A 72089-nucleotide genomic window follows, 5' to 3' on the forward strand; every position below is an offset into this window, starting at 1 on the left:
GAGAGATGGCTCAGAGTTTAAGAGCGCTCATTGCTCTTCCAGGGAACCAGAATTCAGTTCCCAGCACTCATGTCAGGCAGCTCATAACTACCTGCAACTCTAAGGACCCAATGCCCTCTTGTTATCTGTCTAATAGGGACGGTGTGAACAGTAGAAGAAACATTGTTGTAGGATGTCTACTGCTCAGACATGGGTTTAAGTCAATAGAAAGTCATCATTAGCCAGCCAGCAACAAAACTGGGTGTTTGAGATCACAGTGTAGCCTGAAGCCTTTCTTAGGGTGAGCTTTTAAGCACAAAAATCATGTCCTGGGTTGACATACTTCAGTTAACAAGAACAATTTTAGCCAGAAGCAAGGTTAGTACATTTAGAGACTTTCCTAAAACTATGGATTTTGATGGATTAGGCCTTTGCTTTAGTTTTGGCAGGTAGTGCTGGCTATGTGCTGAGTTTTACAGCCTTAATGGTGCTTAAACTATGGAGTCAGTTGTGCTAAGGTCTGGGGGCCTGCTCCATTTCCCACTAATCTTAGTGGATGAGTCCAATCGTGGACTCATCCTGCTCTAAAGAGGTGCAGGTCCTAAGGACCATTAATTTTACTGAACTGATACATATTTGGCCATATAGTTTAAGATGCAGGCCCTCACCAGTAATTCAATTGGAATGAGATTAAAGATCCAGCTAGTCATGAGTTTGAGGCCATCCTGGTCTACAGAGTGAGCTTCAGGACGGTCTCCAAAGCTACACAGAAAAACCCTGTCTTGAAAAACAAAAAACAAAACAAAACAACAAAAATCCAGCCAGTAGAGTAGCTAGCCAGGAAGACTAAGAGAACAGAGACTGGTACCAATTATCTGATTAATGTTTTTCTTTCTCTCTCTATTTGAGTTTTTTTCCCCCCAATGATGGCAAGATTTTTAAAAATTACTCTTGATCAATTAGCATAGGATCAGTTTTCCCCAAAAGCCAGACATAGTTTTCTTTATGTCATGAAAAGTAAGTCTAAGGCTCTTTAATTTTGTAGGATCATTTCTGCAGGCGAATCTAACTGTTGTTTCAATACCTCTAGGTCCTGGTCAACCTGTCAACTTAGTTTGGAAGGCATCAGAAGAGGTATATTTAGTCAAACCATTGGCACATGCTCACCAAGTAGTCTCGGGGCTCTGTAATATTGCTGTTACCCAGATCAATTAACCTATAAGGCAGAATAGCAGGCATCAGAATGAGGGGAAGTGCCTAGATTAAAGGTTTGGATATTAGACAAGTTTTAGTCCCTTGTTTAAGTTCTTTAATACTAATTTGGGCTGCCCCCAATCACAGTGAATTTTGTCAGGCAATGGGTTGGCAGTCTAGTTAGTTCCTCTTCCTATGTATATTCCTATTCCTGCCAACTGCTGGTCTCTGAGCCTGGGAAGCAGTGGGGGAGGTCTTTCTAACAATCTCAGAGGAGACAAATTCCTTCCTATATGGGGTCCTGCAGGCCCGAGCAAAACAAAGGAGGAGGTCTATCCACCTTTCTCTGGACTCTAATGAGAGTTTTGTTAGTTTCTTTTAACGTCCTGTTTATCATTTTTACTTGGCCAGAACTCTGAGGTCTATATGCACAACAAAGTTTTCAATCTGTGTCCAAAGCTTTGGCTATTAATTGAGAGGTTTTGGTTATGAAAACCAGGTTGTTGATGGGCCCATTGCTATAGAGAGGCCAAACCAGTTCCTGGAGGAGGTTTTAAGTTACTATTCATGCAGTTTCTCTTTAAATTTTCTAAATACTAATGAGAAAGGAACAACAGCTGCAGAGAGACAATGGATAATAGAAAAAAAAAAACTATAGAGTTAAATCAGCCTGTATACTTTAAAGATGTGTTGATCTCAGAATAGAAACCAGGATATGTGTTACGTTGGGGACAAGGTTTTGCTTTTGCTTCCACAGGAGAAGAAAAGCTGTGGATACCATCAAAATTGATAAAGATTAGATTTGAACAAAAGAGACCTCTTGATTAGAAGAGGTGATAGTTTATCAACCAGTGCAACTATTCAATCTAAACTAACTTACAAGACTACCAAATGCTTTTCATTTGATCAGATATAACTTGCCAAAAGGGAAACTCCCCAAAGTTAGGGTTGAGGCAGGGTTTTGTTTTTGTCTTTCCAGGAGAATGAAGGCATCCAACCAAGGAATCAGCAGACCACTGGACAAATGAGACCTCTGAAGAAAAAGGACAATTATCTAGAGAAAACGTCCCAAGAAAAAAGAGTAAATTGGCCTATTAGTATATCACATTTCCAACAGGATAAAATTTCATAAATCTTCCCAAATGTTTGTTTCTGCTGTTCTCTACAGACACATAATGCAAATGGTCTTTTTGTAGTCCCAATTCAATTAAAAACTAAAGCTGGCTTTAGAGTTGGAGCATGGCCCTCTCCTTCTCTAAACTGTAGCATGCTTGTTAAAAGGAAAATCCAAAATCTCTGTCTCATGTCAGAAGAGCCACCTGATATAGGACAGAATAAAAACCAAATTAAGGGACTATTCTATTGCCAATAATCTCATAATCCTTTGGTTTTGTTTTGACTCTTTATAAAATTAATATGTATATATATTTTAAACTTTTTTGTTGTGATATTAATGGTCATATAGAGTACTAATTCTAGAAAAAGGCTTCAACTAGCTTCCTGTATATGATTTTGGGTTTGAGCCTCTATGCGGTAACTAGGAATTAAGTTTTTGTACTCTGGATGTACATAACAAATTATAGTCCTTTAACCTTGACATCTTCAAGAGGAGGATGGGGCCTCACAACAACAATTCCCCCAGGACTATGGTAATGCCACTAAGCTGACAAATACCACCCAAAGATTGGCTTTGGACTACAGACTGCTCAGGACAATTTCAAAGTGGCTAGGCGATATGACCTAGCCTCAGAGATTACTCTAGCCAGGACTTGAGACAAGCCCTGCACTTTTGCATTATGCAGGGACTGGACAAAAAATGATACAGCTACCTCTCCCAGGACTTGACAATTAACCCAAAATTTTTCTTTTCAGGATCCCCTAAAGATGCCTTCACCCCTAGACAGCAGGAAGTAATTTTAAGAACACAATGCCCACATTCCCAAGAGGTGGGGTGGGTGGTTTTTGGTCATTCAGTGATTTATGGATAATTGTTATTGTTTAGGGGGGTTGGTTACAAGTTGTTATTGTTAATAGTCAGGAAAAAGGCTGAACAAAGGAGATTAGATTCAGGAATCACATTCTAAAATGAAAAAGGGGGATATAGAAATAGGGTAAAAGGTAGATTATTGAATCTACTTTTAAACCAAAAAAGCAACTACTAGTCTTAGATATTTTACATTGATTTGGATTTTTGTATATTGATACAAATTTGAGGTTATTTTTGTTGTACTGTGTATATATGTTTCTACTCTTGTTTAGAATATTTTTGTATATTGATAAAAATTTAAGGTTATTTTTGTTAGAACTTAATGTACACACATTTCTACTCTTATTCAAAGTATTGTGCTGCTACAGCTCATCTAACAATGTAATTTAAATTTCTGGTCCTTGAAAGTTATTATTACAAACTATTTTAGATAATAAAGAAATGCAGGTTAGTAGTTAGTCACCTATTACAATCAAACTTGTAGTCATGGTAGGTTTGTTTTCAAGGTCAAACAGATATATTTTAGATAGACAGGTCATCTTCAAACACTTCAGAGACCTACAGAATATGGCATTTAAGATGTTTTAATAACATAAGGCTCTCCTCTCTCTCTCTCTCTCTCTCTCTCCCTCTTTTATGACAATGAGACATGTCTGCTCCTGGCAGCACCAACATACTTCAGAGAAGATGATGGGCATTGAAGAAACTCCATATGGAGTTTACTTTCTTTGTGGTAAATGTTAGCCACTGGGCAAGAAACTGCCCTTGCCTAGACTGCTGACAGTTTCTGTCCAAATTGGACAAGCAGGACACAAAGGAAAGTGACTGTCAAACTTTGCCAAGACAAGGTGGGACAGTCCTTCAAAAATCCTGCTTCACAGAAAAGTCTGTCAGATATTCTATGCCCGTAGGAAGAATATGGATGCCCCAACGTTGCAGCGCAACCTTGGGTGACTGTCCAGACAGCCAGTTGTTTCTGTCATTTCTTAGTTTTGGAAGTTGTTTGCTCTGCACTTCCTGTTTACTCAGATAATACTATATCCACAGGTCTCTGATGGAGTTGAAAACTAGGTAGTTATTATTTTCCTTGTCAGAAAAGACACTTACAAAAGAGGTGTAAAGTGTATAAGGTTGAGAGACAGTTTGGGTTGGTAATGCAAGTTAGAATAGAAAGTGAATTAGGTACAGTACGTCACTTTGGACTCACCAAGATAGGATAGATAATGGAGTATTTTCTCTGAATTTGTCAAATGCTAACGGAATAGACATTGTTAATGTAATTATTGCCTGTATATATTTATATATAGTTATTATAGTTATTGTATATAATTTTTCTATGTTAGTTAAAATCTTTCCCTTTTTTATTTAGACAAAAAGGAGGAAATTTTGTGTGATATTTTGTTTGTGCTCTAACAAAGCTTGCTTGGAGTCAGAGGGCAGAGGTAGCCACTAGTTAACCATAGAGATCTGGAGCTCTATACAGAGAGGGGACAGGAAGTGATAAAGGTGGGTCAGAGACAGGATCCCGGCCTTTTTGGTCTGGGGCAACAGAAGAGGAAGGAAGTGACTGTGGCTGCTTTCCTGCTTCTCTGACATTTCTGGTTTCTATGCCAATCTGACTCCTGGTTTTTATTGATGAGATTAATTAGATTTGCACACCACCACTGAGTTAATTTTGTATTGACTAGTTACTACTGGGCATGGGGCCTCTCTTATGTGTGGTTTGTACACCCAAGGAGACTCCTTTGGAGAGAACAGATTTTTCCTTTTTAAGTGGTTTTCTATTAGAGACAGATCCTGGTTTAGGGATCGGGCCTCATGTCTAGTTCCCCTCTCAATATTGGAACCCCATCTGGCTTGTATCTGTGTAGGTCCTGTGAATACCACCACAGTCTCTGTGAGGTCATATGTTCATCATTCATTCTGTTTCCTTGTGTTATCCACCCCCTCTGGCTCTTACAATCTTTTGCTGTCTCCTCTTCTGCCCAGTTCCCTGAGCTCGGGGGGGGGGGGGGCACGGGAGGAGGGTTTGATGAAGATATCCCATTTAGGACTGAGTGTTCCAAGATATCTCACTCTCATACACTGTTCAGTTGTGGGTCTCTGTATTAGTTCCCATCTACTTCAGGAGGAAGCTTCTCTGAAGATCGCTAAGCAACACCTGATCTATGGGTATAGCAGAATGCCATTAGGAGTCATTAAATTGCTATGTTCCTGCAGCACTACTAGTGTTTGCTTTTTCTCTAGGTCCATGGCCTATCTCGGATTCTTGGCCACTCAGGCAGTGTCAGGCATGGGGTCCACGTTATGGAGTGGGTCTTAAATCCAATCAGATCAAGTGGTTGGTTACTCCCAAACTTTTGGTGACACACATTTTTAATCCTAGCATTCAGGAGGCAGAGGCAGGGAGATCTCTTTCTGGTCCATATAGTAAGTTACATGCCAGACAGGACTACATAGTGGGATCTTGCCCACCCACCCCCCAATAAAGGAAAAGAAACATTGCATATGAAACCCAGAATAGCACCCAGCACATAGTGCACAGCATGTTAATTATTTAATAATTACTTCCATTGTTATATAATGAACTGGATTGGATACAAGACCTAGCTAGAGTCTTAGAATCACAGCCCAGATGATTAATATGACATCATGGAAGCGGCAGTACTTATCCAGGGTCACATGTGGAGGTGTATGAGAGGCAGCTGGAAGATCTCACCACCCCCAACCATGGCTAGTGGGCATGTAGCATGCAGGGCCCTGATGCTTTCTGGAATCACACCTCCAGAGGCATGGGCATTCTAGGCTGGTTCTGTGAAATTGTTCTATATCACCGAGGTGAACACAGGTATGTAGTAGACTCTGTCAATAAATAAGCAGACCTTTGGATTATTTATTCCATCAGTAGGCTGGGTGGTACAGGATAAGGATAGTGAGGCTGGGGCTAGCACCAGGAAAAGGGTAACAGAGCAGCAGGGAGAGGAAGGGAGAGGGGTGGAGAAGGCTAGTGGAGGTATTTCGGGTCCCTAAGGCTAGTGAACTGAAGCAAGAGGCTGAAAAGGGACTGTCCTCAAATCCAAGCTTAGTAACGGGGATGGTACTTTTGGACAGCATTTGAGAGCTACTGTGTGTGTGTGTAGGACACTTTCTGTCAGCTGGGTCTCCCTGGGATGGCTCACGTTTAGAGGAGATAATACAGGTCAGAGAAAAGGTACTTATTGAAGTTCCACAGCTGGCTAGGGACGTTGAACCTTGGTGTTTCGACTTTAAATTCATCGTTACCTATAACCTAGCCAAAGGCTTCCTGTAGGTGTGCAGGTGAAGTGGACAGCTGAAGAAGAAAGGCATTTACTATTGCAGAGCTTGTGGTGCCTCTGGGATGGCTGTCTAGGAGAGTGGCTGGAATCCCTTTAAGAAGCTAAGAGGATACTGACTCTCACTTGCAGTTTCGACCTCCATCTCTCTCACTCACCCTCATTCTTCTACCCATGGCATTGCTTGAGTCTGCCCTCACCAAGGATTTTCTAGTCCCACCTTCTTGCTATAAGATACAATGGTCTCAGAGTCTTGTGTGTTCAGGGATAGCAGCCATTTCCTTCTATGGGCCTGTTCCTGATTACTTGCCTTGACTACTCAGCAGCAACCCTGGTTTGTGGGTTACCCCTACACATGAGGGGTGCTGTTGTTTGGTCAAGGTGACTAATTCAGAGCCCCAGGAGACAGGGAACACTTCTGTCTGTAACATTCAATGCCCAACACAGTCCTGTTAGACAGTTTGTTGAATGATTGACATGGGGGCCTTATCGATTCCATTCATTGACAGGAAGTGTCAATTTCAAATGAGCACCTTCAGCCATATCCCCTCACCTAATGATGCCACAGGCACCTTAGGTTCCCAGAGGAATTCTTGATCTTCCTCAGTTGAGACCCTAGTTCAGTAAGTAGCATCCATTCACCCAGACCTGAGACAGGGGCCACTCCAGTCCCGCCTCGGCTCCATCACTCTCTGACATTCTCCTTCCCACTGCACAGCTTCCCTGAGCCGGCAGATGATTTCCTGGATATTTGCAGCAGCTTCCTTCCCATTCTCCTCATCACTCCTCCGCACCCTCAGACCTCTGCCATGCTGCAGGCAGAGAGACATTCCAAACTGCAGATTCAGCCAGGATCAGCCCTTTACCTAGAGGGTGATCAAGGCATGTGTAGCCCAATGTCTCTTCTGTGCTTGGGTCTGGAGCCAAGTTTCCCTGGGCAAATCTCATCCGTCAATTTGACATTAGTGTGATGTGGGTTAAGTAATTGACTAAGGTACCTCAGTGCCCAAATACACAAATTAGAGCTAAATAATGCCCATCCTATGAGGCTGCGACAATCAATAACCGAGTTAGCCTGTCTTCAGAAAGCCTACACTCAGTAAGTCAAGGCTTACTGAGTGTCAACAACTGCCCTTCCAACTTCTGCTTAGGGGCCTTGTATGCAATGCCTATCGTGGCCACTAGATGGCCACACCGTGATTCAGCCTTCTTCCTTGACAGCCACCTCTCTTCTCATCACGTTCTTTCATGCCTGTGCTGTCCATGCTTAGGATTTCTGGTTTTCTTTCTGCAGGTTTCACCTCCTGCAGGATGGCTCTCTGATATCTCTTTGCACACTACATTCATCAGATGGGCCCAGCTCTGGTCAGTGAGCTTCTGGAGGACAGGGCATCCACAGAAGAGCAGGTGCAGTGCTTGCATAGTGACAGTACTCCACGTTTGCTGAATGAATACCTGCGTGTTAGCCGGTCCCAGCTAGACATTTACATTGGCTGTTTGCCTTTGAACAAGTCATTTAGCCTTTCCGGGTCTCAGTTATTTCTAAATGGACATTAAAATGAGGATGCTCCTTAGTTTTGCAGTTAACAGTTTGGTGTCAAGCTCTAGTGTGAGAATTGCCATGCTGTAGACCCAGGGCCACCAAATATAGATATATCATCTGCCTGCCAACCATGCCCACGGCCACCCTACCCCAGCCCTGTTACATGGCTTATTTGATAGTATTATAGTTTGTTTACCTCTCCCTAAGGACCCTTTTAATGGAAGGTGGGGGAGCCTAAGCTTAGTCTGGAGCCCATCTGGATCAGATGAACCGGGAGTCTCCCATGCCTGGAAAGCACAGCTTCAACATGTCCTTTGCTGAAGCACCTCAAGTCACCCGATCTTTGTGCCCTTTTCCTCTCCGTGAGTCCTCAGAGCTTTGTCCAGGGTTGAGGGCTGGGTCCTGGCTCCTCCCCAGAGTTCTCTCTGTTCTGACACTGTCTGTGTCAGCATGACCCAGCACCTTAGAGGGCATTATGGGGGACCAATTCTCAGGGGTGGAGCTGACAAGTCAAAGACTCTGAGCCCTTCTGAGGCTTTTGCAAGGTGTATGTTTTCTAAAGGGTTGAATCCATTGGCATTTAATCCTTAAGCAGTGGAAACAGTGTAGTATGGGATTTCATTTGCTTTGGGGGGCAAATACTTCCAAAAGCTGTTTACAAAATAGGTGCTCTCTTTGCCAAGTACCTGTTTTGGTGGTGCTCTTCACTAGCACTGCTTGAAGTGTCTTCAACAGCAAGCAGAGGACCGAGTGTACACAGCTGTAAGAAAATGAAAGTGAGCTAGTAACCTCTACTTTTCTGGGGAGAGTCTGGGGTCCAATAAGAGTGACCATTGATGGGCTCGCTGAGGAGATGTGAGAATAGTTCTGGCTGGAACGTCTGTTGAATAAAAGTGATGAAATAGATGTCTTTTCTTGTTCTTGATCTAAGGAGAAAGTCTTCAGTCTTTCAGGATAGAGTATGATGTTTCCTGTGGATTTTTAAAAAAGGCACACATTTAGATTTTTAGTAAGGTATTTCCTTCTAATCCCAGTTTATAGAGTGTTTTTTAACTAGAAAAAGTACTGCATTTTGTTACAAGATTTTCTTGTACCAACTGAGATGACCATGTGATTTCACCGCTTTATTATGTTGATGTGGATTCTACTGACTAGTTTTTGTTTGTTTGTCTGTTGAACCCTCTTTACATTTTAGAACTAAATTCCACTTGTTCATGGTGTATGTAGTACCTTCTCTATTATAAAGTCTTAATTGTAAGTATTGGGCCTCCCAGGCCCTTGTGGAAAGTCTTCACTCATTGATAGAATATGTCTGTGCTCTTCAGGGGAACATGCTCTTTTTCTTTTCTAGGCAGCTCTAGCTTGCCTGGATTTTTTGTAGACCAGGGTGGTCTTGAACTCATAGAGATCTATCTACTGCTGCCTCTTGAGTGCTGGGACTAAAGGCATGCACCACTACCCCTGGCTTGGGGAAATATTCTTAAGGGCATTTGACAATCTCTGGCTGATGTTCATCTACTCATTCTACACTGCCAGGTGGTAGTGTAGACAGTAAACATGGGATCCACCCATGGCTACAGTTATCAATGGTGTGTGGTTAGGTTTGGTTAGGTAGAAGATCTGGACTCCACAAATAAATGTTGCAAGTATTCAGCAAGAAAAAGGATGCTATGTGGCATAGCATCTCCTGTTTTGAGATCTCAGAGCACTGTTCCAATAGTGACCTTTGAGCAATACCTGGTGGCCAGCACAGTAATTAATAGAACAATGGGTGAGAGTCAGGGGAAGAAGGAAGAGAAAAAAAGTCAATGTTCTTTTGAAAAAAAAATGTATTTTTGTTTTCAGTACAGGGAACTAAAACCAGAGCCTTGTGCTTGTTAGGTAACTACTCTACCACTGAGCTACAGTCTCAACCCTCTTAATAGAAAATATTTTAGAAAAGATTGACAGAGACGCTTTACTGCTCCACTTATAAGGGGGAATATTCACATTGTTTTCTATCATAATGGTAAAAAGACTCCGAAAAACATATATTACATATAAATTATATATAATTGATAACATTTTTTGAATTGTATCAGTGAGTAAAAGTTATATGTTTGTGTCCTGAGATTCTTCTGAGACAGATGTGCCTTAGAGTGAAATGACTTGCTCTGCTAAACTGGTAGGGTCCATTACTAATTATGGCCATTTTCCATACTTGTGAGGGACATCAATGCTGAGAATATCACTCAGTGAGGTCTATGTATGGGCTCTTGGATTGACCAGTTAAATCATAGACAAAATGCAAGAGGAAGATCCATGACTTCTTTAGATTTGTTAAACAATGCATGATTTTAAAAAGATAAACAATAAAATATGACATTTGACATAATCTGCAGCTTGGCTGGACATTTCAATCCTCATGGGAAAACCAAGACCAGTTCTTAAGAAACAGCATCAGGGCTGGAGAGATGGCTCAGCAATTAAGAGCACGGACTGACCTTCCAAAGGACCTGGGTACAATTCCCAGCACCCATATGGTGGCTTACATCCATCTGGAACTCCAGTCCTAGAAGATCTGACACCTTCCTCTGTGGGCACTACACCCACATCGTGCATAGTCATACAGGCAGGCAAAACATCCATACACATAAAAATAAATACATATTTATTATTTTAAACTGAGCATCAGTTTTTGGTTGTGTGTTATCTCCAGGTTGGGTGACAGGTGGAGAGCAACATGAACAAGTCACAGTATTTTTGTTTAGGACTATGTGGCTCCTTTAAGATGACTGTTCCCTTGTGCCATTGCTGGTTTGGGAATGGCTGTTGGTTATGGATGTCGCCCTCCTTTTCTAATGTTCATTTTAACACCAAAGTTATGACAAATAGTGGACATTTAAATAGTTTTGAAGTAGAGATCTTTATTATTTGGAAAGAGAGATAAAGGAACACAGTTCACCTAAATAATGGCCTCCTATAACAATAAGGTCCCAATGAGACAATTTAATTCTTTCACACTGAATCCTTGAGGAGGCAGATGGCCTAGAGCTAGTGTGATGGTTTGCTCTATGTGTCATCTAGACCTCTGTCTATCTTATTCTGTCATCGTCAACACACAACTTCCAGGAGTAATGTGTCAGTAGGTTCTGTCGCCACATCTGTCTTCAAGTGAGGGAATAAATGGGAAATGGAGGTCACACACCTTTCCTTTTAAAGATATTAGCTGGAGACAGAACATGTCACTTCTGTTTATAGTCTGCCCCAAATTTAAAACCATGGTGTGTCTCACTGAAGGACTATAGGCTGGGGAGATGGCTCAGTTGGTAAAATGCTTGCTGCTGAGTTTAGACCCACAGCACTCTATAAAAATCTAGGCATGGTAGTTTGTACACCTGTAATCCCAGTGCTGTAGAACAGAGACAGGACAAATCCTGGGGCTTTCTGGTCAACCTAGCTGAATTGGTTAGCTTCAGGTTCAATGAGAGACTGTGTCTCAAAAAATAAGGTAGAGAGTGGTTGAAAAAAATACTCATTGTTGGTCTTTGGCTTAAACACATGCATGCGCTTGCATGTGCACACACATGCAGAAAAATTATATCTATCTATCTATCTATCTATCTATCTATCTATCTATCTATCTATATCTGAGACAGAGACAGAGACAGAACATACTCAGTACCAGGCAACTGTGTGCCTAGCTAAGGATTCTATTTATGCAGGAGTGGATAGAGGATGTGGGAGGGATGCTTAGTCATCTCTGCTATAAGCAGACTGTAATGTAAGCGTGGACTATGACAGATCCTTTAAAATAGAAACAGTATCTGGGACAGTGTTGTTCATGAATGAATCACAACATGCAGAACTCAATAATCAAGAACCATCCAAATTTCCTCCAGGCTACAGGTTAACTTATAAAAGAAGCTTCTGGGTTCTTCACAAATATAACTACTGTTGTAAGTTATGGAGTAGCTCAAGCACTCCTGGCCATACTTACTACAACTATTAAAGCTCCTATTTAGTCTTACTTGGTCAAATACCAATTACACAATGAAGCAAGGGAATCATTCCCTGGGTAGTTGGGGGTCTTCTGCAGCTGTGCATATGGGCACAGAGGAGACAAAAGGAATGTAGGGGTTGTATTACAGTTATGTGAACCTGTTAGATGTTTCTACAGGAAGAAGTTGGTATTGAATTTGAAGGCTAAATTCTCTTTATCTCTTTGTATATTGTTGATAAGACATGGGTTTTATTAAATCTGAGATGGTGGGTTTCCTGACTGATTAAGGGACTGTCTCTTCTTGCACTATGCTTCCCAGTTTATGCCTTTGGTTGATAGCAGAGCTGTTACATAGGATTTCTTCATAATCAAAATGTCCAGAAATGCAAAGAACTGAATGGATGCCTGGTGAGAGAAGGCTGGTTCCAAGGACCATCCAAAGTCTTCCTATGATTGAACAGGATGACCTAGGTCAATTTCTCAAGTCTTGAATTCTGCCTCTTCATTCACACTTCCAGCCAAACAACAAATTCTCTTTACTCTCCCAAATGTCATCAAAGTCACTCACACATTTATTTCCATTCAGGTCCACTGTCACCATCCTTGGCAAGCACCATCTACTTAAAAAAAAAATTTGGGGGCCGGGCAGTGGTGGCACACGCCTTTAATCCCAGCACTCGGGAGGCAGAGCCAGGTGGATCTCTGTGAGTTTGAGGCCAGCCTGGGCTACCAAGTGAGCTCCAGGAAAGGCGCAAAGCTACACAGATAAACCCTGTCTTGAAAAACAAAACAAAAAAATTTGGGGGGCACAGCAAGAACACAGTTCCTCACTACAACAAATTATGAAGGCTGGTTTCCCACATTTGGTAAAATCTCAGAGGTCAAATGTCTGGAGTGCAGTGGATGAGCCTTGCCCTGGGCAAACCACCTTCATGATTGCAATGTCTCTTCTGTCAGGTAAGTATGCAGCACTACTTTTGTCCATGTCTAATCTTTCTAATTGTGTCCCTTTCTTCTGATTTCCACCTTTGCCCTCTGTAACCTATCACTAATCTGTTCGTTATCCATGCAACAGATGCAAAGCTACCCCTGCTCTGCTTTCTCTTTCTTGTAGCTCAGGCTGCTCTTAAACTCATGATTCTCTTGCTTTAGCCTCTCAGGTGCTGGAGTTATAAGTATGAATAATCACACCCAGATAAACTTCCTTAAAATGCAGTTCACCCTAGTTCCACCTCTGGTTGAAAGCTCTTCAAAGGGCTTCTTGTATACTTAAAAACAAATCGAAATCTCTGATTAGGTTCTAACAAGTGATGCACTTAGAAATCATTAAGCAGTTCCCATTCAGGCTTCATAAGAATAGTTAACACCAGAAACATATGTAGAATAGTTCTGTAATATTCTAAGTTTAGACTTTCTTATTCAAGATTCAAAACCAAGAAATCATAAACAAAAGTGTGTATACATTTCATTTATTTATTTATTTATTTATTTGTTTGTTTACTTACTTACATACTTTGGGTTTTTGAGACAGAGTTTCTCCGTGTAACAGCCCTAGCTTTCCTGGAACTCACTTTGTGGATCAGGCTGGCCTTGAACTCACAGAGATCTGTCAGCCTCTGCCTCCTGAGTGCTGGGATTAAAGGCATGTGCCACCACTGCCCTGCAGTGTGTATTTTACTTCATGAAAATCAAAGAATTTCATATATAAAAGATACCATACCTACAGTTAATAAGAGCAAAGGAATCTGAAAAATTACAAAGAAAAGTTATAAGCAAGAATTATTATCCATATTATATAAAGGATATATGGATAAGGAAGAAAAAAAAACATAGAAAACAAAGATAGATGGTGTTACCCCAATAAAGATAGGGACAAGACAGGTAGCTCAATAGGTAAAATCTTGCTATGCAAGCCTGAAGACCCAAGTTCAAATCCCCAGGACCTATGTAAAAACAGCCAGGCATGATGGCACATGGTTGTAATCCTAGAGCTGGTGAGGTAAAGACGGGCAGATCATGGGGGCTCATTAGCTATCTAGTATAACCTACCAGGTGAGCTTTAGGCAAGTAAGCTATCCTGTCTGAAAATAAAGGGTAGATGGAATCTGAAAAATGGCATCTGAGGTTGACCGTTAGCCTCCATATGCCTGGACACACATGGGGGTGGGGAGGTAGAGAACACTGGTTAAATACATTTAAAAATCATAACTATTTAACTAGACAATGGTAAAAATAGTTAAAGAGTCATAGGACATTCACACTGTAGACGAGCACAATCTTAGGGTAATGATTAGGGTAGATTTTTTTATTAAGTGAGAAAATGCAAGAACAGTGCAGATATGATCCCATGTCTAAGAAAACACACAGACATTATATATGGAATATGCAGGAAAGAGTCAGGAAGAATGCACACTAAATTACTCTGCTTTAAGGGAAAGCAGTAGGCTCTGTCAGAACAGAGGGTACAGCCCAGGTGAGATTTTATCTACACTTCCTAGTGCTGGAAAAATTTTTCATTCAGCACACATCCATTCTCCTATTATTTGTGTAATTCTGAAAACTATTAAAAAGCAGAAAGTATATAGAAGTCACCCAGTGATTGGCTTGGTAGTAATCATTAGAAGACAATTTGAAAATCTCTCTAAGTCATACATATCCAGGGTCACCTGTGTTATCTGAAAATGTCTTTGGGTAATGTGCTGCTGCCTCATCCCACCATCCTCCAACTCTGCCTTCAGACTTAGAGTCCTCTCCATTTGCCTGGACCATTGGCTATAAATTTAACTTAAAGACAAAAAGAGATTTAGTCATTGTCTCCTTGTATCTAACATTCAGGGAGTTTCTTCAGGTGCAAATAGATTCCATGCTTGGGTCTGAGGACAATGTGGCTGGAGAAGGCAGGAGGCCTGGTGAGGTCTGGAGCCACTTGGAAGCGGAGCAGAATCAAGGCAATGGCCACCTTTAACTCCAGCATGGCAAACTGCTGCCCGATGCAGTTCCTGCAGAGAGAAGAAAAGGGGTTAGTTTCTAGAATAACAAATCTGGAGTCCACGGCTGCTTAGCAGTTTCCTCTGATTGAAACATTCTCTCCAAGAGGAAGGGAAAGGACTCAAGAAACTCTGGTGAACAGACTCCACATCTGGACAAGCTGTGACTTTGAAGATTCATGAGGGCCCCTCTCCAGAGTTACAGAAGCAGTGAATGACTGCTTAAGAGGACACTGACCAGCCGAGCTGCCCAGAGTCCTCTCAGGCTGGTCCAGGTGCCTGCACATTGTGCAGAGAGCACCAGGGTTGCAGCTCTGGTGAGTGGTCACTTGTGCTGGCTTGGACTTTTCTGTGATGCGGCTTGTGGTGGTTTGAATAAGAATACCCCCCAAATAGGCTCATGTATTTGAATGTTGGCTCCACAGTTGATGGAATGTAGTGGAAAGGATTAGGAGGTGTGTCTGGTTGAAGGATGTGTGTCTCTGTGTGTCTTTGATGTTTCAAAAGCCCAGCCATTCCCAGTTAGCCTTCTCTCTCTGCTTGGTGCTTGTGGATTAAATGTAAGTTCTCAGCTACTGCCTGCCTGCTGCCTTGCTCCCAATCATGACAATCATGGATTCACCCTCGGACTCTGTAAGCCCCAGCCCCAGACTCCTTCTTCTATAAGTTGTCTTGGTCACAGTGTCTCTTCACAGCAATAGAAAAATAACTCAGACACAGTGGATTTAGAGCCACCCTGTTTCCCTATAAGTAAACCTTTACTTTTGCCAGTAACCCCAACAAAAATTCAGTGGTTCACTAAATTAGATTTTAATACATCATGATCTGTTGCAGGGGGAGAGGTCATCTTTCTGGGATGAGTAGATGTGTTTGTGTTATTTTTTCCCCCAGAAAAATTCTCTTACCAAGAGTAAAGCAGTTTTCACAACACACATATATATGTTGTGTGTGTGTGTGTGTGTGTGTGTGTGTGTGTGTGTGTGTTTGAAACTTTTAGACTTTGTTCTTACATTGCTCCTTGCAAGAATGTGGATTTGGAGGTCCAATGTGATACCCTCCTTGAAGAAGGCGGCAGCTGAAGTCTGTTCCTCCTACAAGCATTGAGCCTTTGGAGGCATGACTCATGGCATTTGAGATTAAGTGCTATTGCCCTTTGTGAAGAGATGGGTTCTGGGGAGGAATTAATGGAGCAGAGGGGCTAATGGGTGTAAGTAAGCTTTTTGTGTGTATTTTCAACAGCTTCAAGTTGGCCTCACCTTGGGCCACTGGAGAATGGCAGGAAGGCACAGGGATGTCTCTGATCAGAATTCTCCTTAGTGAATCTCAAGGGGTCAAAGACCTGAAATGTGAAGACAATGTCATCACCATCTTGACAACAATTTGTCTTTTAAGGTGCTGCTTAGTGCTGATACAGAAACATACACCATAGAAATTGTTTAAAATGTTCTGCGGGCTGCATGTTAAGAAGACAGCATTGATTTTAGTAACAGATTTTATTAAACAAAATAGCCTATCATGTACTCAATATAAATAATTAAGGGAATATTTTACTTTTGAGGGGGTGGGTACAGTGTCTTCAAACTCCATGTTGCAATTCCAATCAGCCAAGTTGCTTAGTGGCCACATGGACAATGCTGCCGTAGACCTGGAGGGTTTATCTGACCCTCCCTGGACTTGTCTGCTAGCCAGTCTAAGAGTGTACCCACATAGAAGCTAAGCCCAAATGAGACGTGATGGTTCAACTTCTTATACAGAGTAGATTGAAAGCCCTAGGTTAACACAGAAGAAAACACCAGTGCTTATGTTTTTAATTTCAAGCATATTGAATCAACTCAGAATTTCTACATATTTCCTTGCCTGTCCAGGTCCTCCTTTCTCTCTTTCTGAGACTATTCTGGGCTCCAGACAGCTGACCCACATGGTTTCTCTTGTGGGTTTGGGACAATACAAGGCATTGATGTAGATCTGAAGGGTGGCAGTTAAAGAGGGTTTGAGGTGTTGACTGTTTATTGGCTCCTCCCTGCTGGCTGTTGGCAGTTTTTCTTCTGCATGGGCCTATTAGATGTTCCTCCCTAGACCCCAGCTCTTTTCCCACAGGTTGTTTAACTCTCCCTTCTAGGGCTCATCAGGTCTAGAAAAGATAAATATTCTGAAAGATAGCCACTTTCATTTGCTTCCCCTAAAGTCTGCCCATATCTTCATAAATAGTTCCTTTATGGAACATTTGAACTGAGCAATTTGAATATGCCATCCACACCACCAGGATCCTGATTGCTTCATACAATAAAAGAGAGACTGAGCTGCCCAATTTTCTCTACTGACCAGCCACAGCTCTGCAGATATCAACTGGGTATTGGAAAGAGCTTGACAGCTGAATGACTGAAACAGAGTCAGTGAGATTGGGAGCAGATTGTTGGACTCAGATCTTTCAGATCACAATAAAGATAAAGGATGTGAGTGAAGACAAGGTCGTTAATAGGTGAGGTTTACACATTTCTGACTTTTATGCTTGTTTTGTGTCATTTACTTTCACAGCACAGCCCTTTGCATGCTTGTCAGTCAACACATGGGTCACTCAGCACCACTCTCTGAAGCATGCCCACAGAAGACCATCTTACCTTTGGGTCTTTCCAGACAGCAGGGTTGTGGTGGAGACCCCAAAGACTAAGAACCACAGTCATTCCTGAGGCAGGAGAGAAACAGCAAACTGTCAGCTGCTGTAGTGTGCAGGAAGACTTCTTCCTGGAGGGAAGAGCTTGCTCCTGGTGAGCTGTGTGCCAACGCTCCACCAGGGAAGGACATGGTGGAGGATGGGCTTAGGTTTGAACTTTAGTTTTCAAAACAATTATTTACCTAATTATTGATTTTGTGCTAAGGAGCTGTTGTTGTCCAATCAAAGAGCTAAACTGTGCTTAAGTTTTCTGTCTTGTTTGGAAATTACTGCTAGCAGCTAGGCAGTACTTCATAGAGACTGTTCTGTTCTACCTTGAAAATCCAGTGGCTAATTTCTCTTGGCACTGTTCGTCCATGAAAGATGGAGAATATGGGCAAATATTCCAGAGAGGGAATTTGAGCAGCATTTTCTTATCTAAAATAATTCTGGTTCTGTCAACAAAATTACAGCTGCAGGTTGCAGGCCTTGGCCTCAGCTCCCCTGTTGACTTGTGGACACTAAGGCAGACAAGTGAGATCTCCTGGGGTCCTACTACCACTTACCAGCCCTGCCCAGAAACATGTGACCTCACTCACAGGGCCTCGGTGAGTTCTAGCTTTGCTTCATGTCCATTAACCTTATGTGTATATTGGAGTTTTCCCAATGGGGTTTTGGAGACATCAAAATTATTTAATAGTGTTTTGTAAACTGTAAAGTACTGAACACATGTCTGTTAAGATCACATTCCAAAGGGGAAATGTATTCGAAGGTTTGATACAGATAAGTATTGTTCCCTTCTGAGTTGGTGTGATGATAAGGACTCCCTTCCTGTCTCCACATTAACACAATGGTGCTCATCTCCTGTAAATACCCACTTGGGTCTGAAACTTAGCTTCACAAAAATTATCTTAGAGACAACGTCCCACAAAAGATGAAACCCTCTGCTGGGGTTCTCAAAATGAGGCTGGACCATAACAGCTCTAACTGGCTATGTGGTTTAGGAAAATCACCAAGGCTCACATATGATTGAGGAATTATCCTTCAAGCTTTTAGTAGCTGCCCAACCATGAGGTCCCAAGAAGCCCCAAATCCCACTAGTCTTCATCACTGTAACCTTCAGGATCTCATGCTTAGGAAAAGAATGTGAAGACCTGCAGGCAGTGAGTGTCCATCTGGGAGGGTAAGGGGCTTGCTGAGCTCTCGGGAGATGGAAGGGATGGGAGGAATCAAGCGGAGAGTCTCCTTGATGCACATTGTGGTGTACGACATCTCATCCAGTTGGTCCCTGCGAGGACAGAAGAAGGAGGGAAGTGACTTAGACTCCAGATCCACTTTGGATTGACTATCCTCTATTTGATTTCTTTTCCTAGTAAGCATCACTGTTGGGGTAAAGTGATTTTGTCTGGGTTTATACAGTACATTGTTAAAATGTGACCTTTTCTGTCTCCAATGTCAACTGAAGTAGTAGACACACAGATGCCACATGCCTAAAAACAGGATTTCTGAAAAGCAGTGTTGTGACCCTTAGCTTTTCATGTAAAGGAAACATGTAGAAGGCACAGCTAAAGACCGAAGAGAAGGCTAAAGAAGTTTAAGAGAGAAAAAAATTACATAAAGAGAATTGCTGAAACATTGAAATACCTTAGAAAACAGGGTTGGGTGCTATTCATCCTAAACAAGGGGAGACTGACTTCAAGCCACATAGAGGGTCTGATATGTGCTCCCTGGGGTTTGGGAAGCACAGACCCAATCATAAGTAACTCGGAGAAGACAGACTGGGTGAGGAGAGCAGCTGAGTGAGGTAGGGATGCACAGGCTATCTGGGGGTGGGGGTCAGTGAACTGACCAGGAGGAGGGAGAGCTCCAGACCAGCTAGAGAAACACTGTGTCCAGAGTTCCCCTGCCCCATGAATCAGCACTAGAAAGTTCCAGAAAGAGAGTCTCCAAGATACCTACAAATGTAATGGCGGAGAGAAGAGAAAAGCACAAAGTATTTGCCAAACCCTTCGCTTGACAACGACACTTTCTTTTCATACTAGAATCATTCTGACACAGTCAGAGCCTTGGATAGGGGAGAAGCTGTCAATAAGAACAGCCAGCAACAAATCCTTCCCACTTTACTGGCTTCCTGGCCAAAGAAGGGCCAAGGAGGGGGTAAGAGGGAGGCTCTGAGTAGATGAGCATATGAATGATGGTTTGCCATTGCCCTGGGCTAGACAGGCTAGTACTGGCTTGAGAGTGGATTATGATTTAAGTGGATGGGACTCTGAGACTTCTCAAGATTTTGCCTCTGAGATGAAAAGAACTCTTCCCACAGAGCAAGTCTGGAGTTAAGAGCAGGAAAAAAATGAAATGGTTTATCTGTATAACTACCTAGTCAAATGGGATCAAGAAAATGATTGAATATATTTAGTCATTTTTTGCCTAATCACATCTCTATTTCCTTCTCTGATGAATTAATTTAATGCAGGTGTTGGCCATTTGAAAATATAAAATTTTAATTCTGTATTCTTTCCCCATCAAGGCCAGGAATAAATGAGCAATTGTGTCTACTCTGGGACTTACATAATTAAGAAAAACAACTTTACCCATATCAATGTGAATGAAAAGAATTTTGGTTTGTTGTTGTTATTTTGAGACAGGGTCTCACTATGTAGCCCTCTGTTGTGGAATAATCTTTTGCACACTGTGAAGATGTGTTGCTCTCCTTGGTTTAATAAAGAGCTAAATGGTCAATAGTGAGGTGGAACTTACAGACAGGAAGAGAGCACAGAGATGAAGAAGGGCAGAGTTGCTAGGACATGCAAGGAGAATCAAGAGGAGCATGCTGTTCTGAGTAAAGTGACCAAGCCTCATGATAGAACATAAATAAGAAATATGGGTTAATTTAAGTTGTAAGAGCTAGTTAGTAACAAGCCTATGCTAAAGGCTGAGCACTTATAATTAGTAAGTTTTTATGTGGTGTGGTTGAAAATGTTCCTGTGTCCTGCCAGGTCCCATGGCTACTCAGACCCAAATAAACACACAGAGGCTTATATTATTTTTAAACTATGGCCATGGCAGGCTTCTTGCCAGCTAGCTCTTATATCTTAAATCAACCCATAATTCTTATCTATGTTTAGCCATGTGGCTTGGTACCTTTTCTCAGTTCTACCTTGTCATCTTGCTTCCTCTGTGTCCAGCTAGTGACTCCTGACTCTGTCTTTCCTCTTCCCAGAATTCTCCTCATCTGCTTGCCCACCTATACTTCCTGCCTGGCTACTGGCCAACCAGCATTTTACTTGTCAATCAATTAGAGCAACACATATTTACAGCATACAGAATGACATCCCACAGTACTTCCCCTTTTCTGTCTAATCAAAAAGGAAGGTTTTAACTTTAACGTAGTAAAATTATATATAACAAAACAGTTATCAAGCAAGAATTATAGTTAGAATATCTAGTCTATTTGTATTTGGCAAAATTAAAGAAAATATTCTGAGGCAGAGCCAGGAGGATCTCTGTAAGTTTGAGGCCATCCTAGGCTATAGAGTAAGTTTCAGGAAAGGCACAAAGCTACACAGAGAAACCCTGTCTCAAAAAACAAAAAAAAAAAAAAAAACAAAAAAAAAGAAAGAAAGAAAGAAAGAAAAAAAGAAAGAAAAAAAGAAAGAAAAAAAGAAAGAAAGAAAGAAAATATTCTATCATCTATCCTATATTTGTGAATCTAAAGTTTCATATATAATTTATCTTTTATCATAGCCAAGGAGAATTATAACTATCTAGTTTTCAACTACATCAAATACCCCAGAAGGATATAATATTTTGAGTAAACAGGAAATGCATTGTAAGCAACTTCCAAAATTCTGGAAATGACAGAGACAGCTGCCTACCTGGACAGTCATCCAAAATTCTTCTGTAACATTGGGGCATCTATCTTCATGCTATATGTCTAGAGTCTTTCAGTTACATCTCTGTGTCCTATAGAATGTCTGTCAGTTTCTTCTGCAAAGCAGGAACCTGAAGGACCATCTCCCCTTGCAAAGTTCAGTGGTCACCTTACTATGGATTCTGTACGTTCAGTTGATACAACATTTTGTCATGCAGTCCAGGCAAGAACAGTTTCTTGCCCAAATGGCTATTTTTGCCAAGAAGAAGATAACCTCTATATGGAATGTCTTCATTGCCCATCCTCCTCTCTGAAGTAAACTGGTACTGCCAGGAGCAGATGTGTCTCATTGTTCAGAAAAGTCTAAGTTTTTAAAACATTTTAAATGTCATATTCTGTAGGTCTTTGAAATGTTTGAAGATTACTTATCTAATTGAAATATATCTATGTATACCTAGAAAACTTAACTAACATGACTATAGGTTTGAGTATCATAAATGACTAATTATTAATCTGTATCTCTTTTTTTAAAAGTTTTATTTATTTATAAGGTATACAGTGTTCTGCCTGCATGTATGCTTGCAGGCCAGAGAGGGTACCAGATCTCATTACAGGTGGTTGTGAGCCACCATGTGGCTGCTGGGAATTGAACCTGGGACCTCTGGAAGAACAGCCAGTGTTCTTAACCATTGAGCCATCTCTCCAGCCCTAATTTGAATTTCTTAATTATACATTACAATCTTAAATGAACTGCACAAACATAACTTAAACAAAAGTAGAAATATACATACAGTATAACAAAATTAACTTCAAATTTGCATCAATAAACTGAAATAGCAATGTAGAATATTTTAAGCAAGTTGTTGTTCTTTAAAAGTAGATTCAACAATCTACCCTTTTATCCTATCATATCTATATCCTATATATCTATATCAGTGTGATTATTTGGGAGCTGGCTGGCAGGACAGAAAATTCTACCAATACAGCCCTCAAAAGCCTGGAGCTCTCTTAATAGATCACTCTGGCCTTGAACTTACATAAAAAGAATTTTATTATTATTATTACTGTTATCATCATCATCATAATCATCATCATCATCATTATTGTTGTTGTTTGGTTTTTCCAGACAGGGTTTCTCTATGGAGCTCTGACTGTCCTGGAACTCACTTTGTAGGCCACACTGGCATCAAACTCACAGAGATCCACCTGCCTCCTCAGTGCTGGGATCAAAGGTGTGTGCCACCACTGGCAAGCAAAGGGTCTTAAACCAATGTAGAAATGGCCTGACAAGGAGCCAAAGATAGAAACTGCTTAAATATTTCTGAATGCCACATATAAATTTAATGAATGAAAATGCTGGGTGTGTTATAGAGTTGTTTTTCGTTTTTAAAATGTGTTCTGGGCCTGGAGATTGTTCATCAGTTAAGAGTGCTGGCTGCTCTTGCAAAAGATCTGAGTTCAGTTCCCAGCATCCTTGTTGTGTGGCTCACAACCACTCCAGCTCCAGAGGATCTGACACCCTCTTCTGGACTCCATGGCACCTTTACTCATGTGCATATGCCCCCCCCAACAGACACTTATATCCACAGAATTAAGAAATAATAAATCTTGGAGCTGTGTGGTGGTGGTTTTAATCCTAGCACTTGGGAGGCAGAGGCAGGTGGATTTTTGTGAGTTCGTGGCCAGCCTGGTCTACAGAGAAGTCTCCAGGGCTGTTACACAGAGAAACTCTGACTCAAAAAACAAAACAAAACAAAGCAAAAAACCCAAAATCTTTGAAAATGTGTTCTTTATAGTATTTATTCCTCTTTCTTTCATTAAAAGAAAGAATAGTTAACAGATCATCTGGACTTTTGGTTTTTTCACCTGGCCAGGACTTAATTACTGTTTTCAAATTTAGACCAATCAAGAATGAGAAAAGTCAACACATGAGTTTCTTTCTTTTCTTTTCTTCCCTCCTCCTCCTCCTCCTCCTCCTCTTCCTCCCCCCCCCTCCACCTTCTCCTCCTTCTCTTCTTCTTCTGTTTGGGTTTTTTGAGGCAGGCTCTCACTATGTAGCTCTGGCTGTCCTGGAACTCACTATGTAGACCAGGCTGGCCTCAAACTCACAGAGATCCGCCTGCCTCCTACATGCTTGAATTAAAGGCATGCCCCAACTTGGTATGCCACCCTGTGTTGACTACCTAAGGGAGGCCTTACCCGCTATGAGGAGGGGATGGGAGTGGGATGAGGGGAGGTAGGAGGGAATGGGAAAAGGGGAGGGAGGGGGGGGGGGTTGGTATGTGAAAGGAAAAAAAATTAATTAAAAAGAAGAACTAAAAACAAAAATAAATATTGGTGAGGATTTGGAGAAAATAGGATCCTTACACACTGTCAGTGTCAACATGGATCAATACAACCAAATGGAAAACAACATGGAAGTCCCTAAAAAAAAAAAAAAAAATACAAAAATTCCACAAGATCCAGAAATTCCACTTGTCAGTATGTATTCACAGGGAATGAAGTCACTGTATCAGTTGCTGCTTTATTTGCTACAGTCCATATATGGAACCAGCCTGAGTCAGTATCTAATGAGTGGATGAAGAATGCATGGTCCATACACACAGCACAATGCTGTGTACCAGGGAAAGGAGAGTCTTTTGTTTGTCAACACAAAGGAACCTGGAGGACATTAGGCAAAGCAACATGAGCCAGACACAGAAAGACAAATACCCCATGAATGAAGTTACATGTGGCTTTAAGAGGTTGAATTTGTAGAGGCAGAGAATAAAGTAGTGCCAGGGTTGTGACAAGAGATTCAGAATTCTGATTAGATATGGAGAAACTACATTGTTGTAATTATTAATGATTCATTGTATATTTGAACTTGCTCAATGAGTATGTTTTAGATGTCCTTACCACAAAAATAATTCTATAGTTAGTGAATATGCCCATTGGTTTAGTTATTTCAAAAAGCATACATGGATAAAAATAGCATACTGTAAACAGTACACGTACGTATATACAAATAAACGAGCACACTTTTTATCAGTAAAAAGTGGTATACATGTGGACGTTGGAGGCAATTTTGTGGAATCAGTTCTCTTCTTCTACCTTTAAGTGGATTCTGGGGATTGAATTCAGATCATGCTCCTATGGCTGAGCCATCTTTCTGGCTCTCTGCCCCTGGCTTTTTTTTTTTTTAAATGTGAGTACTGGGGATCAAAGTCAAGTCTTCATGCTGGTACACAAACCCTCTCCTCAGCACTTAGGTGAAGCTTTGAACTTATGGTAGGAAATGATTGTTAGTTAGTTCCTTATCAAATGAGATCTCTACTACCTTTAGAATTTTTTTTCTGAGCTGAACTTTGCTTATGAAATGTGGCTCAGTGATGTTTAGCATCTTTCTCTTTCGGTCCCTTTGACTAGGGCATTGGGAATGGCTTATCGGGGATACATAGTTTCTTTGCAAATAGCATGTCTGAGAGATGCATCCATTATCTAAAGCTTATTAACATCAAGATTCATTAAGAGTTGAGGCTTTCTCCTGGTTTGCTCTCCTTGTCCCAGAAGTGTCAGATCCTCAAGGGGGGTGGTCTCACTAAGACCCCATGGCCAGGGTAGGAATCTGTCTTCTAAATTTGGTGGTCAGCAAATATCTCTGTCATTGCCCTTACCATGAGTACTTTAATTTGCAGCATGACGGTTTTTCTCCTGCCTTAGACTGCAGATCATTGAGGACAAGGTCTGTACAAAATCTTAGTCATCATTTTAGTGCCTCAGTTCTTAAAATGTCCTCAGTCTACAGCTTCTAACAACAGTGTGCATTATTTAATATGACCAGAGGCCACCCTATCCTAAAGTATGACATGTGAATTCACTAATACAGCTACTCCTTCACCCTTCTCAGCACAGGAGTCCCTCTGGAGTCTTGTCTTTGAAGCTCTACACACAAGCCTAAGGTCTGTTCCTCACTTCAAATGTGCCAGAGTTTGGGAGAAAAAAACAAATGCAACATTGTGTAGAAAAATAGTGTTGGATGATTTCTGGATAGTGAACTTCCTTTGCAGAAGACAAAGTTAACTTAGGGCTCTCTTCAGAAAGAAGAGACAAGTGGCCTGCTTTCTCTGCTTTGGTATACACATACCTTGGGAAACTATGGTCACTAAGGCACCAGAATAAGAAATAAGCAAAATCTTGCCGGGTGGTGGTGGCGCACTCCTGTAATCCCAGCATTCGGGAGGCAGAGGCAGGTGGATCTCTGTGAGTTCGAGGCCAGCCTGGTCTAAAGAGCTAGTCCAGGACAGGCTCCAAAGCTACAGAGAAACCCTGTCTCGAAAAACCAGAAAAAAAAAAAAAAAGAAAGAAAGAAGCAAAATCTCAAAAAGATTTTTTTTTTTTTTGACATACTGAGGGCTACAGATCTTACCAGGTGATAGAAGACCCATCTCCCAGGATGCTCCTGATCTCTGTCCGGCATCTGTCCTGATGCTCAGGGTTCAGAGCCAGGCAGTAGAGGAGCCAGGAGATGCTGGCTGCAGAGGCATCGTGTCCTGCCCACATGAAGGTGTTCACCTCAGACCGCAGGTCGGCGTCTGAGAAAGCTCTCTCATCTTCAGCCTACCACAGACAGCAGACGCAGCTGAATGAAACATCACTTCACAGATATTTGGAAACCGATAGTTTTACAAAAGCACTAGAGTTTCAAATAAAGGTTTCAATTTTAGTTCAGTTTATCAAATACACATTGTAAGTCCTACTTTGCCCAGAGCACAAAAGAGAACCAATGTCACAAAAGAAAAGCAGGCTTTGCATAAGCACTTGGAGAATTTCTTCACTCTTCCAAAGATATCTAGTTTCTCAACATTTCCTTTTTAAAGTGCTCACCCATGCTCCCAATTTTTCTGTGAGTCTCTAAACTCCCAGTATCTGTATAACCCCCAAATCATGGCAAAGAGGTCATTTAGTCTTCATTAACTCCTAGTGAGTTCCAAGTCTCAGTCTTTCTTCCAGACTGCACCAAGAGCCATTGTTCACAGCACTCTACTGTTTGCATGTATCTGAAGAGGTTTGCTTCTGTCTTCCTGTCCCAACTCCACTTGCACACCCACCCTCCCACACTCAGCAGTTGTGCAAGCGGGTCAAGACTCTTGGTGCATTTACCTGGGCAGAAAGGACAATATCTAGAAAATCTTGAGACTTTTGAGTGTCATCCTGCTTTACTCCATCCTTGAGGAGTTTCTTTCTGTCTTGGATTATCTTTTCTGCATAGAATAAAAGGTCTTCGTTACCGAAGGAACAGCTAAGTCAATCAAAGCCAAATACATTATAAAGCAAGGCAGAGCCCACACAAAGTGTCATGTCTTATCTGCATTCAGAAGCCAGAGTGTGTATATTATATCTAAATACATTAAATGTGTACGAGTGGTTTATTTTCCATCAACACACAACTTTTAACAAAAGTTTCAAACAGAAGAGATGAAAATTAGTTTCTATCAGTAGGCAAGCAATATCATCAAGATGATTGTAAAGTTAGATGCAAGTGGCCAATTTCTGTTTTCCTCCTTGGTATAAAAATCTTGTTTTCACAGGGCGGTGGTGGCGCTCGCCTTTAATCCCAGCACTCAGGAGACAGAGCCAGGCAGATCTCTGTGAGTTCTCGGCCAGCCTGGTCTACAAAGTGAACAGCTAAATTTTTGAAATAGGCAAAAAAAGCTACAGAGTAACTGTCTCGAAAAACCAAAAATAAATAAATAAAATAAAAATAAAAAACACTTAAAAAAATCTTGTTCTCATGGAAATTAACCAATGAAACAGCCAGCAGAGAAAACATCTAACATATGTAGCTAAAGGGGCTAAAAGCAAGAAAGGAAACAGACAAAAACAGAACATGGGGCAGATATAATATGTACAAGCACTTTCTACAGAAATTAGTTTGTTTTCTGTCTTAATTGGGGTCAATTTTGATATTTGAACTTACCATTTCATATAAATTTAAATGAATTTGGACAGAAGTAAGTAGAGAAGTATGCTGATTTTCAAAAACATTGTCTGTATATCAAGAATTTAGCTGCTCACTCATGCTCATGGAAACAAAACTAATTAAACTCAGCAAGTCATAAAAAAAGCCATGGAAGTGGGAGGGAGTGTAGCTGGAAAGAGGGGCTTCAGCAAGAGAGAGAGGACAAGGAAAAGTAATGCTGGAGTCAACATGATCGAAATTGTGTACATGTATGAAATTATCAACGAAGTAATTGTTTGGGGCTGGACCAATAGCTCAGTCATTAAGAGCACTGGCTTCTCTTCCAGAGGACCCGATCTCGAGTCCCAAGACTCACGTGGCAAAATTCTAGACTATCCTGGAACTCACCTTGTAGATCAGGCTGGCCTCAGACTCACAGAGATCATCTGTCTCAGCCTCTTGAATGTTGCGATTAAAGGCATACACTACCATACCCAGCTTTTGGGTGTACTTTGAAGACATACCCACATCTACTTTTTCCTGTATGCCTATTCTGTGCAAGCATTTTTAGCTTGTAATTATTAATTTACTGCAAAGAGAGCCACATGCCATGTACATTTTGAAATCTTAAATTCTCCTTTGTTTTATGTTTTGTAATAATTGTATATAATAAAATTGTATAATACATGATGGTGAGTGTGTGCACTTCTCTTAAAGGAATGAAGTTGTAATTATTTGAGCAGTGTCCATTTTAAAGTTCCATTAAGAACAAGAATTCTTTTCCTGCTTACTGTGAGACTTATCCTTTACACATAAGACAGGCACGATGGTGCATGGATTTGGGTAACCCACACCTTAGACAGGCCCATGTTTTTACCTGTGTATTGATATATCACTTTGCCTAACTCCTGGAAGCTGTGGCCCTTATGGCTGAATTTGAAAATTAGGTCATGATGATGCCAGAAATTGTACAAATGAGAAGATATAATTTCGCCAAGTTCAAATGTTGCCTTCATATAAGGCTCATAGGTGCTAGAAGAAAAAAGTAGGAATAAGGGGTTAATAGTTTACTTAGATCACAGTGAATTCATTTACTGCCCCATCACTGACCCGTTTATCTGGCAGTTGGTCTCCTGGCCAAAAGCGCATTTCATGATTATGTCCAGGGCCATCAAGTTGATGTGTTCAAAAACCTCCATGGTTGTTTCCTGAGCACTCCAAATCTTCTCCCATTTATCCTGGCAGAGGAGGCTAAGATCAATATCATCACCATCATCAAGCAGTCTTTATATGCCCACTTTCCCCTAACCCTGCCCTTATCATCTCAGGGACAAACCCTGATCTCACAGGAACCAAAGGCGAGGAGCAAATAACCCATGTGTTTATTTTGGGCAGAAGGAAGGGAAGCACACCCTGAGCGAGTGAGACACAGCATGATGCACACTTCACATCTGGCAGATGGCCTTTCAATGATTGTAATGACTCTGTGCCAAACAGCACAGTGTTCCACACACCACCTAATTAAGACCACAACACAGGGGTTTCCTCAGGGCTTCTTCCACCTTCTACCCCCAACTGGCTAGATATCCCTTCACTACTTTCAACCACCACACCCACACTTAAAATAAATTCAGAACATTTCTTTTTCTTTTTCTTTTCTTTTCTTTTTTAATTTGGTTTTCAGAGACAGGATTTCTTTGTGTAGTTTTGGTGCCTGTCCTGGATCTCACTCTGTAGACCAGACTGGCCTTGAACTCACAGAGATCCGCCTGGCTCTGCCTCCCGAGTGCTGGGATTAAAGGCGTTTGCGACCACCAACTGGCCAGAACATTTTTCAAAAGCATCTTGGATTCAGTAATGGACAGTACCAATAGACATGCTAATGTGGAAGGGGAAATCTGGAGCCGCAATCCTAGATGAAGAGCTACAGGCAATTAATGACTGATGACAGGGGAGAATCAGTCTTCCCCAGGGATGAGCCCGCTAAATGGTTCTTCAGTACCAAGTGGTTGGCCTTGAAAGCGTCTGCATACAAGCAACACTAAAAGGTGGCATTTATATTTGTACATTTGTATATACATATAACAATAATTATTAAAGCAAGAGAGGTCAGAAATATAGGAGGGAACAACGGAGGAAACATGAAAAGGTTGGTGGGAGGAGAAGAAAGGGGAATGACATAATTATTTGTAATTTAAAAATTGCAAATAAGCCAGGCAGTGGTGGCACATGCCTTTAATCCCAGCACTTGGGAGGCAGAGGCAGAAGGATCTCTGAGTTCAAGGCCAGTCTGGGCTACAAAGTGAGTTCCAGGACAGCCAGGGCAATTCAGAGAAACCCTGTCTTGAAAAGCAACAATAACAAAAATTGCAAATAAAAACTCAAAAAAACCATTTCAGATTCAAACATTGGGGACAGAAAGGTCTGGAAAAGGAGTTGCTGCAGGGAGCTGTCTAACTTCCCCACAGACAGAGGCCTGATCACACAACCTTAAATGTGTTTTCTGACTGCTAAGTTGCCAAAAAGTGCCCACCTCCCAGTTATAAATGTTATGTATGTGTCATTACAAGCACTTTTTGTGTAAAAATGCAAATAAATTGAAATGTTTAAATTTAGTTCAATCTATGTTGAACATCTACAGATGTCACCTGGGTGCTGAATGCTGAGTACCTACAGGTGACAAACTAGGTACTGAATGGTTGGAGACTGAATAAAAGGCAGAATTTAAAGCCTTTCACCCAAGAATCTATTATTTGTTCAGATGGCTTACAACTAAATGGTTATCCCTTTAAAGAATTAATTTTGTTGAGCATATATTTGTTGTACTATGAATAGAATTCAGTGTGATATTTCCACTCAGGCATTTGAGGGGAGCTGATGAGTCATGTGGTGGGTTTGGAAAGAAATGAGAGGGAGGCAGGCCTCTGAGCTTGAGGTGCTCTGGGAAGTGCGAGAGGAATGCAGAGAAACACAGGCCTAAGAAAAGTAGAGGCTAGAAATAGCTCCTAGAAAGGGAGGGGCTAAAACTGTCACTGGTAGAGCTGAACTGTGTCAGACACTGAACAGCATCAAGGGGGATGCTCTCCATCTGACACCCTTCCTTGAGCCTGGAGCCTTGAGAAGTCCACTGATGTCCCACTCCACTTCCGCAGAAGTTTGGCTGAGCACCCAGCCACAAGTTGGTAACAAGTGTTACCCATAAACAGAGTAAGTAAGGCTTGCAGCTAAGGAGGAAAATTTGGCTTTGTGGGATTTGAAGTTTACAAAGAAACTGTATTAATTATTTGCCTGCTTAAAAAATAAATACATTAAAAAGGTGAAAATCTCTACACCAACAGGGCTTCGATAAAACTCATCTCTAAATCAGAAGCCATCCCAACAGGGATGCTTCTTGGCAGCAGTCCGTGCCTCTTTGGAAGGTGCCGCTCACCTTTAAGTTCACCTACCACCTATAAGGTGACAGAGGCACTGAACGTTTGCTCAGTACCTGATGCCCACCAGCCAAGTCCAATGCAGCCTCAAACATTGTCTCCCATCACTCTGCCTAGGAATTTCTTGTTCTTAATATTCACACATGCAAGTCGGTTTATATCATGGTAAATCTGAGTCACCTCTGAAATCTGAACCAGTTAGCTGCCCTTGGCTTTTTTACCTGTCCCCCACAGCACCTGCCCCTGGAGTGTTACCGCTGTAGAATGTGAGGCTCTATTTAAGGCAGAGGAGGACCAGCTCTTCTTTTTTAATCACCTGAAGAACTCAGGAAAGGCATACATAGATAGCACTACTCAGTGGGTACTTGGATTCTGATTGATTTCTAGAAGTCAGCTTTGACTTTCCTCAACTCCCTACATAAACATCTAGTCTAACATTTGACTTACCAGCATCGTGTTCACAGAGTGGATCATCAGGTCCACACATGTTTTCAGGATATCGTGATGGAATGCAGGAGTTAGGAGGCAGCGGTGTTGAAACCACCTGGGGCCATCTAGATTCAGGAGTCCTCTCCCTTGAGAAAGAAAATGCACAAAACCTCATGCATTTTATTAGAAGAGGAGAGATGAGGGCTGCAGACAGCCTCATGTGACCAACGCACACACAGTCATGAAGTAGTAGTTAATGTCCAAGAGCTGAGAGATGAAGACAGTGTCAGCGCTGTTGCTCACACCCAGGGTGGATACATTTGACACTGAGAGAAAGCATTCCAGTCTGGAAAGCGCTGATGGCTGATGAGGCCTAGTTTCTCAGCAATGTAATGTGGTAACCTGTGCTGGGCAGATTCAATTAGGGAATGCACATAAGACACTCAGCCTAGTCCCACTTTGCTGCAGGCCAATCCATAGACATTACTGAGAACACAGATTCATCACAAACAAAGTAAGGATGTCCATCTGATCCCAGATACCCTCACCTCAAGCTCTGGTTTGTGAAAACACTTATCAAGGCCAACACTTCACAATCTTTTATTGCCAAATGTGCTGGCATTAAGGTTTGGCTTTCAGGAGCTGGAGAGATGGCTCAGTGCTTGAGAATATTTGTTGCTCTTGCAGAGGCTTGGCATTCAGTTCCCAGCACCCACACTGGGTAGTTCATAACCATCTGTAACTCCAGATCTGGGAATCCAACCATCTGTTCTGGATCCACGGGCAACTACACACATGTGCACATACACACAGACACACAAACATATGCAGAAACAAACACAAAAATGAAAATAAAATAAATCTTAAGACATATTTGGCTCTTAAAGGACTTTAAATTTGAATAACTTTTAAAAAATTTTATTAACATTTTTCATATAATATATTTTGATCATATTCTTTCACTTCTCCCAAACTTCTAGATCCTTCCCACCTCCCTGATCATTCAACTTCATGTTTTTTTCCCTCTCTCTTTCAAAAAAGAAAACCAACAAAAAACAAAAAATGAAAATCAAACCTGACAAACAAAATAAACTAAAGACAAAACTAAACCAAAACAAAGAACATGGTAAACCACAGAGCCTGTGTTCTGTTGGCCAACTGCTCCTGGGCATGGGGCCTGCCATGGAGTGTGGTTGAAATACACAGTGATACTCCATTGTAGAAAACTGATTTTCCCTTTTCCAGCAGGTATAAATTGCAAATAATTTCTTGGTTAGGGATGGGACTTTGTGTTCATTTCCCATTCTCAGTGCTGGGGTTTTGTGAATGACATCTCTTTTTGAGTGTTTTCAAATTGTCAGGTTCTTGATGGCTGATTCCTGCATAAAGTGCTGGAAATGCAACACTCACCTCTCTCAGCACTGACTCTCACGTTTATTTCAAAGATGAGGAAAATGAGTCATAGAGAGATTAAATTATGTCCCTATCATGCTCAAGTAGTCTAATAGAGTGACCAGCAGTATGCAAATCTAAGGGGCTCTGAATCCAAGCCTATACTCTTTCATTTAATTTCTTCCTCGTCTAAAAGAAACATCTACTATGTGAGAAAACAGCTGAATTTATCTGTCCATAGGATACAGCCAAACTGCATTTCAGAGAAAACTTTTACTGAAAGGCATATAAAAATAAGAGAACTCTGAGAAGAGAGGAAAATACAAGAAAACAAGAGAGGTAAAAGGATTAAAAACCCTTCTGTAGTGAAGCTGAGATGTTGAAGAATTAGCACACATTTTCCCTTGAAAACGGGACTTGGAGGAGAAAAACAGGCCAGGGTGCTCTGTGATGCTCTGCTGGGTTGACCTTTGAGATCCCCCTTTGACTCTCCTAGGTAGCTCGCCTCATACCTCTCTTACTCTTTAGAATGCCGGGTGTTCGTGTGTCATCCACTGTTTGCTTTTCTGTTAAACCAAGATAGGGACTCCCACTAGCTGTGAGCTCACCATATGAGTTAGGCTGGCTGCCCAGCTCGGAGACCCGCTTGTTCTGTTTCCCCCCATGTTGGGATTACCATCATGCTCCTCTTTTTTATGTGGGTTGACTTTAGATCTCCAGATTCTATTTTTAAACTTTAAAAATGATATTCTTAAGTGAGAATATAAAACACTGGTTTTCCTCATGGCATTTGCACATTTACATGTCATAATTCTTTGTTCTCACTCACTTCCTTCTCCCTCTGCCCCAACCTCAACCCCTTGTGTCCTCTGCCTCCTTCTAGCTTGTTCTCTTCCTTCTCCTAGATGGTCACCCACTCTGCATTCATGTCGTTTGCATTTGACGTCCCTTTCTTGATGCTTTTGAGTTCACATTGGAGTCTCTTTGGAATGCTCTGCTATGGAAAAGTGTCTTGGAGTGAGAGTGGGTGGCACATACATACCAATGCATGGAGTCATGAACTGGTGCACATATTGGGTCTTTGGGTCTGCAGAATCAAGCAGAGGAGAGAAAAAGCAGCATTAGAGAAAACACTCATGAGCAGTTCAAGTCGGGGAAGGCTTTCTTCATCTGCCTGCACTCAGTGCAGACAGTGGACAGGAGGGAATCCCAAGTCACTTTCTACAGTCTTGGAGGCTTGGAAACCCTGAGTCTTGGTTCAGTTCCAGAGAAGAACAAGTCCCAGGACCTAAGTTCATATCCTCCCCTGGTTTCTATTTCCCTCAACAGTGCAGGCTTGCTTGGGAGTGGACAAGTTTCCAGAATGGGGGTTGGGTCATGTATGTTTGTTGGAAAACATCAGACATTGAGGCACAGAGGCCTCTTTATGGTCCTGTGACTCTAATGGAAATGCATTTTTTCTGAAGAGGTGAATGATAGACAGATTGGAGCAGAGGGACAGAGAAGCAGATATTCAGAAAAAAAAGGTCTGTTTTGCTAAGGGTGAGGTATGTGAAACACAGAAAAGATTAGGATGTAAGCTCTTCACAAAGTTGGCAGAGCTCAAACTGGCCATTTTAGTTTTGTGCTATGCACAACCTGAGTCTTGTAATGCATTGGGAGGGTGGGTTGGGGGAGTGACCTATACTCTGCAAAGGAACAGAACAATTTGGACCATAACCAAGAGTTTGGACTGCTAAGTGAAGGCTCTATCATTTTAGATTCTGTTGACACCCCTGGAGGTAGGCTTTTCATTTCCCCTGGAGACTTATGTTTATAATAAAGTGCATGTGTGAAGCAGAGGTGTTGACTCAAAATTCCCAAAACCAAGGGGGCAAAGGAAGCCCCTAGCCATGCTGGTGGTGGCAGCTGGGATTTATGGGAACCTGGAGCCAAAGAACTGCGGGGGGGGGGGGCACCTGGGAAGCCCCTTAACCTGGGCAGATCTCTCCTCTCTCCGTACTTGCTCAGGATCTCTTCCAAGCCCAGGGCTAAGCTTTGCTTCAGAACTGTGAGTCATGTGTATCTCACTCCTGGAGAATTGGGACTCGAGTTTCATCTCATTTCTTACCTGTTCTGCTCAGAAATATCTTGGCATAGTCTGGGTCATAGATGTAGAAAAATGCCTGGAAGGGCCCTACCCAGCAGGGGAAGGCACAAGAATACTTTTTGACAATCTCATCAAGCTTCTCCATTTTATCATCCTGAAGAAACTATAGTAAAAAAGGGCAGGAAATTAGAGAGTCAGTCAGGCTGGCACTGCCTTGACACAGACAGACACAGGGTGAGTTCAGGGCCCGCAGGACTGTGCTCCAGAGGGACCCGCCACCTTTATGTGGCGGGCAAACATTCTTCCTAAGCTCTCTAAGCTTGGGGATAATGTCCTAAATAAGGCTAGTTTTTTTTCCCAGTATAAATACATGTTTTACTATTGGACCAAAGCCTCATTGAGTGATATACCCTGTAAGCTTTCCCCAGCAGAGGGTGAGGTGAGATAAGTCTCAGTCTTCCATTGAGGACATCACAGGCCTAGAGATAGGGCCGAGAGGCTGCAGATTTTGTTTTCCTATACTGGAAGCTACTCAAAGTTTTCTGTTGGTAAACTGAACACAACCACTGGCTAGCTCACCATTCCTTTTCCCCTTTCTGTTCTCTGACTACTGATCAGTGATTCTTTCTCATGACAGCAACAAATAATTCTCTCTACAAACCTGTCAACTCTTTCTATAAAAACAGTCAGCTAAAGAGCATAATAGCAGAACGTTCATTTCTACAGGTTCCTGGAATTTGAAACAAACATAGAGACAAACATTCACAGCTTCCAGAATTTATTTTCCTTTTTATTTTATTTTATTTTATTTTATTTTATTTTATTTTATTTTATTTTATTTTATTTTATTTTATTTTTTTAAGAGATGGAATCTCATAATGTAGCCCATGCTGGCCTGGAAATCACATCAATCATGCTTCAGGCTCCTGAGTGCAGGAATATAGGTGTGAGCTTTCATGCACAGTCAGCTTCCAGACTGCCAGCTTCTTTCTCTACTACCAGAGAGGAATCTTTGCTTCTCTCTGTTTCTTTCTCATCTCTCTCTCTCTTTTTGTCTCTGTCTCTGTCTCTGTCTCTCTCTCTCTGTGTTATATGCATGTTTGAATGTATGCAGGTGCTCATAGTATGTTTGCATATACATGTGAAGGCCTGAGGCTGATGTTGGGACTCATCCTCAATCACTCTTCCTTTTTAATTCTTTAGGTTTTTTGTTTGTTTGTTTGTTTTTTGTTTTTTGTTTTTGTTTTTGTTGTTGTGCTGTGGTGGTGGTTTTTTTCTTCTTCTTTTTTTTTTTCAGAGCCTGTCCTGGACTAGCTCTGTAGACCAGGCTGGCTTTGAACACACAGAGATCCACCTGCCTCTGCCTCCCGAGTGCTGGGATTACAGGCGTGTGCCGCCGCCGCCACCACCACCCAGCTGATTCTTTAGTTTTTAAAGATTTACTTGTATGGATATCTGTTTTGTCTGTCTGTCTGTATGTGTACCACACACATGCCTGGTGCCTGCAGGAGCCAGAAGAGGGCACTGGATCCTTGGAACTACAATTAGAGATGGTCATGAGCCACCATATGAGTGCTAGAAATTCAACATTGGTCCTTGCCAGAGCAACAAGTGCTCTAGACCTCTGAGCCACCTCCAGCCCCTTTATTCTTATTCTTTGAGGAAAGGTCTCTAAACAAAACCCAGCATCCACTGCCTACCTGGCGCTTACATAGATCCTGAGGATCTGAACTCTGGGCCTTGCTTTCAAGTCAAGCACTTTCCCCACTGAGCCATCCTCCTTACCCAATCCTTTCACTTTTAGGACAAGATTTAGCATAAGTGGTTTAAGTAGTCCCTATAAATAACTGAAAATGAGATTTCCTTACATCTACTCATGGTGTATATGTGTGTGGATGCCTATACACATTTGAGCACAGTCATGGGGATCCCCACTTTTGAGGAAATGTAAGACTTTTGAAATTCTTCCTTGTGTGACTTCACATCACTTGATCATTCTTATCCTCAGGAGAGGTAGAAAACCACCTTCCAAATCTGTGTGTTATCAGTTGGCCACTCATCCAAGAACTGGTCTCTGGATAGTTTAGATCCACTAAAAGGTCAAGATCCTGAGATCTAGTGATGCTGGTGTTTACATCATCAAACCACCATGAGGTTTACTAACTGTAAATAGTTATTCATTCACAAACAAGGAGCATTTATGGAGGGCCTGTTACATACTAGATGATGGATATTCAGAAGCAGCATGAAGGAGGAATTAATTTTGGTCCATAGTTTCAGGGGACACAGCTCATCAAAGCAGGGAAAGCATGACATTGTGTCCCACTGTTTGATGGCAGGAGTTTGTGGATTGTTCACATCATGGCAAGCCAGGGAACAGAGACAGTAGAACAAGGTGTGACAGGGCTGGGCTATAAGTCTCAAAGGTCCTCCAGTGACCCATGTCTGCTAGTCAACCTCTCCAAACTGCCACCGTCTGGGTACTAGGTCTTTAGACATGTGAGCACATAGAGATATTTCACATCCAAACCATAATGTGATGCTAAGACAGGTTCTGGCTGACTCTGGAGTGGTTATAGTGGAAGTTAATGTCTCATTTCACTAAGTGCCTTACATGCTTTCAGTTTTTTCAAACACTAAACAAATTTATCTCTTGAACAAACTAATATTGTGTTACATTGCATGTAAATGAACTAAAGTTTTCAACCAAAAGACAAACATTGTCAGAGTGCACAAAAAAAAAACTATGTGTGTGTTGACAGAAGACAACTTTTAAAGGCCCCACATGGCTGGGAAAGTCTGGCATGTTCACATCACCAGTGAAGTTAGTGTAGCCTCACTGATGTGAGACAAAGTAGAATTTAAGGAAAGGTTTCTTGCTCAATAAGAAGGGGTCTTTCATAATAACGAGATTAATCTGCTAGGAAGACAGAATAGTTACAAGTTTGCATGCGCACTATGTAATAGCTTGAGAACTGATAAAGCCAAATGGATGACAGGACAAAGCCCAAAGCAATCGACAATCTAAGCAGAAGATCTGACCCTAGCCAATCTGCAACAAGGCAACCACAGAAACCAAGTGTATTTAGAACATTTACAGCAACTCAACATGTTGTAATTTCTACAAGATTTTAGTGAGAGTAAGAGTTCACAACAGAGTGGAGATAAGCTGTTTCGTCACTTTTTTTTTTTTTTTTTTTTTAAAGAATCACCTCTTTAACACTTTACTCTCAGTAGTTGGTAGAACAGATATGTAGGACAGTTTTCAGGTTTTTCCCACTTTCATTTGAGAACTTCTTAATTAAAGTTCTGAAAGAGTGAAGTTGAAGGCTGAGAAGGTTAGGAGAAGTGAATTAGGTTAAATAAAAAAAGTTAAATGCAGAGCATTAGCTTAAAGAAGAGTCAGGTTAAAGGAAGGGCTGGTGGGATCTCAGGTCTCTCTCTCCTCATGCAGCATCCGCCTCAGTCCCTGAAGGGACTTAAGGTGAGAGCTTGCTTTTCTATACAAACTGATCCAGAGAAGCTTTGAAGTTTGAAGAAACTAGCCATTGTGGAAGTTAAGAGAGAGAGAGAATGAATTACAACAGGGGCCTAGGAAAAGTCTGTCTAACAAACGGAATGTCCTAGCTCCCCCACCTCCTTACTCCAGAATGCCAAGTCATGGGTCATTCTCCCAGGTAGAAGAAAGGATGGTTCTGATCCTCCAGCGGTGGTTCTCACACAGCACTCTGAAGAGTGCAAAGACTTCCAAACCTCTGTAGTATCTCATAGCATGAGAAACTATAGCCTCAAATCACATGACACTTGAGAGCAGCCTCTGTCATGGAAAACATAAAGCTAAATGTATTGTGGTAGCCATCACGATCCCTAAGACCCCAGCTTTGTGCTGTTTTTCCCACAGTGCACCAGGATTTGTTGATGTGACCCACTCCACGCAGCAGTAGAAGCGACGGTAGAAAAGTTCCAACTAGGTTTAAAAAGATTGCGGCCTCCTTCTTGACTTCTCCATCTTGATCTCTCATCTCTTGTCTGGCAGGAGCAAGCTGCCTGTTGATAGTAGGATGGCTGACTTCTCCAGCTTATTTGGGATAGGAGGGTTCCCAGGATGTGGGGCTTTGGGTGCTGAAACCAAGAAACAACCAGGCATCCTGGGACAAATGTGCACTTCAGCTGGGAGTAGCCCTATAAAAAGAGCCATTACTGAGGATCAAAGGCTGCCACGGTCTGTCAACAATCATATGAGAACTTGGAGGTGGATCCTGTCCAGTCAATCCTTTAGATGATCGCAGCCCTCACCATCATTTCCATACAACCTTGTTAGAGACTCGGAGTCGGAATCACCCAGCTATTGGAAGCCATTACTGAATCCCCAACCCTTATATAAACTGCGGGAGATAAAACCTGTTGTTTTAAGTTGCTAAGTTTGAGAGATATTTGCTGGGCAGCAGAAGACCACAATACACAAATAGAAAGGGAACAAAAATATTCAGGGCTTAGAAAAAAGTTACAGTAAACTACAACTCATACATCAGAGGAGATATGACATAGCATTTTATGAAATAAGTCAGAACTCTATAATAAAAGATGCATTTAGTTACTATGACAATGATCCTAATTTATTAACGTCTCCTGTATTCATGTGCTCTGTGCTCTTGGACCCTGACTCTGGACTTGGTTATATGACCAGCTCTGATAAATTAATACAAGAGCAGCAAATATGGCCTACTTGCAAGGACAGATTTGCACTCTTGCTATCTTGGGACCTTGACACCAGGTAAGCAGGGTCAGGCTTGCCAGCTAGCCAGCTGAAAGATAATACATCAGGAAGAAGAGACCAGACATTTAGAGTAACGGCCAACCTTTATCTAACATGCTGTGAACTGTGGTGTATTAGTCAACCTAGCCAAAATCAGCCAGACCTTGATTCACTCTATGACCTCACGCAGCTCAAATTGCCAACTCAAAGAATACTGAGCTTAGGAAATGGCTATTGTCAATGGGGGGTGGTGGTGGTGCACGCCTTTAACTTCAGCACTTGGGAGGCAGAGGCAGATGAATCCCTGAGTTCAAGGCCAGCCTGGTCTACAGAGTAAGTTCCATGATGGACAGGGATACACAGAGAAACCCTGTCTCAAGGAAAAAAGAAAGGAGAGAGAGAGAGAGAGAGAGAGAGAGAGAGAGAGAAATGGCTTTTATCAAAGTGTAGTGTTTTTATGTAATATAAGGAAGGTAACTGGTTTGTGCAGCCCCTTAGTAGCGGTTCCTTGGAGGCTCCATCCCTCCTTACCCAGGATGCTCACTTTCTCTTTGCTGCTAAAGTCTGTACCTTCCTGGGGCCCCTCAAGGGCAAAGGACCCATCTTCTTTTTGTAGCCTTAGCACTTAGCACACACTGCTACTCCCAGTGGGTTGAAAGAATTTAAGAATCTGGGTTGGGAGTGGATTTCCAAAACAGTAGAGACAGCACCAGTGATGATCTCCCTGCGAGCAACAAATGTTCCTCAACCAGTACCCTTGAAGCAGTGGGGCGGGGCCGCTTCCGGCTTTACTGGAATCTTAGAAAAGACAGTTAATTTTTTTTTTTTTTTTTTTTCTGGTCAGAATGAACCAAGAGTGCCAACTATTGCGTTCGATTTTGCACTTTTTCTACCACTAATAAGTATGACTTGCTAATAAGTATGACATACTAAGTGTTAAATAATGCACTTTTTAAACAATACTGAGTTTTAAACAATGCACTTGGAAGATAAGCCCAGGCGACTAGAGACTGAATTGATTCCCAGGCTTCTTATATATTCAGGCTTCCCAAATAACCCCCCTCTGTAGCGACCCTTTCCAAGGAGGATGAGAGAGACTCCAGTATTGCAGAGGGGTGGGGAGCCACCCCACCCCACCCACCCAGGGGCTGGGAAGTCCATGAATAACCCAGAGCGGCAAGGGAGGGAAGGAAGAAAACAGCCGCCAGGCTATCCACTTCCTCTGCAGCATCCTGCGGCGCCCCTCCCTCCATCTACCTTCTGGTGTCCTAGGAGCCAGTGGGCGGGCGGCCCCGGGAAGGGGCGCAGGTCACGCAGCAGCCGCTGTCTCCGCAGGTAGAGCTTGATGGCCTGCATCAGCCCCAGCGCCAGGCAGAACACCAAAGCTAGGTGCAAGGGCCGCGCCCAGCGGGTCTCCAGCCAGGAGGCCTCCATCACTCCGCGCTGGCGGTCCGGCGAGCCGTGGGTGGGTGGATGGAGGATATGGTGGTGGTGGTGGGAAGCCCGTGGCTTTCTCCAACCTGGGAGCCGGCGAGGATCGACCCAGCCCCCTCCCCAGTGAGCCCTCGGTGTAGCGGAGGTGGGGGAGGGGCAGCTCCTGCCAGGGAAGAAGAGACTCGCTCTCAGAGATTTCCAACCCGCTACCCACTCACTGGTGCACGCTCGGATTCAGGCAGACTTCTTGTACCTTCCTGGGGTGTCGTATTTTAAGTGTGACACTTTCCAATCGCTGGTGATCTGAATTTAGACTTTTGAAATAATGCTCAGCCTGGGGTAATTGTTTCTCTTGTCACGAAACAAAAATAAACTGCTTTGCGAAAGGATCCGCTTTCCCATTCTGTGAGCAGCCACAGGAGCTAGGGATGGTGGCTGAGGAAGGTATGGCCATTACACACGTGAGGTGTGGCTTGCCACACTGTGCTTGTGAATGTTTTGCACTTTTTCCTCACCCCGATTTCTAGAGTGCTCCAACGTCCACCACGGCCCATTTCAAGTTGTATGAGGGCGCCCAATTGGGAAGAGACACAGTGATGCACAGTTAGAGAGTATTTCTACCATTCAGATACAATCAGGATGGCCATACAATTTATGGACCCCAGTGCAAAATAAAAACGTGGGATCAGGGCTGGCAAGTAGGTCAGCGAGTAAAGATGATCTGAGTTGGATCCCAGAACCCACGTGTTGGAAGGAGAGAACAGACAGCGGATTCTTCTCTGACAGTCACGTGTGCTGCGGCTGGCACGCGTTCACAATAAGTAAATGTGAAAAACCAAAAAAATTAAGTTTAAAATTACAATAGCAGAACATTAAGCAATGTTAAAACAAGTATGTGCTTCCGAGTTCAGAGCCATTTGACTGTTAGGTCCCACCTCATAAAGCCAGCCTTGGTTACAGACAACCTGAGGAGCAGCCTAATAGTAAAATGTATAGCAATAAACTCAGTCTTCCACAGAAGGGCGTTTGTTACAGTACTTAAAGAAACAGTTGAATAATTACTTTAAAATGCTTTAACCGACCACCAGCTATCATGTCTTTATTTACTCAAGGTTCTAGAGAGACATCTTGTGTTCTTACACGCTTTGAAACGGTTTGTCACATGACAATTCATTTCACAAGTACTGGCTGCCTAGGATGATTGAGTCACTGTTCTCAAAGCTGGAGAAAAAGTAGTGAACAAAATACTATCTCTGCCCTCACAATGCTCATATTTTTCTGCCCTGAGTCCTAAGCTATGGACACAGATTAATTCATAGTTCAATTATAGCTGTAACTTCTCCTGAAGCTAGTTCCGAAAAGCCAGAATCTGCCAAGGAAGCACATATGAAGATGTGTCAACCCTCCATGGCTCAAGAATATTTGGAAAAATTTGCACCTGTACTGAACATGTGCAGAAATTCTTTATGTTATTATTCCCTAAGGAGTACAGCCACATACATAGCATTTACAGTGTACTAGGCAGTATAAGCAGGTAATATGCAAACACTATGTCACCTTATATAAGGGCCTTGGGTATTTATAGTTTTTTTTTAATCTTTATGTATTTTATTTTATAAATATTTGCTTACATGTATGTCTGTATATCACATTTGTGCCTGGTGCCTGAGGGGGTCAGAAAAGGGCAATGGATCCATGAGCCACCATATGGGTGCTGGGAATTGAACCTGGGCCCTCTGTGAGAGCAAGTGCTCTTAACCACTGAGACATCTCTCCATCCCTCCATCCCATCTATAGATGTTAATATGACCTTAGGACCAATGACCTGTGAATACTGAAAGCATTGTATTTAAGATGGATTTGGTGATATATGTGGTCTGGAATTACAGTGTGGGCGAAGTGAGCCAGGAAGATTCCTGAGCCAGCCATTTTAGCCAGATTGATAAGCTTCAGGTTTAGAGACAAACCTTACTTTACATGATTAAGGTGGACAGCAGTTGAGGAAGATAGACAATGTTGACCTCTGGCTTCCACATGCACATATACTCAAACATATGTACACTCACACACATATAAACATATGTATGTGCATGAGGACACACACACACAAAGAGAGAGGGGGGAGGAGGAGGGAGAGGGGGAGGAGGGAGAGGGAGAGGGGGAGGAGGGAGAGGGAGAGGGAGAGGGGGAGAGGGAGAGGGAGAGGGAGGGAGAGGGAGAGGGAGGGAGGGAGAGGGAGAGAGGGAGGGAGAGGGAGAGGGAGGGAGGGAGAGGGAGAGAGGGAGGGAGAGGAAGAGGGAGGGAGAGGGAGAGAGGGAGGGAGAGGGAGAGGGAGGGAGAGGGAGAGGGAGAGGGAGGGAGAGGGAGAGGATTTTAACAGTTAATGGACTGACTCTAACAGGCCTGGCTTCCCAAGCTTCTGTATTCTTTATGGTATTGTCCATCACTCATTTGTTCATGCTAAGGCAGACATTTGGTTATGTTTGAGTTGTAGCCCTGAGCAACAGACCCAATCTTGGTTCTAAACTCCATGTTTTCCTCCTTGCTAACATCTCATTCCTGACTTCTCCACTCCCCATCCCAGCCTATGAAGCCCGGTTTCATTTGTCAGGTAAGCAGTCACCACAGACTCTAGGGAGAAGTGGCTTCATCTAGACCACGAACTGATATTTTACACTTTCTGTTGTGTCATATTAGAAAGAGTTTCAGCTGCATCCCCCTGCCTCTGCCATCTCCATCCTTGACTGTCTCAGAATCTTCTGTTGATCAGTTTCTGCTGGGAACTCCTAGCACTTTCAATTTTCAGGTTCTTCCTGTGCCCTGCTCCCTGCCCAGTCATGACAGATGTATGGTGGTGATGGTGCTGGAGACTAGGACACTCCTTGCTGTGTCCTCAGGGGCCTGATGACCCTCAGCTTCATGTCTTGCCTGCTCTGGCCTCTAGTTCCCTTGTGCTGACTGATAAATAGTAGGGTGTGACAACTGGTGAATTTCTAGTTATTTCTTTCCAGAGGGTCAGAGGCTGGAGACTCAACAGTTGGTCTAGATGGACCCAGGTTTCTGCTGGTGGTACGAATCCCTGGGGACCTGAACAGCCCAAGTGATTACCCCTCTGCTCCAGTACCTGTTCCACTCTACACAGCATCATTCTATGTCCTTTTGTGGGTAGGAACGTCACTCTGGGACATTTTGCACAGTACTAGGGATCCTGAAAAAGGCTCAAAGATATTGGCTCAGACCTCTCTGATTCATTCACATTTCATTCTGGATACTCCTCTAAGGGGTGCAAATCCCAAATCTCTGTGCCCTTCACCACTTTCAAACTATTTGCTATAGTTTGGAAATTGAATGTCTCCCTAAAGCCAGTGTGCTATGAGGTTGAAGCCCTGCCGGCAGGCTTCTGTAGAGGACTTTGTAGCATAGTGGTGGTAGTTAAGCCAGAGCTACAGTGGGGCACAAGATGGGTAGAGGTGCCAGCAACATGTAGCATTTGTCAGGGCAGGTGGCAAGCAGTGTGCCAAGCCATCCTGGGATGGTGGCCATGTTGGATGTATGTAATTGATGAGACCATAAGACAGGGTTGCCCAACTGCTTGAGAACCCAGCTCCTGTCACAGTAAGTGGGTGCCAGACATAGACCTTTAGAATTTCATGTTAGTTCTGCTGGCTTTTGGTCCTGCTTTGAGCTGTTACCTCCTGTTTTCCCACTCCTTGGAAATGCTTACCCTGCACCTGTACCATCTTATAGGTATACAACCTTTTTTGTAGGTAGAATTTTTTTGTCCTGCCAGCAAGTTTCAAAATAACCACACAGAGACTTAGTAATTATAAATGCTTAGCCAATAGCTTAGGCTTATTTTTAATTAGCTCTTGTAATTTAAATTAACCCATTTCTATTAATCTATGTGCTGCCCTGAGACTCGTTTACCTCATCTATGTACTTTGCATGTTACTTCTTCCGAGTCTGGCTGGTGACTCCCCCAACTCTTCCCTCCTTCCCAGCATTTTCTCTGGCTTCTGCCCTGAAAATCCTGCCTAGCTATTGGCTAATCAGCTTTCTTTTCTTTTCTCTTCTTTCTTTTTTTATTTTTATTTTTGGTTATTTTTTTTGAGACAGGATTTCTCTGTGTAGCTTTGGAGCCTGTCCTGGAACTTGCTCTGTAGACCAGGCTGGCCTAGAACTCACAGAGATCCACCTGCCTCTGCCTCCTGAGTGCTGGAATTAAAGGCGTGCACCACCACCACCCGGCTTCCAACTAGCTTTCTTTAGCAATGAAAGCAACACATCTTCACAGTGTACAGTAAGATTATTCCACAGCATTTCCCCTTTTGTCTAATTAAAAAGGAAGGTTTTAACTTTAACATAGTAAAATTATATATCAAGTAAGAATTACAGTTACAAATACAGTCCATTTGTACTTAGCAACATTTGAAAAAATATTTTATTATTTATCTTATCTTTGTGAGTCCAAAGTTTTATGTCTAATTTACCTTTTATTATAACTAAGGGAAACTTTAAGCATAATTATTTAGTTGTTAACTCCATCAAAGACCTCAGAATGGTGTAATATTACCTAATAACAGGGGCATCTGTCTCCCTGGACAGTCACCCAAAGTTCTGTCTTAGGACTATAGACCTACTATAGCTGACAGACATTTTTGAGAAGCAGGGAATTTTGAAGGACTATCCTATTTTGTCTTGGCAAAGTTGGCAGTCTCTTTCTTTTGTGTCCCGCTGGGCCAGTTTGGACAGTATACTGTCTGCAATTGCAGCAAGGGAAGTTTTTCTGCCCAAATGGTTAGCTTTTGCCATAAAGGAAGCAAATTCCTTATGGAGGTTCTTCAATGACCATCATCTTTTTTGAAGTAAATTGGTATTGTCAGGAGCAGATGTGTCTCACTGTTAGGAAAAGCCTTAGGTTATTAAACACCTTAAATGCTATACTCGGTAGGTCTTTGAAGTGTTTGAAGACCATCTATCTAAAAATATCTGTTTAACCTTGAAAACATACCTAATATGACTACAAGTTTATTATAGATGACTAACTATTAACCTGCATTTTTTATCGTACATTACATTTTTAAATGAGCTGTATAAACACAATACTGCAAACAAGAGTAGAAACATACATACAGCATTCCAAAATTAACTTTAAATTTGTATCCATAAAACCAAAATCCATACCAGTGTCAAATATTTTGAGATTAATAGTTGATTTTTGGATTAAAGTAGATTTAATAATCTACCCTTTTATCTCATCATTTCTATATCATATTTTCCTTTTGAAAGAGATCTTTGAATTTAACTCTTTTGTTTAGCTTTTTTTCTAACTCTGACCAATAACAACCTGTAACCAACCCCCCTTAAATGATAACAAACATATATAACCTATCTTTTGAGAATGAGGGTGTTGTTGTTGTTGTTGTTGTTGAGACTACTTCCTGTTGTCTGAGGATGCTGGGAGAATCCTGAGAAAAGTAGGATAATTGTTGAGTGTTGGCTGAAGTAGTCTGTGAGGCTGGATCATCTCAGCCAGTAGCCTTGAAGCTGTTCTGGATGCTGGATCACCTGGGCCATCTGTTTTTATTGGTGTCTGGTTCTCTTGCTCTGAAAATGGATTAACTTTTAAAGGTAACATACATACCTGTATTAGTACAAGCATAGACTGTGCATTATATACAGGTCAGCCAGAGGTTATTTTTTTCTTTTACGTTTGAGCAGATAAAATATATGTTATGTATTCTGTAGTTTTTGTAGGTTTATTTCTTTTTGTCTGTAATCAGGATTTCCAGGGGTCTTCCTCGATCAAACCTGATCATCTTTAACCTTGAATGAATCCATAGCCTTTTGTTTACTGTAGGAACAAAAGCATAACCTCTTCCCTAAAGCAACATATCCTTTAGCTTCCATTTTGAAGTCAAGACATTTTTAAAATATATAAGTTGTTTTAATTTATCAGCCTTCATAATCCAATGTGTTTTAGTAGCTGTTGTTCATTCATCAACAATCAAAAAATTCAAAGACAACATAATATACAGAATTCTGACTCTATGTATCTTTCATCTTTACATGGCTTGTTATATTTTTTATTACTTTATTTCTTTTTTAAGGACATTATTATTACTATTATTATTATTATTATTATTATTATTATTAGAGACAGGGTTTCTCTGCACCTTTCCTGGAACTCACTCTGTAGCCCAGACTAGCCTCTAACTCACAGAGATCTGCCTGCCTCTGCCTCCTGAGTGCTGGTATTAAAGGTATACACCACCACCCCAGACTGGACTTTATTATTTTTAAACTATTTAAAAGTCTTTGATTATATACATTCTTTCTCTTTTTTCTCCCAAGCCTACATTTTTTAAACACACTGTGGCCCATTCAGAGGTGTTTTTTTTTGTTGTTGTTTTTTGTTTTTTGTTTTTTGTTTTCCAATCTGGGTCTATCTTTACTCAGCATCTACATTGTTTTATGAGATGAATCTTAAACTGCTATGTCAGCTGCTGGCACTGCTCAGCTTAGTGCATTGTGGTAGTATATGATGATTGGCAGCTGGCTTCATCCTGTAGGCAGCTGTCAGGAGATGAATCTCTGAACTGCAGTTGGTATGAGACTGTGAGCTACTCTTGGCTCTGTTTTTATGTGTTTGGAGCCTTTTTAAAAAAAAGCTTTCTCAGGTAGTATGTGGATCTACATTGCCCACATTAGATGCCATTTGGAGTTTTTGTTTTGTTTTTTGTTTTTTTGTTTTTTTTTTTTTTTCCTTTCTTGCCGGCCAGTTCTTGAATAACCACACAGATACTTATTATTAATTATAAATGCTTGGCCAATAGCTTAGACTTGTTTTAAACTAACTATTATAACTTAAAGTTAACCATTTTCTATAAATCTATGTGCTGCCCTGAAGCTCATTTGCCTCATCTATGTGCTTTTCATGTTGCTTCTTCCAAGTCTGGTTGGCAACTCCTCTGACTCTGCTCTCCTTCCTCCCAGTATTCTCTCTGCCCTGAAAATCCTGCCTAGCTATTGGCCAGTCAGCTTTTCATTAACAATGAAACCAACACATCTTCACAGTTTATGGAAGGATTATTCCACAGCACTTTTTCTTTTTAATTTTGGTAGGGATTCAAATTTGAATTGGCTTTGAGTCCTGGTAGAGACTTTGAACTTGGAACTTTTGTACAATGCTAAGGGGGTCTGTTGGGATAGAATAAATAGTGTATATATAAAAGTATGGCTAAGCTTAGTGTCGTTGCTAGCACTGATTAAAAGAGGCCAAATGCTTTATTTCTTTTGCATGTGAACCTTTGATGGACATTGGCTCTTGGGGTCAGTGAAAAATGTTATAGATTGGATGTCAATGCCCGGCAAAGATTCACATGTTATAGACTTGGTCCCCAGGGGAGTAATTTTGGGACTTTTAGAAAGTAGGACCTAGTGGGAGATCTTTGGGTCAGAGGAAAGTGTGCTTTAAAGGGAATTATAGAACTCAGTATCCTGTTCTTTTCCTTGCTTCTTGGCCCAAGAGATAAGAAGGTTTGTGCTACACCTTCCTGCCATGGTGTCCACCATCTCCAGAGTTCCAAAGAACTGGGACTGCCAGATCTAGGACTGGGAACCCAAGAAGAATTGTGAAAAACCAGATACTTTCTCTTTTTAAAAAGTTTTTATTAGCATGTTAATAACACAATAATAGACTTCATATCAATGAAATTTAATAAATGTATATATGGTGGTTTGAATGTCTCCATAGTATCAGAATGCTTGGTCTCCAGTTGGTGGTGCTTTTGGGGGAGGCTTAGGAGGTGTGGGCTTGCAGGAGGAAGCATGTCATTGGAGGTAGCTTGGACTTAAAGACTTGTGCCATTTTAAGTTCACTCTTTGCTTCTTGATTGCAGTTCAAGATGTGAGTCCTCAGCTTCCTGTTTCTGCCACAATAACTGCCTTTTGCCTCCATGGACTAACCTAACCATTCATCTAACCCTCTGGAATCATAAACCCAAATAAACTCTTCTGTCCTTTTGCCTCCATGGACTAACCTAACCATTCATCTAACCCTCTGGAATCATAAACCCAAATAAACTCTTCTGTAAATTGCCTCATGGTGTTTTATCAAAGTAGCAGAAAAGCAATTGATACAGCGTACAATATATTTTGATCATGTTCACCCTTATTAACCCCTTTTGTTTCCTCCCAGTCCTGCTTATCTTCTTCTGCTCAGTCAGTTACATTCCTTCTATCCCCCCATGTGTGTCACAACGAATCGAATCAGGCTATTTATAGAATAATAGGTTTAAAATGGTTAAAATATTTTTTTTCCTACCTCACAAGTGCTGGGATTAAAGGCATGTGCCACCACCGCCCAGCTGGTTAAAATATTTTTTATTCCTACCAGAAATGTATGAGGATTTCAATTTTCCCATACCCTTGTCAACATTTATTTATTTTACATTTTCCTTTTTTTTTTTTTTTTTTTTTTGGTTTTTCAAGACAGGGTTTCTCTGTGTAGAGCTGTAGCCGTCCTGGCACTCTATCTGAAGACCAGGCTGGCCTTGAACTCTCAAGGATCCTCCTGCTTCTGCCTCCCAAGTTCTGGGATTAAAGGCGTGCGCCACCACTGCCCAGCCAACATTTTCTTATATTGTCAAAGACAGTTTGAAATCACTGTTTGGATATAATTTTCCACTTTTTGACTTTACCACAATTTATTGAACTATTCATCTTTTTGTTGGACACTTAGGTTTTAAAGTATTCATCTTTTTGTCTAACACTTAGTGTTCAAAATTGCAGTATGAGTATTGCTGCAATCAATGCTTTTATTTCACTTTTTTTTGTTGTTGTTCTTTTGAGATAGAGCCTCATGTATTAGAGTCTGGTCTTGAGTTACGAGTTGCACATTCTGAGGATTGCAGGCCTGTGTCACCATCCTCAGCTCTGAATACCCTTTTCATTTATTTTTACAATTTTTCCTGTTATAGTATTTTATGGTTTTCATACAAGTTTTAAAACGATTTTGTTTTGTTTTGTTTTGTTTTTGTTTTTTGAGACAGGGTTTCTCTGTGTAGCTTTACGCCTGTCCTGGAACTGGCTCTGTAGACCAGGCTGGCCTCGAACTCATAAAGATCTGCCTGGCTCTGCCTCCTGAGTGCTGGGATTAAAGGCGTGCGCCACCACCGCCTGGCAGTTTTCATACAATTTTTTATTATACAGAAGCTATTAATACTTGTAGGACTGTTCTTTTTTTAATTAAATGACAGTAATCCCAACCACTTAACATCTTAACTCCCCCAACATCTCCCCTCTCCCCTAGGTCCACTCCCCTTCGTTTTCTGTCAGAAAAGAGCAGGCCTCCAAGAGATAACAGTCAAATAGGACAAAACAAGACACAATAAGACGAAGCAAAAGCCCTTATATTGAGGCTAGACAGTGCAACCCAATAGGAGGAAAAGAGTCCCAAGAGCAGGCAAAGGAGTCAGTTATACGCTCACCCCCACTGTTAAGAATCTCACAAAAACACCAAGCTAACAGCTATAAAACATATGCAGAGGACCTGGTGCAGACCCATGCAGACCCTGTGCCTTCTGTTTCAGTCTCTGTGAGTCCATGTAAGCCCTGCTTGTTTTACCTGGTGGGCCATGTTCTCCCGATGTTTTCCATTCCCTCCAACTCCTACAGTCTTTCATCTCCCTCATACATAGTGTTCCCGTATCTCTGAGGGAGGGACCTGATAGAGACCTCCAATGTAGACTTTACCTCTTCATAATGTCTGGCTTTGATCTCTGCATCTGCTCCAATCTACTGCTGGAGGAAGCCTCTCTGACTGGACAAGGTACCTATCTATGAGTATAACAGAATATCATTAGGAATCATTTCATTGATTTTTTCCCCTAGTCCTGTTGGTTCACCCTAGGTTAGGTTATCCAATCTCTGTTTCTTGGCCATCCAGGTAGTATAGGGAGGGCATGGGCTCCCTCTTGTGGCATGAGCCTCAAGTTAAACCAAACATTGGTTGTCCACTCTCACAAGTTCTGGACCACCATTGGCCCAGCACATTTTATAGGCAGGACAGATTATAGATGGAGGGTTTTGTGGCTGTGTTGGTTTCTTTTTTCCATAGCTACAGAGTATCTTCTCACACCAAGGAGACTAGAATGTAGGGTGAATGAAGGCTCCAAGCTTGCAGCAACTCAACCTGACTACATTTGATGAGCTATGTGGAAGCTGTCCTTGGCAATGGGCCCCACTGTCAGTTTTCAGAGGATGACCTTTTGTCCTAGCATCAGCCTGGATTGTTTAGGGATCTTTGCAGGACCTTCTTGGTCAATAATTCAATGGAATGAAACCCAGTCCTGCTACTAAGAGCCTTGCCTGTCTACAAAAGATGGCCAGTTCAGACTCTGTGTCTTTTGTTACTAAAAGTCCTCACTAGGATCACCCTTATAGATTCTAGGAAGTTTGCATTGCATTAGGTTTCCACACCAGTCCTCAAATGCCCCCAGTTCCAGCTGTCTCTCCCTGTACTCTCTCCCTCTATCCTTCCCCCTCCCAACACCTGATCCCTTCCACTCCTCTCCCCACCTGCCCAGTCTACCTGCCAAATCTATGGTATTTCCCCTTCCCAGGGAGATCTGTGCTTCCCTCCTATAGCCCCCCTCTTTATCTAACCTCTCTGGGTCTCTGGATTGTAGCTTAATTGTCATTTACTTAATAGCTACTATCCACTTATAAGTGAATACATGCCGTATTTGTCTTTCTGGGTCTGCGTTACCTCACTCAGGATGATTTTTTCTACTTCTGTCCATTTGTCTGACAATTTCATGATGTCATTTTTAAACAGCTGAATAATACTCCATTGTGTAAATGTGTAGTGGATAGCCATCCCAGCATTGGCCTGGAAGTTCCAACCCCTATTGAGGCTTCGGTAATGGTCACGCCCACAAGGCGGGGTGGAGGAGGAAGCAGAAGACCCAAGATAGAGAGGAGGGGCGCTGGACACAGGAGGTAGACTGAGCAGAGTTCTCCAGAGAACACCACCAGACTGTGCCATACCTTTGCTAGACCCTACAACCTATCCCTTCATTTGTAAGTTACCCCACAAAATAAACCTCCCTTTTAACTACAAGGAGTGGCCTTAATAATTTCACCAATATAAATGTACCACAATTTCTTTATTCATTTTTCAGTTGAGGGATATATAGGTTGTTTCCTATTTCTGGCTATTATGCATAAAGCCACAATGAACATAGTTGAGCAAGTGTCCTTGTAGTAGGATGGAGTGTCCTTTGGGAATACAGCCAAGAGTGGTATAGCTGGGTTTTGAGGTATATTGACTACCAGTTTTCTGAAGAACTGCTATATTTGTTTCCATAGTGGCTGTACAAGTTTATACTCCTATCAGTAATGGAGGAGTGTTCCCTTTCTACATTCTTGCCCATATGAGCTGTGACTCAAAGCCTGTCTCCACAGTGACACACTTCCTCCAAGGCCATACCCATGCCAACAAAGCCACATCTTGTAATAGTGCCACTCCATATAAGATTATGGGGGTCAATTACATTCAAACTACAACACCTTTTTTAAGAATTCTATGTTTGGGCTGGAGAGATGGCTCAGAGGTTAAGAGCACTGACTGCTCTTCCAGAGGTCCTGAGTTCAATTCCCAGCAACCACATGGTGGCTCACAACCATCTGTAATGAGATCTGGTGCCCTCTTCTGTATACATAATAAATAAATCAATCTTTAAAAAAAAAAAGAACTCTATGTTTATGATGACCAGCCACACTAGTAGAAGCCCATGAACTGTGGACTGGTGGCTGTGGAGCCCCCATGGGACTGGACTATGCCCTCTGGATACAGAAGACAGTTGTTTGGCTCGAACTGTTTGGGGGGCACCCAGGCAGGGGGATCAGGATCTGTCCCTGGTGCATGGGCAGGCTTCTGGGAATCTGGTGTATGTGGTGTGATGCCTTGCACAGCCTTGGTGCAGTGGGAAGGGGCTTGGACCTGTCTAGGCTCAGTGTGCCGGGCTCTGCTGACTCCCCATGGGAGACTTTGATTTGGGGGATGTGTGGATGCGGGGTGGCTTGGGGTTGGAAGGAGGGAGGAGGGAGGTGGGGGTAATCTGTGGATGGTATGTAGAGTGAGTAGAAAGTTTCTTAATAAAGAAAAATGAAAAAAAAGGAACAACAAAAAGAATTCTCTTTCTTTACCATTTAAAAATTGGATTGTTTGATTTTTTTTTTTTTATTACCCAGTTTCTTGAACTCTTTCTGTATTTTGAATATTTGACCTCTATTGGCTGTGGAATTGGCAAAAATCTTTTTCCGTTCTGTAGGCTGCTTCTTTGTCCAATTGACAGTGTCCTTTGCCTTATAGAAGCTTTTCAGTTTCATGAGGTCCCAATAATTAATTAATTGTTGGTCTTAGTGCCTGTGCTAATGGTATTCTGTTCAGAAAGTCGTTTCCTGTGCCAATATGTTCAGAATTCCCCCCACTTTCTTGTCTATCAGGTTCAGTGTGTCTGGTTTTATGTTGAGGTCTTTGATCCATTTGGACTTGAGTTTTGTGAAAGGTGATAAATACGAATCTATTTGCGTTCTTCCACATGGAGATCTCTAGTTTGACCAGCATCATTTGTTGAAGATGCCTTTCTTTTTTTCAGTGTCTAGTTCTGGATTCTTTATAAAAACTCAGGTTGTCCATTGGTTTGTGAATTTATGACTGGGTCTTCAATTCAATTCCATCAATCAGTGTGTTTGTTTTTATGCCAAAATCATGTAGTTTTTATTTCTATAGTTCTGTAGTACCACTTGAAATCAGGGATGGTGATACCTTCAGCAGTTCTTTATCATACAGGATTGTTTCAACTAACTTTTTTTTTTCCCATATGAAGCTGAGAATTGTCATGTAAAGGTCTGTAAAGAATTGCATTAGAATTTTGATGATAATTGTGTTGAATCTGTAGATTGCTTTTGATAGGATGACCATTTTTACTATGTTAATCCTACCAATCCATGGGCATAGGAGATCTTTCCATCTTTTGATATCTCCTTCAATTTCATTCTTCAAAGACTTGAAGTATTTATCATACAAGTCTTTTACTTGCTTGGTTAGAGACCCCAAGATATTTTATATTACTTGAGGCTATTGTGAATGTTGTTGTTTCCTTGATTTCTTCCTCAGTCTGTTCATCATTTGTATATATATAGGAGGGCTACTGATTTCTTTGAGTCAATATTGTATCCAGCTATTTCACTGAAGGTGTTTACCAGCTGTAGGATTTCTCTAGTAGTTTTTTTAGGGTCACTCGTGTATACTATCATATCATCTGCAAATAATGATAGTTTGACTTCTTCCTTTTCCAATTTATACTCCCTTGATCTCCTTGTTGCTCTAGCTAAAACTTCAAATGCTATATTGAATAGATTTAGAGAGAGTGGGCAATTTTGTCTTCTTCCTGATTTTAGTGGAATTGCTTTGAGTTTCTCTCCATTTAATTTGACATTGGCTACAGACTTTCTGTAAATCGCCTTTATTATGTTTAAGTATATCCCTTGTATTCCTAGTCCCAGGGACTTTGATCATGAAGGGGTGTTGGATTTTGTCAAAGGCTTTTTTTTTCTGCATCTAATGAGATTATCTTGTTGTTGTTGTTGTTTTTTTAAATTTCAGTTTACTTATATTTACTGATTTGTGGATACTGAACAAAGCCTACTTGGTCATGGTGGATGATCTTTTTGATGTGACTTGGATTCCATTTTTAAGTATTTTATTGAATATTTTTGCATCCATGTTCATAAGGGAAATTGGTTTGTAATTCTCTTTCTTTGTAAAGTCTTTTTGAGGTTATTAGGATGATAACCTGTGGCCTCGTAAAATGAATTAAGCAATATTCCTTCTGTTTCTATTTTGTAGAATAATTTGAGGAGTATTGATATTAACTCTTCTTTGAAAGTTCGGTAGAATTCGCAACAAACTCTGTTTTTTTGATTCTTTGTATTGTTCTTGTTGTTTCTATTTTATTGATTTTAGCTCTCAGTTTGATAATTTCTTGCTGGCTACTTCTCTTGGGTGTGTTTACTTTGTGTTCTAGAGCAGAAGCTTCCAACCTGGTATTTATATTATGATTCATAACAGTAGCAAAATTACAGTTGTAAAGTAGCAACAAAATAATTTTATGTTTGGGGGTCACCACAACGTGAGGAGCTGTAGTAAAGGGTCACAGCAGTGAGAAGGTTGAGAACTACTGTTCTAGAGCTTTAAAGTGTGCTATTAGGTTGCTAGTATAAGATATCTCCAGTTTTTGGTTTTTTTTCACGTAGGCACATAGTGCTATGAACTTCCTCTTACCATTGCTTTCATGTGTCCCTTAAGCTTGGGTATGTTGTGTATTCATTTTCACTGAATTCTAGAAAGCCTGGAGCTGGAAGTTTTCTTATGTCCCACCAGGTCCTGTAGCTGCTCAAACCCAATTAAGCACACAGAGGCTTACATTACTTACAAACTGTATGGTCTATGGCAGGCCTCTTGCTAGCTAGCTGTTGTATCTTAAATTAACCCATTTCTATAAATCTATACTTTGCCACATTGCTTGTGGCTTACCAATACCTTTACATCTTGCTTCTCCTGGTGGCAGTTCACAGTGTCTGCCTTGCCTTGCCTTGCCTTTCTCTTCCTGTCTATCTGTTTGGATTTCCCACCTGCTTCTAAGCTGCCTTGCCATAGGCCAAACAACTTTATTTATCAACCAATCAGAGCAACACATATTCACAGCATACAGAAAGTCATACACAGTAAAAGCCTTTAATTTCTTTATTTTTGTCTTGACTAATTTTTTCTGTTGACCATACAGCTGTTCAGTTTCTATGAATTTGTAAGCTTTCTATTGTTTCTGTTGTTGATGATGTCCAGTTTTAATCCATGATTGTCTTATAGGATAATGGGGGTTGGGGCTGGAGAGATGGCTCAGAGGTTAAGAGCACCGCTGCTCTTCCAGAGGTCCTGAGTTCAATTCCCAGCAACCACATGGTGGCTCACAACCATCTGTAATAAGATCTAGCGCCCTCTTCTGGTCTGCAGTCATACATGCTGTATACATAATAAATAAATAAATCTTAAAAAAAAAAGGATACAGGGGGTTACTTCAATTTTTTTATATCTATTGAGACTTGCCTTGTAGTCAAGTGTGTGGTCAACTTTGAAGAAAGTTCTGTGATGTGCTGAGAAGAAGGTATATTCTTTTGTGTTTGGGTGGAATGTTCTGTAAATATCTCTTAGGTTTGTTTGGTTTATAATGTCAGTTAGCTCCAGCATTTCTCGGTTTAGTTTTTGTCTGATTGACCTGTCCATTGGTGAGAGTGAGGTATTGAAGTCTTCTGCTTTCAGTGTGTTAGATTCAATGTGTGATTTAAGCTGTAGTAGTGTTTCTTTTACAAATGCGGGTGCCCTTGTGTTCGGGGAATAGTTGTTAGGAATTAGAATACCATCTTGGTGGAATTTTCCTTTGATAACTATGTAGTGTTCTACCCTTCTCATCTCTTTTGATTAATTTTGGTTTGAAGTCTATTTATTAGGTATTAAAATGGCTACACCGGCTTGCTTTTTAGGTATTTCAGCCTGTGAAACCATCTCCCAGAACTGCATCCAGGCTTGCAAAAGAATGCTTTTTAGAGTAGTGGGACTTAGGACAATTTCTTATTGATCTAAAGGAAAAAGACTCAGATATGAACTGAGGGTCATTCACCTTATTTTTTCCAGCTCCGATTCTCTGCAGGTTCTCTGTTCACACAGCATATATACACCTTTAACAACAAGCTTTTGGCAATAAAAAGGTTACAAAGCTACTTCTCAGGGTTATAACAAATTCCTCGAGTAAACAATAAGTAGTAGAGCCATTTACCATAGCAATACATAGGTGGATTTGGCAAGGGGTTTGGCACTTTCCTGGGCAGTGGCACTGAAAACATCCGAAACCTTAAAAAAAAATTATATATTTTTTTATCCTACTTGCAACCTCAGATTACAGGGAAGGGAACTTGTAATTCTTTATTCGAGGCTGTGAGGCCAGACAATTCTCTGTAGCCCTGGATAATTGCAAATTTTTTCCCAAAGTAGCTGGACATAAAACTATTTCTCTCTGGACTTGGCTAATTGATTAATTGTTATCCAGGACCTAAACAATAAACAGTTAGCTGACCTTTGAGTCTTTTATTAAAAATCTTAGGTTAGAAATTTGTGGCAGAGAGTTAATTGCTTGAGAAATTTGTGTAGGGTGTTAGTTGTTGATCTGTGTTATCAGCTAGACTTTTAGCAAGTGGGGAAGCTGTCAGCAAATTTATTTTGTGCCTGGCTTTGGTTCCATAATCAGACATCTGGGAATGTGTCCCTGTGTGTTTTCTGTGGAGGTTTATCTTACAAAGCATTTAGTCTAGTTTGAATTTGTTCTGAGGCATAAATTAGTTAAATGTATGTAGCTTGTTTTGTCAGTCTTACCTAAAGAAATAAAATAGGCTTCTAAGTGTCTTACAGTCCTTGTGGAACAATAGACCCAGGTACAAAGCATATCCTAGTATATTTCTATTCATCAAAATTATACATCTTAATGATGAGTCATCCTTAGACAGTCCACAGATATAAGTGTCCATAAGATTAAGATTTAATCATGAAGTTACATGTACTTACTACATGAAAACACACAGTAATGCAGAGATTCCACAGCAGATTTTGCACATGTGAAATTATAGACAAAACCAGTTCACAGAGTCTGTGGTCCCATAAGCTTTGCTTGAATAGTGTTCTCCATCAGAGAATTATTTATCTGGTGGGTTGACATCTGAATTATTAATTGCCAACTGCTGTGTTTACATCATGGCCCACTACACCTTGTGACACTTAGGTCCATTTGCTTGAAATATCTTTTTTCCAACCCTTTACCCTGAGGTAACATATATCCTTGATGTTGAAGTGTGTTTCTTGAATGCAGATCAATTATGGACTTTTAATGGCTTTCAAAGATTATTCGAAGACATTTCCTATCTGTGGACTGTTGTTAGGGTAAAAACTGATGAACTGAGTAATTTGTTCAAAACCTTAGAGGGTGTCAAGGACTTAAGTAGTCCAAGAGAGTTATCAGCTGAAGGTGAGAGAGAATTGGCTTTGGTGGAAAAGAAATGGATGCACATGTGGATCCAAACCTTGATTGAATTTTGGTTATTTTACCCTCTAAGCATTTTTGTACAGGAATTTTAATGCAGGGGTAAGATATTATTTTGAAATGGATATTTCTACCAAATAAACAGAGTAAAAAATTAAAAACTTATGTGGAAAGATCTCTGAGTTGATTTTAAAAGGAAGTTGAGACTTCATCAATTAGCAGGAATAGACCCAGCAGAAGTTGTAGTACATTTAACTAATGATGAAATTGACAAATTATGGGAAGAAAGTGAACCTTGGCAAAGAGCTTGCAGTAATTTTGGGAGAGATTAACAACAAATATCCTAAAAGCAACAGAATTCAACTTATAAAGAGAGCTAACTGAATCCTGCCTCAAATTGTATGGGAAACACCAATATCTGGAGTCCCTACATTTCATACAGATGCAAACAAACAAAGAAAGGCAGGTTACAAATCAGAAAATTTAAGTAAAGTGGTTCAAAGTCCTTATAATTTGGTTCATAAATTGGAGTTATATGCTATTCTGATAGTATTAATGGATTTTTTGGAACCCTTCAACGTAGTTACTGACTCTTAGTATGCTGAAAGAGTGGTCTTCCATATTGAAACTGCAGGATTTATTCATGATGAGTCAGAATTAACTTCCTTATTTATTCAGCTACAAATATAATCAGGAATAAAAATCATCCTTTATATACAACTTATATCTGATCCCATGGAGGTCTGCCAGTCCCGCTAGCACAAGGTAATGGGACAATCAATAAACGATAGATAGGAAATGTGCAAGAGGCCTCAGAATTCCATAAAAAAAATCATGTCAATAGTAAGGGTTTCAAAAAGGATTTTTCTGGGGTTGGGGATTTAGCTCAGTGGTAGTGCACTTGCCTAGCAAGCACAAGGCCCTGGGTTCGGTCCTCAGCTCTGGCAAAAAAAAAAAAAAAAAGATTTAGTAAAAAAGGATTTTTCCATAACCTGGCAACAAGCCAAGGATATTATAAGGAAATGTCCTACTTGTTCTTTTTACAACCAAACTCCACTACCAGCAGGATGTAACCCAAAGGGTACTCAGAGGAATGAAATCTGGAAGATGGATGTATTTTATTTTGTAGAAGTTGGAAAATTGAAATATGTATACTACACCATTGATACCTATTCAGGATTTAATGGGCAACTTCTCTGAGTTCTGAAAAGGCTGATTCTGTAATCACACATTTGCTAGAAGTTATGGTCATCATGAGTATATCTGAACAAATTAAAACTGACAATGTTCCAGCACATGTCTCTGGTAAAATGAAACAGTTTTTGCTTATTACAATATAAAGCATATTACAGATATACCACATGATCCTACAGGCCAAGCAGTCACAGAAAGATCAAATTGAACTCTAAAGGATATGCTAAATAAACAGGAAGGGGTAACAAAAACCTTCAGAAATAGATTACATAATGCTCTATTAACTTTGAATTTTCTCATTGCTAATGAGAAAGGAGCAACAGCTGTGGAGAGACATTGGATAATAAAAAAAATACAGAATTAAATCTGCTTATATACTTTAAGGATGTGCTGACCTCAGAAGGGAAACCAGAATATGTATTATATTGGGAACGAGGTTTTGCTTTTGTTTCTACAGGGGAAAAAAATTGTGGATACCATCAAAATTGATAAAGGTTTGATTTGAACAATAGAGACATCTTGTTTAGAAGAGATGATAGTTCATCGACCAGCATGACCATCCAATTTAAACTAACTTATACCATTAACATATACCTTTTCATTTAATCAGATATAACTTGCCAAAAGGGAACCTTCCCAAAGTTAGGCTTGGGGAAGGGTTTTTGTTTTTGTCTTTCAGGAGAATAAAGGCTAAGGAATCTGAAGAACACTGGACAAATGAGACATCTGAAGAAAAAGGACAAATCATCCAGAGTAAATGTCTCCCCAAAAGGAGTAAATTGGCCTATTGGTATATCATATATAAAATTTCATAAGTCTTTTTAAATGTTTGTTTCTGCTGTTCTCTACAGATACTTAACACAAATGGTCTTTATGTAGTCCCAGTTCAATTAAAAATTAAAGCTGGCTTTGGAATTGGGGAATGGCTGTCTCCTTCTCTAAGCCCAATTATGTTTGTTAAAAGGAAAATCTAAAATCTCTGTATCATGTCAGAAGAGCCATTTGATATGGGACAAAAGAAAACTAAAATTAAGGGACTATTCTATTGTCACTAGTCTCAATTCTTTGATTTTATTTTGATCCTTTAAAACTTTTCTTAAGGTATGACTTTTATATCAAAATTTATAAGATATATATATATTTAAACTTTTGTCATGATATTGATGGTCAAATAGAGTACTAACTAATTCTTGAAAAAAGGCTTCATCTAGCTCCCAGGACATGATTTTGTGTTTGAGTCTTTATCAATTTTCTGCAAGGAATCATGACCATGCATAACAGCAAATTTGGAGTCTCCAAAAAGATGATGGGGCCCCACAATGACAATTCCACATGGATAATGATACCACTTAAGCTGACAAACACCACCCAAAGATTGACTTTGGACTACAAACTGCTCAGGACAATTTTGAGATGGCTAGCTGAGATGATCCAGATTCAGAGACTACTCGAGCAAGGACTTGAGACAAGCCCTGCACTTTCACATTATGCAGAGACTGGACAAAAAATGATATAGCTATCTCTCCCAGGACTTGACAATTAACCCCAATTTTTTCTTTTCAGGATCCCCTAAAGATGCCTTAACCCTTATACAGCAGGAAATAATTTTAAGAACATGATGCCCACATTCCCAATAGGTGAGGTGCATGGTTTTTGGTCTTTCAATGGGTTTTGCATAATTGTCATTGTTTAGAATGGTTGGTTTACAAGTTGTTATTGTTAATGGTTAGGAAAAAGACTAAACAGAGGATATTAGACTTAAGGTTCTTGTTTTTAAAAAAGGAAAAAGAAAAAAGAAGATTTAGATTAAAGGTAGATTATTGAATCTGCTCTGAATAAATATATAGAAATGATGGATAAAGGGTAGATTATTGAATCTTCTCTGAAAAGAAAAAAGAGAGAATATGGATATGGATAAGATTAAAAGGGTAGATTATTGAATCTACTTTTAATAGGCAACTACTAGTTTTAAATATTTTACATTGGATTGGATTTTTGTATATTGTATACAAATTAGGTATATTGATACAAATTTGGTTTGATTTTTTATGAAAGAACAGTATATATATTTCTAATCTTGTTCAAGGTATTGTACCTATACATTTCATTTAACAATGTAATGTAATTTGCTAATCCTTTAAAGTTATTATTACCAACTAATTAGGATATAAAGAAATGTAAGTTAGTAGTTACTCATTACAATCAAACTTATAGTCATATTAGATATATTTTCAAGGTCAAGCTGCAATATATTTTAGATAAACAAGTCATCTTCAAACACTTCAAAGTTCTACAGAATATAGCATTTAAGATGTTTTGATAACAGAAGAGGATACCCCAACATTGCAGAGAAATCTCGAGTGACTGTCCAGGCAGCTGTTTCTGTTATAACTCATATCTTTTGGAAGTCACTTGTTTGTACTTCCTGTTTAACTAGGTAACATTATTTTCTTCTTGGGTCTCTGAGGGAGTTGAAGATTAAATAATTATAGTTAAAGTTTTCCTTGTTAACAAATTCAGTAAAGAAACTCATTAAAGACATGTAAAGCATATAAGTTTGAAAGATATCAAAAAATAGTTTTCAGTTGATAACACAAGTTAGGATAGAAAGTGAATTAGGTACATTTTGTACTCACCAAAAGAGGATAGATAATGGAATATTTTCACTGAATTTGTCAAATACAAATGGACTAGACATTGTTGATATATTTATTGCCTGCATATATTGTATATAGCTATTGTACTTATTGTATATAGTTTTTCTTATATTAGTTATAACTTTTTAAAATTTTAGACAACAAAAAGGGAAATGTGGTGACATTTTATTTGTGCATCCCAATAAAGTTTATTTGAGGATCAGAGGAAAAATCCCGCCACTATAGTAAACACAGAAGTAAGGCAATGGTAGTACATGCTTTTAATCCTAGAATTTGAGAGGCAGAGATCCATCTGGATCTCTGTGAGTTCAAGGCCACACTGGGAACAGAGCCAGGTGTGGTGGCACATGTCTTTAATCCCAGCACTAACCAGGGAGGTCTGGAGGTCTGTGTATACAGACAGACAGGAAGTGATAGAGCTAGGCAGAAAGAGGAAGCGATGTAGCTGGGTAGAGAGAGGAAGGAAGAGGGCAGGGACAGAAAGGCATATAGGCATGGGTATATAGGAAGTAGGTCTCTCTGGAAGCTGAGGAGTTGGTGAGGTGAGGTTGGCTGTGGCATGTCCTCTGATGTCTCAGTTTTCACACCAATATCTGGCTGTTTTTGTTTTTACCAATAAGACCATTTAGCAGTTTGTCTTACAGAGGACAGGTTATACTAGCTGATGTACAGTTTTGTGAGATTACTGTGAACCACTCTGCATATAATTTCCAGTTGTGTAATCTTTGCCATGCAAATAACAGCCTTGCTGGCTGATCACAATTCAATCTTGATTGAAGGCTGAGTCATGGGCACTTCAGCTCAGTGGTGTATCAGATTAAAGATTTCTGTGGATATCACTTTGGAGTTTCTGCATCATGTTTGTGAAAATCCCTAGTGGAGACAAGATCCATCTTCTGGTCTCTTATTAACAGTCTTTTCTTCATACCTCCTTAGAGGCCAGGAATATATGGCTGTGTCATGTAGCTAGAGTTTTTCTGCCTGGCCCACAGTCAGGACAAATCTCTCTCACCCACCAGTCCAGCAGGGGCTCTCAAACACACAGAGAACTATATTGTTTACAAACTGTATGGCCGAGGCAGGCTTCTTGTTATCTACTTCTTCTACCTTAAATTAACCCATTTCTATTAATCTTTACTTTGCCACGTGGCTCATGGCTTACCGGTACCTTACATCTCCCTTGTCATGGCTGCGGCTGGCAGTGTCTCTCTGTCTCAGCCTTCCACTTCCCAAAATTCTCTTTTCTGCTTGTCCCGCCTATACTTCCTGCCTGGCTACTGGCCAATCAGTGTTTTATTTATTAAGCAATCAGAGTAACACATTTGACACACAGAAAGACATCCTACAGCACTGTCAGGTAAAATTCAGTGTAAACTTAGAAGGGCCAAATGCCTGCAGAAAGACTACCAGGGTCAAATGGATGGGGAAAAAACCAGTGAAACCGTGAGAGGACAAAATATCCATATTTGAGAACAGAAGGCAGTGTTAGTGCTGAGAAACATTCCCTTTTACTCCTTCAGAGTCCTCATACCTCTGGGGTTAGCTACACTTTTTGGTTAAGACTGGAGATACAGCTCAGCGTTAAGTGCACTGGCTGCTCTTCCAGAGAACCTGAGTTTAATTTCTAGAACCCACATGACCGCTCACAACCATCTGTAACTCCTGTTCCAGGGGCTCTGACACCTTCTTTTGGCTTCAAAGAGCACTGCATACAAGTGGTACATAGACATACATGCCAGAAAAACACTCATACCAATAAAATAATTTAAAAATTAAAAAAGAAAGGCAACAGATTTGGCCTTCTCCATCTTGTCTGTGTTTTAAAGTTTTAAATGTATACATCTTTTACTTTTTTGTTTAGGTTTATTTCTAGGTACTTAAAAAGACATAAATGACAGTTTCCTGATTTGTGTCACATTAATTACATATTTAGTAAATAAAAAGCTACAGATTTTTTTTATTCTTCTCTCATGTAATACATACCAACTACAGTTTCCCCTCCCTCCACTCCTCACACTATTCCCAGGTCCTCTCTCCCCAAGATCCACTCCTCCTTTGTTTACCTTCAGAAAAGAGCAGGAGTCCTAGAGATTTTGACTGAAGATGACATAACAAGTTACAATACGTCTAGGCACAAACCCTCATATCAGGGTGAGGTATTCCAGTGGGAAAATGGTCCTAACAGCAGGCAAGAGTCAAAGACAGCCCTACACTCACTGTTAGGAGTCCCACAAAACCACCAGGCTAATAGCTACAACATATTTGAAGAGGACCTGGGGTAGACCCATGCAGGATCCATAGCTGATGCTTCAGTCTCTGTGATCCCCTATACACCCTGACTAGTTGATTCTGTGGGCCTTGTTCTCCTCGTGGCCATTCTCACAAGATCTGAAAGATCTGCCTCCATTACTCCCACACATCTAGCAGGCAGGATAGATTGTAGGTCAAGGTTTTATGGCTAGGTTGGTGTTCCAGTCCCACCACTGGAAGTTTCTTAGTTACAGAAGATGGCAGGTTCAGGCTCTGTATTCTCCATTACTAGGGTCACCCTTATAGAATCCTGGGAGATTCTACTGCACTTGTTTTCCACATTGTCCCCTAAATGCCCTTCAATTCCAGTTGTCTCTTCTCATACTCTCTTCCTCCATCCTCTCCTCAAACCTGATCCCTCCTGTTCCAATTCCCACCTGCCTACAATCCATCCACAAATATGTTCTATTTCCACTTTCCAGGTAGATCCATGCATCCCCTTTGGGCCCTCCTTGTTACTTAGCCTTTCTGGGTCTGTGGGTTGTATCATTATTATCATTTACTTAACAGCTAATATCCATTTATAAGTGAATACATACCATATTTGTCTTTCTGGGCCTGAGTTACCTCACTCAGGGTTATTTTTTTTTCTAGTTATGTCCATATGCCTGCAAATTTCATGATGTCATTCTTTTAAATAGCTGAGTAATATTCCTTTGTGTAAATGTATCATAATTTCTTTATCCACTCTTTAGTTGAGGGTCATCTAGGTTGTTTCTAGTTTCTGGCTATTATTCATAAAGCCACTATGAACATAGTTCAGCAAGTGTCTTTGTGGTAGGATGGAGCATCTTTTGGGTATATGCCCAAGAATGGTATAGCTGGGCCTTAAATAGATCAATTTCCAGTTTTTTGAGGAAGTGCCATATTAATTTCCATTGTGGCTGTACAAGTTTGCACTCTCACCAGCAATGGAGGCATGTTCCCCATCCTCACTAAGATGAGCTGTCATTTGTGTTATTGATCTTATTAACCATTCTGACATGTGATGGAATCTCAAAGTAGTTTTGATTTATATTTCTCTGATGACTAAGGATGTTGAACACTTCTTTAAGTGTTGCTCAGCCATTTGAGGTTCCTCTGTTGAGAGTTCTTTGTCTAGATCTGTACTCCATTTTTTAATTGGACTATTTAGTTTGTTCATATCTAGTTTCTTGAGCTCTTTAGATATTTGGATATTAGCCCTCTATCAGATGTGTAGTTGGTGGAAATCTTTTCTCATTCTGTAGGTTGCAATTTTGTCCTATTGATGGTATCCTTTGCCTTACAGAAGATTTTCAGTTTCTTTCTCTTTTCTCCTTCTTCTTCTTCTTCTTCTTCTTCTTCTTCTTCTTCTTCTTCTTCTTCTTCTTCTTCTTCTTCTTCTTTTTCTTTTTCCAGAGCTGAGGACCAAACCCAGGGCCTTGCACTTGCTAGGAAAGCACTCTACCACTGAGCTAAATCCCCAACCCAGATTTTCAGTTTCATGAGGTCCCATTAAATAATTGTTGAACTTAGTGTCTGCCCTACTGGTAAGTTGTCTCCTGTGTCAATGCATTTGAGGGTATTTCTCACTTTCTGTTCTATCAGGTTCAGTGTGTCTGGTTTTATGTTGAAGTCTTTGACCATTTGGACTTGAGTTTTGTGCAGGGTGATAGATATGGAGCTATTTGTATTCCACATGCAGACATCCAGCTAGACCAGTACCATTTGTTGAAGATGCTGTCTTTTTTCCATTGTGTCTTTCTGGCTTCTTTATAAAAAAAAATCAGGTGTCCACAAGTGTGTGGATTTATATATGGGTCTTAAGTTTGATTTCATTTATTGACTTATATGTTTTTATGCCAATACCATGTGGTTTTTATTACTATAGCTCTGTAGTACAGCTTTAAATTAGGGATGGCGATACTCCCAGAAGTTCTTTCATTGTCTAGAATTGTTTTAGCTATGTGGAATTTTTTGTTTTTCATATGAAGTTGAGACTTGTCCTTTTAGGGTCTATAAAAAATTGTGTTGGAGGGCCTGGAGAGATGGCTCAGCAGTTAAGAGCATTGGCTGCTCTTCCAGAAGCCCAGGTTAATTCATTGTAGCTCACAACTGTATTAACTCCTGTTCCAGGGGATCCAATATCCTCATACAGACATATCTGCAGGCAAAACACCAATGAACATAAAATAAAAATAATTTAAAAAAAGAATTGTGTTGGTATTTTGATAGGAATTGCATTGAATCTATATATTGCTTTTGGTAGGATGGCCATTTTTATTATGTTGATCCTACCTATCCATGAGCATGGAAGATCTTTCGACTTTCTGATACTTTCTTCAAAGATTTGAAGTTTTTATCATACAAAATCTTTCACTTGCTTGGTTAGAGTCACCCCTAGATATTTTATATTATTTGTGGCTTTTGTGAAGGGTGTTGATTTCTTGATTTCTTCCTTAATCTATTTGTCACTTGCATAGAGGAGGGCTACTGATTCCTTTGAGTTAATCTTGTATCCAGACATTTAGCTGAAGGTTTGTTTGTTTTTTTTAATCAGCTGTGGGAGTACACTAGTAGAAATTTTAGGGTCACTTGTGTATACTATCATATCACCTGCAAATAATGATAATTTGTATCATTCCTTTCCAATCTATATCCCCTTGATCTCCTTCAGCAGTCTTATTGCTCTAGTTAGAACTCCAAGTACTATATTGAATAGATATGAAGAGAATGGACCATCTTGTCTTGTTCCTGATTTTTGTGGACTTGCTTTGAGTTCCTCTCCATTTAATTTGATGTTGGCTATAGGCTTAAATTACCTTTTCTATGTTGAGGTATGATCCTTCTATCCCCATTCTTTGCATCCAAGAATTTTTATCATGAAGGGGTGGATTTTGTCAAAGGCTTTTTCTGCATCTAATGAGATGATCATGTGTTTTTTTCTTTCATTTTGCTTATATGGGAGATTATTTTTATTCAACCATTCCTGCATTTCTGGGATAAAATCTACTTGGTCATGGTGAATGATCTGTTTCATGTGTTCTTGAATTTAGTATGAAAGTATTTTATTGAGTAGGTTTGCATCCATGTTCATAAGGGAAATTGGCTTGTAGTTCTCTTTTTTGATGAATCTTTGTGTGGTTTGTGTATCAGGGTAACTGTGGCCTCATAAAATTAATCAAGCAATGTTTCTTCTGTTTTTTTTTTTTTTTTTGTGTGTGTGTGTGTGAAATAATTTGTGGAATATTGGTATTCAGTCTTATCTGAAAGTCTTGTAGAATTCTGTGCTTCTGGCCATGAGCTTTTTTAGGTTGGTAGACTTCTAATGACTGCTTCTATTTCCTTAGGGGTTTTAGGTCTATTTTAATTGTTTATGTAGCTGGAGAGTTTCTCTCCAGCTCCCACCAAGCCCTGACAGTCCGGCAATCCACTTATAAAATAAACACACAGACTTTTATATTATTTAAACTGTTTGGCCGAATGGCTCAGGCTTCTAGCTATCTAGTTCTTACATCTTAAATTAACCCATTTCTATAAATCTATACCTTGCCATATGGCTCATGGCTTACCAGTATCTTACATGTTGGTACTCATGGCAGCAGCTGGCTCAGCCTTCAGTCTCCTGACTCAGCCTTCCTGTTCCCAGAATTCTCTTCTCTGCTTGTCCCACCTATACTTCCTGCCTGGCTACTGACCAATCAGCATTTTATTTATACAGAGCAATATCCACAGCATGTTTATCTGATCTTGATACAACTCTAGTGTTATCTATCAAGAAAATTATCCATTTCTTTTACATTTTTAATTTTGTAGAGTACAGGTCTTTTTTTTAAAATTTATTTTTATTTTATGTGCATTGGTGTTTTTGCCATGGGTGTTGGGTCCCCTTCCCCTGGAACTGGAATTACAGACAGCCTTGAGCTGCCATGTGGGTGCTAGGAATTGAACCTGGGTCCTCTGGAAGATCAGCGAGTGCTCCCAACAATTGAGTTCTAGCCCAACCCAATCCCTCTAGCCCAAAGTACAGGTTTTTAAAGTGTGATCTTCGGATTCTTTGGATTTCCTCAGTGTCTGTTGTTATAGCCCTATTTTTTTGTTATGATTTTGTTAATCTGAGTATTCTCTCTCCATTTTTTTTTTTTTGGTTAGTTTGGATAAGGGTTTGTCTATCTTACTGATTTTCTCTAAAAAAAAAAACCCAACTTTTCCACCAATTCCTTGTATTGTTCTCTTTGTTTCTTTTTTTTTTTTAAATTGATTTCAGCCCTCAGTTTGATTATTTCCTGCTGTCTATTCCTCTTAGGTGTGCTTACTTCTTTTTGTTCTAGAGGTTTCAGGTGTGCTATTAAGTTGCCAGAATGAGATTACTCCAATTTTTTTTATATGGACAGTGCTGTGAATTTCCTCTTAGCCCCAGTTTCATTGTGTCCCATAGATTTTGGTATGTGGTGTATTCATTTTCACTGAATTATAGGATGTCTTTAATTTCTTTAATTCTTGACCCAGTTTTCATTCAGTAGAGAGTTGTTCTGTTTCCATAAGTTTGTATGCTTTCATGTTTCTGTTGTTGAAATCCAGCTTTAATCCATGGAGGTCTGACAGGATACAGGGAGTTATTTCAATTTTATTGCATCTGTTGAGACTTGCCTTGTGAGTATGTGGTCAATTTTGGAGAAAGTTCACTGAGGTGCTGAGAAGAAGGTATATTTTTTGTGTTTAGATGAAATGTTTTGTAGATATCTGTTAGGTCCATTTGGTTTATAACAACCTGTTAGCTTCAATATTTCTTTGTTTAGTTTTTGTCTGGATGATCTGTTGGTGAGTTGGGATACTGAAGTCTCCCACTATCAATGTGTGAAGGTCAATGTGTGATTTAAACTTTAGTAATGTTTCTTTTACAAATGTGGGTGCCTTTGCATTTGGAGCATAGATGTTAAGAATTAAAATGTCATCTTGCTGGATGTTTTGTTTGATAAGTATGAAGTTTCCTTCCCTATCTTTTGATTAATTTTGGATTGAAGTCTATTTGTTAAATATTAAAATGGCTACCCCAGCTTACTTCTTAGGTTCATTTGCTTGGAATATCTTTTTCCATGTTTGTCCTTCTGAGTCTGAGTTACCTCATTCAAGATGATATTTTCTAATTTCATCTATTTGCCTGCAAATTTCATGATGTCATTGTTTTTTATTGCTGAGTAGTACTCCATTGTGTACATGTACCACATTTTTTTATCCATTCTTTGGTTGAGGGACATCTAGGTTGTATCCAGGTTCTGGCTATTATGAATAATGCTGCTATGAACATAGTTGAGCATGTGTTCTTGTGGTATGATTGAGCATTCCTTGAGTATATGCCAAAGAATGGGTATAGCTGGGTCTTGAGGAAGATTGATTTCCAATTTTCTGAGAAGCCACCATACTGATTTCCAAAGTGGCTGTACAAGTTTGCATGGGTCCCCTATTTGCTAAAGCTTTCTGGCTGGGTGTGGTCTCAGTCTCACCAGACACTCACTTGGGATACATTCTGAAGAATTAGAATAGTTTGATCCTGAGACCCTCAAAAAGAGAGGTCCAATTTTCTTTTACACCATGGCTAGTCAGTGTGACCCAACAGATGGAAAAGAACAGATCTACTCAGTCAGTTAGACCCCAGTTCAGGCTGTGTATACTGTGGGCAAGTCTGCTTTACCATTTTTCTACTTGTCACTGGGTCAAAGTCATTTGAGGAATAAAATTAGGCACAATCTGGTATAATAAGTGGAGACAACAGCACCATCAATTAACTATGTGTCCCATTCCCTGTGTCTATCCTATCCCACACACAAAATCTCTGACATCAGTGGATCCAACAAAAAGTCTCCAGTCTAGCCTGTACCACTGCATTTCTCTTTCCGTGTGCACTCATGACTAAGTGGCCATTTGTTAGCTACCTCTATTCTTCAGGAGAATGGGTAGCTTTTATTCCCAAAGCTGCAACCACAGGTTAGAATATAAAAAATTTGGCGTGTGTGTGCGTGTGTGTGTGTGTGTGTGTGTGTGTGTGTGTGTGTGTGTGTATGTGTGTGTGTGTTTCTTTTCCTGCCCTTCTTTACTGATGCAAAACTGCCTAAGATCATTGGAAGCTTTGTCATTTTGGCAAGCTCTTGCTAAACATAGCATTCTGTAGTTCTCAGCCTCATGTGAGAACAAATGAAAATTCTTAACAGAGATCTTTTAAAAATTCAAGTACCCACATGCTTTTATTGCTGTTTCATGATTATGGAGGAATGTGATCAGCTGCTCTAAGCTCCTGCTGCCTTTACTTCTCTGACATGAGGCGCTACACTCTTAAACTGTAACCCAGAGTAAACTCTTTCTTCCTTAAGTTGCTTTTGTTGGGATGTTTTAGCACAGCAACAGAAAAAGTGAGATACTCCATTTTAGAACCTGGGGGAAAAATATACCTGCTTTGCTCTTGTTTCGGGTCTTCTGGTGTTCCCTTTTCGGCATCACACTTTTGTGAAATTACAGCTGAACATGACTAAATACTTCATCTACATTTCCTAGTTTTCCAGTTCATTGTGTTCCTCAATAGAAACAAACCTCCTTGCTGAGAGTGTCTGGACTCTTATTCTCTTCCTGTCTGTACTCCAGCTCCCTGACTCTGCATGAAGGCAGGAGTGTGCTCTGTCAGTTTTATGATTGTCTACCACATAGCACAGATCCATTCACACTTCTGGAGGAGATTGCCATAGCACAGATCCATTCATGCTTCTGGAGGAGATTCCTAACAGGCATTCAATCAGGAGCCTGCTACAACCACTACTGCATGTCTCCCACTTTGGGGTATTGACTCTTTCCCAAGGACCTTGCGTGTATCTTCACCCATATCTACCCTGCAAGAGAGGCTTGCCTGCTGCTGTGTGGAAGAGGGGAGACTCTGGCTTCTATTCAAAAGAACCTATGTTAGGGAGACTGAAAAGAAAAAAATGCAAGCTCCTTGCAACAGATGAACAGGGTTCTGCATCCACATAACTAGGAACCTATGTCTGACTCAGCACACTGGTTAAGAAAATTGCTCTCTTGTTTCTTCATCCCCAGAGAAAGCTTAAGCCATGCTTGGATTTTAATGTGAAGAACATTTCCATGGCAGAAACTGACCTCCCATTTACTGAGATTTAAGAAGCGAATGTTGGTTTAAAAAAACAAACAAAAAACAAAAACAACCCTATCCCCCCAAAGAAACATGGAAATGCTGTAATTGAAAATAGGTCCCAGCTGGGTGGTGGTGGTGCATGCCTTTAATCCCAGCATTTGGGAGGCAGAGGCAGGCAGATCTCTGTGAGTTCGAAGCCAGCCTGGTCTACATAGCCAGATCCAGGAAAGGCACAAAGCTACACAGGGAAACCATGTCTCAGAAAAAAAAGAAAGAAAAGAAAAGAAAAGAAAAAGAAAATAGGTCCCTGGGGTTAGAGATGGCTCAGGGGTTAAGAGAACAGACTGCTCTTCCAGAAGAACCCTGTTCAGTCCACATGACAGCTCACAGTTGTCTGTAACTCCAGTTCCAGGGGAGCTGACATCCTCACACACACACATGCAGGTAAAACACCAATGCATATTTAAAAAAAAAGAAAGAATATAGGCCCCTGCAGTTGAAACTTCATTGAGTTATTGCCTTGTGAAAAGTGCCATGAATGGTAGCAGCTACCATGGACCCACCTTAAGGTGTTATTCACTAAACTTAAAAAGACAACATCAGCTATCTAACAAAACACCAAGTATAAGAAACCCTCTTTTGAACTGTTGATCAGGGTTGTCCAAGAGACTCCCCAACCATTATAGGCTATGGT

At 40.7% G+C, this 72089-nt stretch overlaps 1 protein-coding gene and 1 non-coding gene across 3 annotated transcripts; both read right to left on the reverse strand.

The window, feature by feature from the left end:
* Positions 1-12801: 12801 nt before the first annotated feature.
* On the reverse strand, positions 12802-12964 carry LOC118579055. Its single transcript, XR_004944422.1, has one exon. It is a non-coding gene; the product is annotated as a U1 spliceosomal RNA (small nuclear RNA).
* Positions 12965-13613: 649 nt separating this feature from the next.
* On the reverse strand, positions 13614-41424 carry LOC118578459 (cytochrome P450 4X1). Of its 2 annotated transcripts, XM_036179415.1 has the most exons (12): positions 40803-41422; positions 34811-34952; positions 33743-33787; positions 31327-31454; positions 28559-28686; positions 28326-28480; positions 26650-26750; positions 25916-26106; positions 18791-18924; positions 17605-17669; positions 16243-16325; positions 13614-14998 (listed from the first exon to the last, which is right to left on the reverse strand). In XM_036179415.1, the coding sequence occupies exons 1-12, from the start codon at positions 40977-40979 to the stop codon at positions 14824-14826; spliced, it is 1524 nt and encodes a 507-aa protein (XP_036035308.1). In that variant the 5' UTR covers positions 40980-41422; the 3' UTR covers positions 13614-14823. The 2 variants fall into 2 exon arrangements, with proteins under 2 accessions (XP_036035308.1, XP_036035309.1); XM_036179416.1 differs by lacking the exon at positions 16243-16325 and having other exon boundaries at positions 40803-41424.
* Positions 41425-72089: the final 30665 nt, after the last annotated feature.

The sequence above is a fragment of the Onychomys torridus genome, chromosome 2, assembly GCF_903995425.1.
Source record: "Onychomys torridus chromosome 2, mOncTor1.1, whole genome shotgun sequence".
NCBI classification, from domain to species: Eukaryota; Metazoa; Chordata; class Mammalia; order Rodentia; family Cricetidae; genus Onychomys; species Onychomys torridus.

What these genes read in the sequence shown, in the direction of transcription:
- LOC118578459 (XM_036179415.1), bottom strand. Translation starts at nt 40,979, where the DNA reads ATGGAGGCCTCCTGGCTGGAGACCCGCTGGGCGCGGCCCTTGCACCTA. An exon ending in GGCTCCTAGGACACCAGAAG is followed by an intron (nt 34,953 to 40,802) that starts GTAGATGGAGGG and finishes TTTTTACTATAG; the next exon opens with TTTCTTCAGGATGATAAAAT. An exon ending in ACCAACTGCCAGATAAACGG is followed by an intron (nt 28,481 to 28,558) that starts GTCAGTGATGGG and finishes TTTTTCTTCTAG; the next exon opens with CACCTATGAGCCTTATATGA.